Below are 72089 nucleotides of genomic sequence, written 5' to 3'. Positions count from 1 at the left end.
TGGGCAGTTCCTTTTCCAGTGCCCATCCTTCTGGTAGTGGAAACACTTTCCCTTGCCTTTGTCAGCTTTAGTCTTTGTTTTTTGTTTAGCTATCTTCTTGGAAGGACCGGGAATTTGAGGTTTCTTTTTCTTATTGCCCTTCTTCTTGTTGGACTTTCCAGCAGAAGATGTAATCAAAGCTACCTCTTTTCCTTTATTGCCTGGCATATTCTTTTGGGCAATAACCAGCATGTTAAGTAAACCAGCCAAGGTGTATTCCTGCTTAGTCATATAGAAATTTGTTACAAAATTCCCAAATGACTCAGGTAGGGATTGAAGGATCAAATCCGTTTGTAGTTGGAAATCCATGTGAAAGTCAAGATGTTCCAGCTGCTCAATTAGCCAAATCATCTTGTGGACACGATCCCCAACATTCTGTCCCTCAGACATCCTCATGCAGAATAGTTATCTAGATATCTCATACCTAGCATTCCTGCTGTGCTCACCATACAACTCTTGCAGGTGAAGGAGGATCTCACTTGCATATTGCATATTTTCATGTTGCTTCTGTAACTCATTACTCATAGAAGCAAGCATGTAACACTTAGCTCTCATATCATGCTCCTTCCACTTGTCCAAAGTTTCATGTTCCTCTTGAGTGGCCTCTGGAGGTAAGGGACCAGGAACTTTTGAGTCTAGAACATATCCTATATGTTCAAGGTTTAGGACAAGTTTCAAATTTCTTAGCCAATCAGAAAGATTAGGTCCTGTCAACCTATTGTGATCAAGTATGCTCGCAAGGATATTGGATGGTGGTGGTTGTTGTGTGTTCATTATTACAGAAAATAAAATGCAAAAAATAACTAGATTAATTAGTAAATGTATCATGTATTTATCCAAAATCATTACGATCTTTTAATCAAATTGGTCCTCCCACTAACTTAGCGAATCCTACACTTCCAAAGTAGAAAACGAAAATCCTAGTTAGATGGATTTCTAGTGGATGATTGAATTCTTATAGTCTTATTGATCATCCTCAAGCACATCCATTATTGGAATTATAATAAACTATAAGTGAGCAACTCCTTGCCCATCACAACTCATGTGAGCTCCAATCCTTTACCTAGCCCCCAATGCTTAAAATCTCAGGCACATCCATTATTGACTTATCTTGCATTAGTTAAGTTGATCCCATTGAGCCAGTAAACATGCAAATAATTTTAATGTCCTTAGGCACATCCATTATTAGGCACCAAACCATTTACATATTTACAACATCTCATGCTTAACAATTATTCTTAAGAAAATCTCTTAAATTAATTACACCATATGCAAGAATTTAAAATTTCTTAAAATAATTGCCTCAATGGAGGGCCCATGATATAATTACTTTAATTATACCATTTCCAACTTAATCATTTGTTTGGAAGATTTAGTGGTCAGCTTAATTACTATTATGGTCTCACTTTTCACATTATCCAATTAGCATGTATATATCATATACTTGCATACATTCCCATACATCTCATGCATTCATGGATAAATATATAAATATGGTATGATCATGGACTTTCTAAGGGATTCAATTCTGAGCCACCAAGAATTGAATCAGGGCATTCCTAGGTACATTTCATTCATTCATATTACAAGAGTTGCTGAAGGAGTACATAATCAACACTTGATCTTGAATTTCTTTCACTAGTGCCACCAATGCTCTTGACCTCCTTGATCTTCTTGCAATCCATTACATTGTATTCTTTGGTATACCAAGGCAAATTTACAAGAATTAAATAAATGAAATTACAACCCAAAACTATTACAACCTTTATAATACATGCCAATAAAATAAATTAATTAATTTACAACCCAAAGAAATATAAAAGAAATAAATCCAATCACATTGGTCTTTTATTGTCTATGATCATTCATCATGCATATCACTATTTAACAATTAAATAAAACATATATACTAAAATTAAATTGAATATCTCATATTCAACTTAAAAATCTAGATTTGAATCTCATTAAAAAAAATTTAAAAATTCAGATTTGAATCACATTCAAACAAATTTAAAAATTCATATTTGAATCACATTCAAACAAATTTAATTGTGTGATTATAATTCTAACTAAATAATTTAATTAGACATAGACATAATTATGGGCATCAAACATACAATAATTGCACAATTGAAGTCCATACCATGTGCACCATTGAGGTGCTCTTGAATCCGCCACCAATGGTGACTCCACTGTAACGCTCTCACTTTACATAGTCTGTACATTCTGCTACTCTAATGACCTAATGTCTGTCCGGACAAGTCAAGATGTCTGGGACTACACTTCAGTGATACTAAATAGGCATAAAATGATGAAATAAATAAAAAGAAAATACAAGAAAATTAAGGAAAAATAAAAGAGAGAAAATGAAACTAAGTTAAACGAGCCAGCACCGTAGCGATGGGTGACCGCATGGGAAAGTTACGGTGCAGGCAATAGCCGACCCCAGGACTGCGGGGATGTCACATCCTACCCCTCTGTAAGGCATAATATGATCCCGTAGTATACCTAATGAATTACCAACTTCATTTACTGATAACCCATTAAATACACTGCAAGGGATTTTAAAACTTTTCTTACTTCTTTTTATAGTGGTGAGCACTATTGGCAGGTGTTAAAATTTTTTTTTAACTGAAGTGAAACCAAATAACACATTTGAAGTATTAACAATTTCTGTAAAAATTTTGACAGAGTGCCATCTGTATTTTGAATAAAACAGTTCTTCAAAAATTGTAAAAATCACTTCCAATATTTTTCTCAATCCCAAACTCCAATAACAATTCAGCATAATAATTTTCTCAACATTTATCAACTCAGTTCAGCAATCAATTTTCCAGGGTTTCTAAAAACTGAGATAAGATAAATACATCACAATATTTTCACAAGCCAAAATAAGTTATAATTTTAGTTTACAACTGCTCAAGACTAAGTACAATATATAAATACAGTGCACATACATTACAACAAAAACTACACAATATGGTATACTCGATATACCCGACAAAATCTCAAAATGTAGTACAAGCAGCCTACTCTGCTGCTCTGTCCGTCTGTCTACCTGCGACAGCAATGAAAAAGCTATCGCTGAGTAAAATTTACTCAGTGGTGCACAATAACAATTTAAAATGCGGTATGTAAAACTTTTATTGACAATTTACAATCCAAACAATTCACAATTTTTTTTAAAGCTCATATAACACAAATTCGATCAAACAATTGAATAATACAGTTTTGCCAATCAATAACACAATTTAGGTCATGACACAAACTTTTCCGAACATGTTGTGTTGTACACCACGACAAGGCACACTCATCCCAATAATCGAAATCAATGAGGGAGGAAGCTAGCTAGATAATGAGTACTCATCCACACTCACCTCAGACTGACAAGTCAAAGAGGGAGGATATAATCACACTCACCCCATAAATGGAGGAGGAAAATAATCACACTCACCTCATAAATGAAGGAGGAAAATAGTCACACTCACCCCATAAATGGAGGAGGAAAATAGTCACATTATCATGCCAAGTGTGAATCAAAATAATTGCAAATCACAATATTTCATACAAACCACAAATCACATTTTATCTCAAAATTTCCATTTGTAAAGTAGGCAACACAATATTTTCCAAATAATATTCCCAAAGCCAAAACAATTAAAAAATATTCATAACTCATTTCTCCAAATAAATTTTCTAGTAAAAGCAGTGAATATAAAAAGTATTATGCACAGACACAATTTAAAACTATAATGTTCAATTAAATTTTTAATTAGAAAATGAGAAATCAAAATTATTGTGCACAAACCTCTGATATATGCCTCTTGGCCCTGACTCAGTGTTCCTTATGCTTCTCAATATCCTTTTCAACTGAAACACACAATTTAAAGTGTTTCAGTACTCAATGAATTTGTTTCTAACAATAAAATCTAATATTTAAATTTTCTTGGTACTATTCCCTTCAATTCATTTCATTAGTCAACCTATAATGTTGACCCTTGATGCACTCTAAGTGAGTCAATTCTAATGTTATCAAAATGTCACATTTTATAGCCCTTTAGAGTTGGTATATGTTACCAATTTCATTTCCAAGTGTATTGAATTTTATTGCAATTTACTAGATTTCAGTGTACTATTTTGACCTAGCCGGACGACCTAGTTCCCTCAATTTTCGAGCTTCGATCCAAACTACAAACTTGTAGGTCTATGTCTTATTGCACGCGGGGAAAAATTTTAGGTCATTCTGAGTTGTGTAGACCAAGATATGGTCAATTTACCAATGCTGGACAGAATGCACTAAAATGGTAGGCTTAGGTCATTTTTAGGTCACTTTTAGTTCGGCCAGTTTTGGTACCTGAACTTGTGCAAGCAATTTGGCTTGGTTCTGGCCATTTCTGAGCTTTGGTGTCTTCATAATAATTGTAGATCTATGTCTAAACTATTCATGGTAAAAATTTCAAGTCATTTGGACCTGTTTTGAGTAAGTTATGGTCAAAACACTAACTGCTACCCAAATGGTCAATTTTCAAGCTTTCAAGTCACTAATCTGGATTTGGTCATTTTTCAAGTTACTTTCTAGGTAGAATTTTGGTAATCTTCCTCCATGAAAGTTGGCACATTTTGTGCCTAGTTTCACCTCCAATTGGTCTCATACCAATTGCAGTCACACACTTAAGGTTCTAAGTCAAAACACACACTGCCCTACTACACACTTCTCATCACTTACCAATTACAAATTCAACACTTACCAAACTACTTCCTTCATGCCAATTCTGGTTTGTACCTTACCATTAACACATTTAACAACACATTTAGGTCATTTTGGACAGCTTGTAAACATTTTTAATATGCACACTATAACACAGAATTTTTCAAAGTCCATTTACACCATTTAACCACATGAACATACCCCATTTACATACCCAATTCCAAACCATTATACACATATCCATGCTGCCATCAACAACAACATCTTAAACAACCATAAACAAGTAAAAACAAGCTACATATACTGAATTTCCATGGCTACCAAAATGTACATCTCCATTAAAATATCAAACTTCAAAAATTCTTCCATAAATCAACTACCCACAACCTTGGTTACACTTTTAATGAAACAAGAATTGAAAACACTCACTTACCACTCTTAAAGTTCTTCAAAACCTTACCAAAACTTAAATTTCTTGCCCCTAGTATGCTGCCCAAGGTATGGTGGTCAAGTTTAGTGAAGGAACCTAATGGAAAAAGTGGCTAGAACATGGCTTGGAGTGTGGACGCCATGGATGGACCTTGGGAGAAAGGATTCAGCTAGTTCTCTTCCTAAGGTTTAAGATGAGTGCTGCACCTCCCAAGTGTCCCTTTAGGTGTCCAAATGCTGAAGTTAGTGGAGCATTAATGAAGATGATTACTTATTTAATCCAAGTTTTCCAATTTCCCACATTTAACCACTTTTCTTTTACTATTTAGATTAGTACCACCACTTTAATTTTTCATGACATTTACCAAGTGTAATATCATTTATTTTTAATGGACATTTAGGTCAAACGGCAACTTGGGATGTCAATGAAGGAACGGAAGTGTGAAAAACACAAGTTTATACCATTGAATTTAAAATTTTTCACCTAGGGTCACATGCATCATGCAAGATTTATTTTTATCTATTTGATTTCAATGATAAACAACATATTAAAACTCTTTTAATATGTTTTTGGATCTGTATTTGCCATTTAAGATTTTGAAATTAATCAGATTAATTTTAGAACCCTAGATTAAATCAAGAACGATTACACTAACCTCTTGATGTACTGCAGCGTGTCTGCGCCTTTGAGATTCGTCTTCAGGACACCAGATGTTGTCCCTCTAGCTTGTCCACACCAAGAACACCTATGGCAGCCCTTGAACAGCTTCTAAAGCTTTTTCTATTAATTAGAAACTCAAGTTCTGCCTTTTAAGAGATTAGAGATGTAAACAGGACACTAGAAACAATTTCTAGCGTTCTTAATTCAAGAGATTGATGGCTAATCTCTTTGAATTGATGAGAGATGAAGAAGAATAGAGGAAAGGCTACAAAATGGCGTGACAAAGGAGTGTGGCTGCTGGTTGTATTTTATTTTCTCATAACAACACTTAAATAGCTAGGTTAACACATTAAACCCTTGCCACATATCACCCTTTAATTAGCTCTAGGTTTAAGTGACCCAATCACATTGTGCCAAGTGTCAAACCTATATTTAATCTTGATTTTAATAATCTTACATGATTAAAAAACATTTGGCAAGCTTATGTGTTATGCCATGTGTCACCATCTCATGGTGCCACGTGTCACACTGCAAAATGACCAAAATGCCCCTGTGTCTTAATTTTGAGTTCTTAACCCAAAATAATTATTTTCTTCTTCTAATTAATTTATATCAAATATAAATTAATTAATTAATCTCTATTAATTAATTTATCATTAATTAAATTCAAATTTAAACACTTTAAATATAAATTTAACTTATATTATACATCCAATAATCTAGATTTGCTTTCAAGTCATGCTAGGGACTTTGCAATCTAATTGCAAACCAAACCTATTTAATTAATCAATTAAACTCTTTAATTAATTAATTAAATCATATTTAATTAGGTGATAACTTGTGTATGTGTGTGACTTACTGGGCTCATCACTAATTGGCAATGAGACATGATATCAACTCTTAATATCATCAGAACTCTTTCTTACTATAAATGATTTCTCTAAATCATTTTATGAACCTCATAGACCATGGTTAACACCTAGCATAGTATGCCATGGCCACCCAATTAGTAATAAGGTTTACCTTAAATGAACCTATAATCATATGTTACCATGCACTAGAATCTCTCTGTTACAAAATCCCAACTCAAGCTGGAGTCATGGTTTATGTCAAACTCCATTTGCTATGAATATTATGTTCTCTTTTAATTCCAGTTCTTGATTAAAAAGATTTTCTCATCAGAAACTCTTTTCTGAATAAATCTATCTGTCCTGGCCAAGAACTTGAAACATCAAGAACAATTAAATGAACATAGGATTTTATCTCTATTTACTTAGAGGAACAGATTCCATCTTGATCAACACCTACCTCCATATATAACTAGTAGGAGCCAACAGATGCCCATATACCCATACACAGTACAAGTATGAAAGCAGTATCAAACTCAAACTACCTATATATAAGATAACTGTGCTATCTCAGGTCTAAAGATTATATGCACTGATATGATTTATGATAAAACATTGACAAGAGTAAACTCCATGTGCTTGTCATAAGTGTCATTGGTTCGGCCTACTTATCATTTATAAGTGCCTATCATGTTTGTTATATGGCATGAGGCTCACCATTCCATCTTATTTATATATCATATAAATAACTTGGGAACAAACATGAATACAATCTTTCTGGATAAGTCATGTCCTTATTATGAAGTATCCTCGATTGTGAACCTATTTATGATACTTTGTGCTAGAAATATTGTCACTCATATTCTTAACAACTTAAGAATAATATTTCTAACAAAATATCAATGGACCTTTTCTATTATACATAAATATATTATGTAAACAGAAAAGTGGAAATGCCTTTTTATTAATAAAAATATGTACAAGATACATGCTAAATGATATGCTCTAGGGCATACTACTAACAATCTCCCACTAGTACTAGAGCCATTCATTACAATATCTTAGACCTATCTTCTCAAGATGTCGGTCTAACTGAGTTTGTGACATAGGCTTAGTGAATGGATCAGCTGGATTTTCAGCTGATGCTATTTTCTGCATGGCTATATCGCCTTGCCCAACTATATCTCTGATAATGTGGTAGTGCCTTTCTATGTGTTTGGATTTTGGGTGAGACCTTAGTTCCTTAGCTTTGTATGTTGCTCCATTATTGTCACGATTAGTGGGCTGGCGACTCAATGGAAGGAACTACTGTAAGTTCTATCACGAACTTCTTTATCCAAACAACTTCCTTTGCAGCATCTGATGCAATAATATACTCAGCCTCGGTAGTGGAATCTGCAATCGTGCTTTGTTTGGAACTCTTCCAACTGACTGCACCTCCATTACAAATGAACACATATCCAGAGGTAGACTTTCTATCATCGATATCTGATTGGAAATCAGAATTAGTATAACCATCCAATTGCAAGTCTCCACCTCCATAAATCAAGAATAAATCCTTAGTTATTCTCAAGTACTTAAGAATATTCTTGACAGCTATCCAGTGTTCCAAACCTGGATTGGATTGATACCTGCTAGTCAAATTAACAGCATATGCGATATCCGGCCTAGTACACAACATTGCATACATTAAACTTCCAATAGCCGAAGCATATGGAATCCTGGCCATCTTATCTCTTTCTTCAGGTGTCTTTGGAGACATCTCTTTAGAAAGATGGATACCATGTCTCACTGGTAACAATCCTCCCTTGGAATCAAGCATGTTAAACATCTTTACCACCTTTTCCAAGTATAGACTTTGGGATAAACCAATTATTCTTTTCGCTCTATCTCTATAGATGCGAATCCCAAGAATATAGGTTGCCTCCCCTAAGTCTTTCATGGAGAATGTATTTGACAACCATACCTTTATAGTTGTCAACATACCTGTGTCATTACCCATCAACAGTATGTCATCCACATATAAGACAAGGAAAGTGATAGCATTGTCACTAACCTTCTTATATACACATGGCTCATCCTCATTTTTGATAAAACCAAAGGATTTAATGGCTTTATCAAAATGGATGTTCCAACTCCTCGAAGCTTGTTTCAACCCATAAATGGATCGCTTTAGCTTACATACCTTAGAACCATCTTGGGATTCAAATCCCCTAGGTTGTTCCATGAAAATGTTTTCTTCAATGTATCCATTGAGAAAAGCTGTTTTGACATCCATCTGCCAAATCTCATAATCATAGTATGCAGCTATTGCTAATAAAATCCTAATTGATTTAAGCATGGCAACAGGCGAGAAAGTCTCCTCATAGTCGATTCCTTGCCTTTGGCGAAACCCTTTTGTTACTAGCCTTGCCTTATAGGTCTCTACCTTTCCATCAGAACTAATTTTCTTCTTGAAAACCCATTTGTTCCCTATAGGTACAATACCTTCAGGTGGGTCAACAAGATCCCAAACTTGATTCTTATACATGGAATCAATCTCGGATTTCATAGCATCAATCCATTTTGAAGAGTCTATATCTGATATAGCTTCTTCATAAGTAAGTGGATCATCTCCATGATCTACTTCTTCATGAGTAGACAACTCTTGTTCTTCTTCATGAAGAAAACCATATCTCACTGGTGGGTGAGATACCCTAGTTGTTCTACGAGGAACAGCTGTAGATGTTTCATCAACGGGTATAGGTTGACTAGATGGATCTATATCCATCGATGCATTGGTTGGTCAGAATTCTCCAATTCTAACTTTATTTACCTTCCTTTGCCTCCTTCTTGAACAAACTGTTGTTCAAGAAATGTGGCATCTCTACTTATCACAACCTTTTGTGAAGTAGGCAAATACAATAATATCCAAAACTATCTTTTGGATATCCAACAAATCGACCTTTTTCTGATCTAGTTTCCAATTTATCAGTGTTCAATTTTTTGATATAAGCTGGACAACCCCAAATCTTAACATGCTTAAGACTTGGTTTTCTTCCATGCCATATCTCATAAGGTGTGGAAGAAACTGATTTTGATAGAATCCTATTCTGAATATACAAAGCTGATTCTAATGCAAATCCCTAAAAGAAGATTGGCATATCAGTATAGCTCATCATACTATGTACCATATCCAATAGGGTATAATTTCTCCTTTTAGATACACCATTCAGCTGTGGCGTTCCTGGAGGAGTTAGCTGAGAAAGAATGCCATGCTCTCTCAAGTATTCATCAAATTCAGTACTCAAATATTCACCTCCACAATCTGATCGAAGAGCTTTAATACTCTTTCCTGTTTGATTTTCTACTTCAGATTTAAATTCTTTGAACTTTTCAAAGGATTCATGTTTGTATTTCATCAAATACAAATACCCAAACCTTGATTTATCATCAATAAAGGTAATAAAATAATGAAAGCCCCTTCTAGCCATTTCTTTAAATGGACCACATACATCACTATGTATTAGCTCCAAAATATTTTCAGCTCTTAGCCCTTGTTCAACAAAGGGTGATCTAGTCATTTTGCCCTGAAGGCAAGATTCACAAGTTGGAGTAGGCTCAGAGCCCAATGAGGATAGAATCCCCATTTTCTCCAATTTTGTAATCCTATCTTCTGCAAGATGACATAACCTTAAGTGCCAAATATATTTTGAACTTGAGTTGGTTTTCACTATGGCATTGCATTCATTTAGATTGCTACACTCTGGCCAGTGGAAACACTTTCCTACTGGCAATAGAAACACTTTTCTGTTGCCAATGGAAACACTTTCCTGTTAGCAATGGAAACACTTTCCTTTGCCTTTGTCAGCTTTTGTCTTCCTTTTCTGTTTAGCTATTTTCTTAGAAGGACTAGGAATCTGAGGTTTCTTTTTCTTATTGCCCTTCCTCTTGTTGGACTTTCCAGCAGAAGAAGATGCAATCAAAGCAACCTCTTTTCCTTTATTGCCCGGCATATTCTTTTGAGCAATAACCAGCATGTTGAATAAACCAGCTAAGGTGCATTCCTGTTTAGTCATATGGAAATTTATCACAAAATTCCCAAAAAACTCAAGAAGGGAATGAAGGATCAAATCCGTTTGTAGTTGGAAATCGATGTTGAAGTCAAGATGTTCCAACTGCTCAATCAGCCGAATCATCTTGTGGACATGATCCCCAACATTCTGTCCCTTAGACATCCTCACACGGAATAGCTGTCTAGATATCTCATACCTAGCATTCCTGCTATGCTCACCATACAACTCTTGTAGGTGAAGGAGGATCTCACTCGCACTCTGCATGTTCTCATGTTGCTTCTGTAACTCATTACTCATGGAAGTAAGCATGTAACACTTAGCTCTCATATCATGCTCCTTTCACTTGTCCAAAGTTTCATGTTCCTCTTGTGTGGCCTCTGGAGGTAAGGGACCAGGAACATTTGAATCTAGAACATATCCTATATGTTCAAGGTTTAGGACAAGTTTCAAATTTCTTAGCCAATCAGACAGATTAGGTCCTGTCAACCTATTGTGATCAAGTATGCTTGCAAGGATATTGGATGGTGGTGGTTGTTTTGTGCTCATTTTTATCAGAAAATTAACTGCAGAAAATAACCAGATTAATTAGTAAATGTATCATGTAATTAACCAAAATGATTATGGTCTTTTAATCAAATTGGTCCTCCCACTAACTTAGCGAATCCTACACTTCCAAAGTAGAAAACGGAAATCCTAGTTGGATGGATTTCTACTGGGTGATTGAATTCTTATAATTCTATTGATCATCCTCAGGTACATCCATTATTGGAATTACAATAAACTATAAGTGAGCAACTCCTTGCCCATCACATCTCATGTGAGGTTCAATCCTTTACCTAGCCCCTAATGCTCAAAATCTCAGGTACATCCATTATTGACTTATCTTGCATTAGTTAAGTTGATCCCATTGAGCCAGTAATTATGCAAATAATTTTAATGTCCTCAGGTACATCCAATATTGGCCACTAAACCATTTACATATTTACAACATCTCATGCTTAACAATTATTCTTAAGAAAATCTCTTAAATTAATTGCATCTCATGCAACTATTTAAAATTTCTTAAAATAATTGCCCCAATGGAGGGCCTATGTTATAATTACTTTAATTATAGCATTTCCAACTTAATCATTTATTTGGAAGATTTTATAGTCATTCTAATTACTATTAAGGTCTCACTTTGCACATTATCCATTTAGCATGCATATATCATATAATTGCATACATTCCCATACATCTCATGCATTCATGGATAAGCAGTAAATATGGTATGATCATGAACTTTCTAAGGGATTCAATTCTAAGCCACCAGAATTGAATCAGGGCATTCCTAGGTGCATTTCATTCATTCATTCATTTTACAAGAGTTGCTGAAGGAGTACATAATCAACACTTGATCTTGAATTCCTCCCACTAGTCCCACCAATGCTCTTGACCTCCTTAAACTTCTTGCAATCCAATATTACATGGTAATCCTTGGCATACCAAGGCGAATTTACAAGAACTTAAATAAATGAAATTACAACCCAAAAATTATTACAAACTTAATAATACATGCCCAAAATAAATTAAAATAAATTAATTAATTTACAAGCCCAAAGAAACATAAAAGAAACAAATCCAATCACATTGGTCTTTTATAGTCCATGATCATCCATCATGCATATCACTATTTAAAAATTAAATAAAACATACATACTTAAATTAAATTGAATATCTCATATTCAACTTAAAAATCCAGATTTGAATATGATTCAAATAAATTTAAAAATTCAGATTTGAATCTCATTCAAACAAATTTAAAAATTCAGATTTGAATCACATTCAAACAACTTTAAAAATTCAGATTTGAATCACATTCAAACATTTTTTAAAAAATCAGATTTGAATCACATTCAAATATTTTTTAAAAAATCAGATCTGAATTTTATTCAATCAATTTTAAAAAATCATATTTAAATATGATTCAAACAACTTTAAAAATTCAGATTTGAATCACATTCAAACAACTTTTAAAATTCAGATTTGAATCACATTCAAACAATTTTTAAAATTCTGATTTGAATCATAATTTAATTGTGTGATAAAAATTCTAATTAGACATAAAATGGATCTTAAATCATGCAACAATTGCACATTCACCATCCATTTACCTTTGCACACCATTGTGATGCATCAACCATGCGCACCATGGTGTTCATCATTTGTGCCGCCACCTTGACTTTGCAACCAGCAATAAACTTTTGATCTCATGATCAAACACACAATTAAATCATATAAACATAAATCTAAATGGCAAATATAGTGGCTCTGATACCAATTGAAGGAACGGAAGCGTGAAAAACACAAGTTTATACCATTGAATTTAAAAATTTTCACCTAGGGTCACATGCATCATGCAAGATTTATTTTTATCTATTTGATTTCAATGATAAACAACATATTAAAACTCTTTTAATATGTTTTTGGATCTGTATTTGCCATTTAAGATTTTAAAATTAGTCAGATTAATTTTAGAACCCTAGATTAAATCAAGAACGATTACACTAACCTCTTGATGTACTGCAGCGTGTCTGCACCTTTGAGATTCGTCTTCAGGACACCAGATGTTGTCCCTCTAGCTTGTCCACACCAAGAACACCTATGGCAGCCCTTGAACAGCTTCTAAAGCTTTTTCTATTAATTAGAAATTCAAGTTCTACCTTTTAAGAGATTAGAGATGTAAACAGGACACTAGAAACAATTTCTAGCGTTCTTAATTCAAGAGATTGATGGCTAATCTCTTTGAATTGATGAGAGATGAAGAAGAATAGAGGGAGGGCTGCAAAATGGCGTGACAAAGGAGTGTGGCTGCTAGTTGTATTTTATTTTCTCATAACAACACTTAAATAGCTAGGTTAACACATTAAACCCTTGCCACATGTCACCCTTTGATTAGCTCTAGGTTTAAGTGACCCAATCACATTGTGCCAAGTGTCAAACCTATATTTAATCTTGATTTTAATAATCTTACATGATTAAAAAACATTTGGCAAGCTTATGTGTTATGCCATGTGTCACCATCTCATGGTGCCACGTGTCACACTGCAAAATGACCAAAATGCCCCTGTGTCTTAATTTTGAGTTCTTAACCCAAAATAATTATTTTCTTCTTCTAATTAATTTATATCAAATATAAATTAATTAATTAATCTCTATTAATTAATTTATCATTAATTAAATTCAAATTTAAACACTTTAAATATAAATTTAACTTATATTATACATCTAATAATCTAGATTTGCTTTCAAGTCATGCTAGGGACTTTGCAATCTAATTGCAAACCAAACCTATTTAATTAATCAATTAAACTCTTTAATTAATTAATTAAATCATATTTAATTAGGTGATAACTTGTGTATGTGTGTGACTTACTAGGCTCATCACTAATTGGCAATGAGACATGATATCAACTCTTAATATCATCAGAACTCTTTCTTACTATAAATGATTTCTCTAAATCATTTTATGAACCTCATAGACCATGGTTAACACCTAGCATAGCATGTCATGGCCACCCAATTAGTAATAAGGTTTACCTTAAATGAACCTATAATCATATGTTACCATGCACTAGAATCTCTCTGTTACAAAATCCCAACTCTTTGAGTCATGGTTTATGTCAAACTCCAGTGGCTATGAATATTATGTTCTCTTTTAATTCCAGTTCTTGATTAAAAGATTTTCTCATCAGAAACTCTTTTCTGAATAAATCTATCTGTCCTGGCCAAGAACTTGAAACATCAAGAACAATTAAATGAACATAGGATTTTATCTCTATTTACTTAGAGGAACAGATTCCATCTTGATCAACACCTACCTCTATATATAACTAGTAGGAGCCAACAGATGCCCATATACCCATACACAGTACAAGTATGAAAGCAGTATCAAACTCAAACTACCTATATACAAGATAACTGTGCTATCTCAGGTCTAAAGATTATATGCACTAATATGATTTATGACAAAACATTGACAAGAGTAAACTCCATGTGCTTGTCATAAGTATCACTGGTTCGGCCTACTTATCATTTATAAGTGCCTATCATGTTTGTTATATGGCATGAGACTCACCATTCCATCTTATTTATATCTCATATAAATAACTTGGGAACAAACATGAATACAATCTTTCTGGATAAGTCATGTCCTTATTATGAAGTATCCTCGATTGTGAACCTATTTATGATACTTTGTGCTAGAAATATTGTCACTCATATTCTTAACAACTTAAGAATAATATTTCTAACAAAATATCAATGGACCTTTTCTATTATACATAAATATATTATGTAAATGGAAAAGTGGAAATGCCTTTTATTAATAAAAATATGTACAAGATACATGCTAAATGATATGCTCTAGGGCATACTACTAACAGTCAAATGACTACAATGCCCCTATTCGGGTTGCATTCCCGATTTTTCGGTAACACCGAGTTTTGTCGTTTTCTCGATTTCTCGTTTTTCTTTGTACTAATTAATTAATTTTTCTTTGATATTTCTAAGGACATTTATACTTCAATAGATGTTTATTTAAGTCCTAAAAATATTTTTTAGGGTTCCCCGTGGTCCAGGGCTAGTCAACGATCCACGCCGCAACTTCCTGGTGCGGTCACCCATCACTATGGTTCTCGGCTCGTTTAACTTGGTTACATTTCATTGCTATTATTTTTCCTTTGTTTTTCTTGTATTTTCTTTTCTTGTATTTCATTATTTTATGTCTCCTCACTAATATTTAAATGTAGTTCTAGGCATTCTAGCTGTTCGGACAGACACTAGTCACGGGAACAGGAGAACGCACTACCGAACATAGGGGTGTTACAGGAGAACCCTTGGAATTAAGTTTCGAGACATAATTAAAGACTTATTGAAGTATAATTGACATTAGAAATTTCAAAGAAGAATTAATAAATTAGTACAAAGAAAAAAGAAAAATCAAGAAACAAATAAAAATTTGTATTACTGAAAAATCGGGAATACAACCCGAATAGGGGCATTTTGGTCGATTGACACCTAGAGTTGACTTTTGATCTAAATGTCCATGAAAATAAAGTAGTGTTAAAGTTTGGAAATTACATGAAAAATTGAAATTGGAATGAAGTGGGATTAAGGGAAATTATGGGGTGTAAATTACAAATAATGAAACTTAATTATTTAAGTAATATTTAATTGATTAAGTGGAGGTATAAAAGGCCAAGTGGACAGCATATCCCACTAACACACTCATCTTCAACTTCCTCACCTCATAGCAGAATTCCATTTTTCTCAAATTCTTTAAGGTTCCTCCATAGCCGGCCATGAAAGAAGCTTCAATCTACCCATGATCAAGTCACTTTCTCCCTAAGTGTCTTCACTAAATCTTTTCTACACACCATGGGCAACATAAAGACAGTAAAAAGGAGAGGAAATTCCATGGATTTGTGAAGCACAAGTTGAGATAAGTGCCCATTTTCTTCATTTGTTTAAGTAAAGTTTATGTTTAGCTTGAGATGAGTTGATTGGTGATGAAAATTGATGGAATTGTTGAGTTATTAAACTGCCCAATTTTAGGCAGCCATGGGAGCCTATATTACTTGAGTATTCTGCCTAATTTACTTTGCTGGAATTGTGTTGAATAAATATAGAAGTGCCAAGAATGAATATTAAAGTATTGGGAGGAGGAGGATTGCCAAATTGGAAGTGTAAATTCTCTTATGCAGGTTGTGATTGTTGGCAGTGTATAAATTAGGTTATAAGTATAAAGTTGTGACTCCAATTGGTATGAGGCCAATTGGAGGTAAAACTAGACTCAATATAGACCAACTTTCATGTAGAGAGCTTGTCCAAATTCTGCCTAGAAGTGACCTAAAAGAATGACCAAATCCGGAATTGCATGACATGAAAACCCAGAATTTTGACCATATGAACAGTAGTCAGTATTTTGGCCATAACTCACCCAAAATAGGTCCAAATTACCTAAAATTTATACCATGGAAAGCTTAGACATAGAGATACAACTCTTATGAAGACACTAAAGCCCAGAAATGACCAGAACCAAGTCAAAATGCTTGCACAAGTTGGGTTACAAAAACTGGCCGAATTGACTTTGACCTAAAAATGACCTAAACTTTGCAATATAAGTGCAACTTGACCAGCAATAGGAAAATGACCATAACTTGGTCTATATAACTCCAAATGCCCTGAAACCAGTGCCAAATTTTCACTAAGACATAGGCCTACAATAATGATATTTTGACCAAAACCCAGAAACTAGGTCAATTAACTTGATTATATTGGTATACCAAATCTGGAAATGGTTCAAATGACTATTAACTCCAGCAAAGTATTTTAAGTATAACTCCCACTAGAAGTCTTCCAATAAAATGAGCCATACCATTCTAGAAAGCTAAGAAATAGACCTTTAACTTTGTTTTAGATCTCTCCCTCACCTTATGAATGTAAGAAGCTCAAATATTGGGTCAAAGCTACTACCCTAGTTGAACATCTTGTCACTACAAGACCATTGAGTCCAGTCCAATAACTTGACCATAAGTAACTCTACAAGACTTGAAAAATTACAAAAAAAAAAAAATTCTTAGTGACCATAAGACATAGGGTAACATATCCTATGAAGAGTAATAGACCTAAATATGGCAGCAACCTACTCAAATAAAATTGGCAAAGTGTAGTACTAAAACTACCTAGTAAGAGAACCAAAATTCAGAATTGACCTAGTTATGGTCAATTGACCATAACATGAGTTATACAAATCCAAATGACATGATTCGAAAAGAAAATTAAAGAAGACACAATGAGAAACAATTTAATGAAGAGAAATCTGTTAAATTTACACTGTAGTTTGGTCCAATAGACAGTAAACATTGGCCATAAAATCTGAATAATTACAATAAAATGCAATAAGCTTTGAAATGAAATTGGCAACAAATGTCAACATGTGAGGAATGTAAAATAGAACATATTAGTGACATTAAAACTAATTCACGTAGTATGCATTAAAGGTCAATATTATAGGTTAACTAATAAAAGGAATAGTATCAATAAAATTTAATTATTGAACCTTATTACTAGAAACAATTTAAATGAGTACTGAAACACTTTAAATTGTATATTTCAATTAGAAGAGACACTGGGAAGGGAAAAGACCCACTGAGTCAAGGCCAAGAGGTGACTCATCAGAGGTTTGTGCACAAGTAGTTTTTAATTGATTTTGTTCTGAATATTTCATATGATTAAATGAAGTTATTTTCCTTACATATTATGTTTATCAAGTATTGGATTTAATTCAATGATTATTGAAATTATTAAAGTATGTATGAATTTAGCTTTGTAAAATGGTATTTTAACAAGTATTAAGCATTGTTGTGGATTGAATAAATTATGTTTTGAAAAATTGTAATAGAATATGTTTTGAATTGTGATGGGCAATTTGCATGGAAAAATGCAAACTTATGTTTTGAATTGTGATGAGCATAAAAATTATTGGATATTGAAATTGACTTTGAATCAAATTGTGTTGTGATTTATGCTCACAAAAAGGACAAAGAGATTCATGATATTGTTTTATATCTCACTATAAATGCTTGACTAGGTTATTACCCGTCTCTCTCATTTGTTGAGGAGACAATGGAGTTAGCTTTGTTTTGATTACCATGGTACGTGCACAGGCTTAGATTCTCCTCTTATTAGAGGTTAGATCTAAGTTTTTATTTGTTATGGCCCTTTCGGAAGTTTCATTATTGTGATGTGTACTGTGCACGATGATTCGACTTCCCTGACCATAGGGAGTTAGAATCCGATTCGACCTACCTGACCATAGAGAGTTAGAATCACCCCGAAGATGGCCCTTTCGGATTAGTCTTGCATAGTTAGTGAGATAAAGAATAGTTTTTGAATAGTAAATAATTTTAATTTCAAATGGGATTTTTGCATAATTGATTTTGTTGGAATTAATCTTTATTTCCATGATTGCTGGAATTACTTTAAATGTCCAGTTGTGATTTGATAAATTGAATTTCTTGCTCAAGGTCATTTTAACTAATGATTTATATTATTGGCAATGAATATTTTGACTTTTGGAATTTTGTTGAATTTCGAGACTTTCAAATTAATTGTTATAATTTTGTCAATGTATATTGTACTATATTTTAAATTATAGTTGTGCACCACTGAGTTCACCACTCAGCGATAGCTTTGCATGCTGTTGCAGGTGAAAAGAGCATAGAGTAGTTGAGTAAGCTTCTTTGAAGACACATTCATATCAGCTCCAGGTATATCATAGGTATACCCATGTACATAGGTTTTGATGTATGCATGTAATAATATGTATGTAAATTATTTGAGCAGTTGTATAAAAACTCTTGTAAAATATTTTGGTATGTAATTAAGTAATGTAAATTTGAGATTTTATTTACCTGAATAGTTTTGTAATATTAATTTTTGAGTCTTGTAATCAATGAAATGTTTCTTTTATGATGAGATTGGTTTGAAAATGAAATGATTTGATTATTGAGATTGAATTGTGAGATGAAATGAAATTTATTGGAGTTGTATTTGAGAAAACATATTGGGAGTGTTTTCTTTTTTAGGTTTAAAAATCTATTTTCTCAAAATACAGCCGGCACTCTGCCGAAATTTTGAAAATTTTTTATAACACTAGATTTTAATCAATGATTTAAATTTCATGAAAATTGATTTAAAATCGCTTGTAGTATATTTAATAGGTTACTGGTAGGCGAAGTACGGTAATTCATTAAGTGTACTACGGGATCATGTTACATCTTACGGAGGAGTAGGGTGTGACATCCATCATGTGTGCCGCCACACATGGACATCCAACCAGCAATGAAACAATCATTTTATGATCAAATCACACAATTAAATCATATATTAAACAATCTAAATGGCAAATATAGTGGCTCTAATACCAATTGAAGGAGCGAAAACATGAAAATTATTAGATTAGAACATTGAATTCAAAAATTTTTCTTCTAGGGTCTCATGCATCATGCAAAATTCATTATTTACCTATTGATTTCAATGTTCAATAGCATATTAAAACACTTTTAATATGTATTTGGATCTATATTTGCCATTTAAGATTTTAGAATTAACAAATTAATTTATTAGAATCCTAGATTAATTCAAGAACATGTGCACTAACCTTTTGATGCACTGTAGATGTTTTTGGTACCTTTGGGAAGCACCTAAGACCCCAAATATTGTCCCTCTAGATTATCCACACTAAGATCACCAATGGCAGCTCCTTGAACAGCTTCTAAAGCCTTGCCAACCAATTAAAAAATAGGGATTTGCCTTTAGAGAGGTTGGAGATGTGTACAGGACACTAGAAATGATTTCTAGCAATTTTAATTCAAGATAATATGGACAATTCTCTTTGAATTGATGAGAGATGAAGAAGAAGAGAGGAAAAAGCCTTCAAGGGTGGCGGCACACAATGAGCAAAATTAGAATGTTATGTTATTCTTTCATAATATTACATTATATAATTAGGTCATCACTTAAAACCCTTGCCACATGTCATCTTCTGATTGGCTCAGAATTTTAATTGACCTAATCACATTAAGCCAAGTGTCAAAGCTAGATTTAATCTTGACTTTGATCATCTTACATGATTGGAAGACAAATGGCAAGCTAATATGGTGCCACGTGTCACCATCTCATAGTGCCACATGTCACCCTGTGAAATGATCAAATTACCCTTGTGTTGTAATTTTGAGTTCTCAACCCAAAATAATTATTTCTCCTCTTCTAATCAATTTATATCAAATATAAATTAATTAATTAATCTCTATTAATTAATTTCTCATAATTAATTCATTTTTAAACACTTTAAATATAATTTTAACTTATACTATACATCCAATAACCTAGATTTGGTTTCAAGCCATGCTAGGGACTTTGCAATCTGATTGCAAACCAAACCTATTTAATTAATCAATTAAACTCTTTAACTAATTAATTAAATCACATTTAACTTGGTGATTACTTGTGTATGTGTGTGAGTTACTAGGCTCATCACTAATTGGCAATGAGATATGATATTAACTCTTAATATCATGAGAACTCTTTCTTACCATAAATAATTTCTCTAAATCATATTATGCGCCTCATAGATCCTGGTTAACACCTAGCATAGCATGCCATGGCCACCCAATTAGTAATAAGGAATACCTTAAATGAACCTTTTATTATATGTTACCATGTACTAGAATCTCTCTGTTACAAAATCCCAATTCGAGCTGGAGTCATGGTTTATGTCAAACTCCATTTGCTATGAATATTATGTTCTCTTTTAATTCCAATTCTTGATTAAAAATATTTTTCTCATCAAAAACTCTTTTCTAATTAAATCTATCTGTCCTGGCCATGAGCTTGAAACATCAAGAACAATTAAATGAACATAGGATTTTATCCCTATTTACTTAGGGTAATAGATTCCATCTTGATCAACACCTACCTCCATATAAAACTATTAGGAGCCAACACATGTCCATATACCCATACACAGTATAAGTATGAAAGTAGTATCAAACTCAAACCACTTATATACAAGATAACTGTGCTGTCTCAGGTCTAAAGATTATATGCACTGATATGATTTATGACAATGCATTGACAAGAGTAAACTCCATGTGTTTGTCATATATATCACTGGTTCGGCCTACTTATCATGCATAAGTGCCTATCATGTTTGTTATATGGTATGAGACTCACTATTCCATCTTATTTACATCTCATATAAATAACTTGGGAACAAACATGATTACAATATTTCTAGATAAGTCATGTTCTTATTGTGAAGTATCCTCGATTGTGAACTAATTTATGATACTTTGTGCTAAAAATACTGTCACTCATATTCTTAACAACTTAGGAATAGATTTCTAACAAAATATCAATGGACCTTTTCTATTACACATAAATATATTATGTAAATAGAAAAGAGAAAATGCCTTTTATTAATAAAACTTATAAAAGATACATACTAAATGATATGCTCTAGGGTATACTACTAACATCTAATTCCTCTGGAGTGGCCCTCAGAGGTAAGGGACCAGGAATTTTTGAGCCTAGAACATATCCTATACGTTCTAGGTTCAGGACAAGCTTCAGATTTTTGAGCCAATCAGAAAGATTATGTCCTATCAACCTATTATGATCAAGTATGTTCGTAAGGATATTGGATGGTGGTGGTTATTATTGTGTGCTCATTATTATCAGAATATAAACTGCAGAAAATAACAAGATTAATTAATAAATGTATCAAATAATTAATCAAAATGATTGTGGTTTTTTAATCAAATTGGTCCTCCCAATAACTTGGCGAATCCTACACTTCCAAAGTAGGAAACGGAAATCCTAGTTGGATGGATTTCTAGTGGGTGATTGAATTCTTATAGTCTTGTTGATCAACCTCAAGCAAATCCATTATTGAAATCACAAAAAAATATAACTGAGGAACTCCTTTCTCACCACATCTTATGTGAGGCTCAATCATTTATTTGGCCCCTAATGCTCAAAACCTCAGGCACATCCATTATTGGTTTATCTTGCATTAGTTAAGTTGATCCCATTGAGCCAGCAAGCATGCAAATTAACTCTAATGACCTCAGGCACATCCATTATTGGCCATTAAGCATTCACATACTTATAACATCTTATGCTTTACAATTACTCTTAAGAAAATCTCTTAAGACAAATGCATTATTCCCATGTTTCCATAGCCAATAATACAATTGATTAAAATTCCTTAAAGTAATTGCCTCAATGGAGGGCCATGATATAATTACCATAATTATACTATTACCAATTTAATCATTTAAGTGGAAGATTTTGTGGTCAGCTTAATTACTATTATGGTCTCACTTTGCACATTATCCAATTTGGCATGCATATATCACATATTTGCATTAAACCATACACATCTCATGCATACATGGATAATCATATAAAATGGTATGATCATGGACTTTCTAAGGGATTCAATTCTAAGCCACCAAGAATTAAATTAGGGCATTCCTAGGTATATTTCATTTATTCATTTTACAAGAGTTGCTGAAAGAGTACATAATCAACATCTTGACCTTGATCTCCTCCCACTAGTCCCACTAATGCTTTTGACCTCCTTGCTCTTCTTGCAATCTAATTACATTGTAACCCTTGGCATAATAACGTGAATTTACAAGAATTTGGACTTTAAAGTCCTTGAATAAATGAAAATACATCCTAAAATAATATAATATTTATGATACATGCCACTAAAATAAAATTAATTATTATTACATCCCAAAGAAAAATAGAAGAATTAAATCCAATTACATTGGTCTTTTATTGTCCATGATCATCCATCATGCATATTGAAATTTAACAATTAAATATAAATATACATGTAAAATTAAATTGAATATCATATACTCAATTAGGGCTAAATTTGAATCTTATTCAAATTAATTTTTAAAATTAGGAACTTTTCCCAAATTAATTTTATGAAAACTAATTTCAAAAATTATTTGTATGATTGGAAATCCTAATTAAACTATTTAATTAGGTCTAGGCTTAATTTTGGGTCTCAAATTATACAACAATTACATAAAAGGCCCAAAAATAGCCAAAACATGCCTCTGTTAAGGAAAACACGCTCGAATACGTAAAACACGGCCTGAAGCACCGATCACACAGCCTGAGGGACGAAATAACACGGGCCATGTCATGTGACACGCCCCTGGGCGCGCATTTTACACGGGCTGTATTTCGTGTCGCTGTTGGGCAGAGAGAAACACAGGCAGAGGTGCGAGAAAGCATGGGCCATGTACCGTTACACGCCCAGGCTGTGATCACTGACTTCCAAAACACGGCCCATGGCCTAGGACACGCCCATGCCGTGTTCTTTTCGAAAACTAGGTTTTTCTTGGGTTTTATCCATCCGAATCTCATTCAAATGCACCTGAACCTCATCCAATCACACAATTAAGCCCCAAAATCAATCCTAATGGCAAATATAGTGGCTTTGATACCAATTGAAGGTATTGTGGAAGCGTGTTTAGGGCCATTAGAAGTTGAAATTCAAAATTTCAACTAGGATTTCATGCAATGTACCAAATGAATTATGCACCTAGCCAACTTGTAATGTCCATGGGCATGCCAATACATACTTTTAGCATGCATTAGAGGTTCATTCGCCATTAAAGATTGAGGTTTAGTATTTAATCACATTAAATCCTAATGAAAAGAGGGATTGAAGTTCTCTAGCCTCTAAGGTGCAGAATCAACCCTTCTTATTCCCTTTGGTAGTTTCCAAGAGCTCTAAATGTGGCTCCTCTAGCTTGTCTACCACAAGCACCACCAAGACTGTCACACCTTACTCCTCTGTAAGGCATAACATTATCCTGTAGAATACCTAATGAATTATCGAACTTCATCTACCGATAACTCATTAAGTACTCTACAAGGGATTTTAAAATAATTTTTTTACTTTTATAAGTGGTGAGCATTTTCTAATAGGTATTAAAACATTTAATTAGATTTTGTAAACTAGTTAAAATTTGTCCCATTTTATTTTTTCACAAATTTTATAAAAATTTCGGCAGAGTGTCGTCCGTATTTTGAGAAAATAGTTCTTCAAATACCTGTAAAAAGCACTTCCAAAGATTTATCTTAACAACTTCATCATTTCAACATCCACCCTAACCAATTTCAACCTCATTTCTCAATTTCCAAAATTCATCATCATCAAAATACTATAATTCAATTTCATTCAAATTAAAACAAAATATTTCCATTAATATTTCAATAAAGATAAAACAATTTAGATACATCATTCTAAAAATTTACATTAGGAAAAATTCAAACTAAAATTTATTACAAGTTTTATACAACTTTATACAACAGCTCATAACTAATTTTACATGTCCATAAAGTTACATACATTTACATACATCAAAATAATTTTTACAATCAGGGTATAAAATATACCCGATAGACTTCAGAGTAGGTAGCTCCTCAATCCTCAGCAGCTCACTCTGCTGCTCCTCTAGTCTCAATATCTGCGACAGCAATAACAGCCATCGCTGAGTACTTGGACTCAGTGGTACACAACATACTAAAATAATCTTTTTGCGGAATTTAAATCATATTTATTCAAAAATTAAACTGAACATGCAATATAAATTCAAAACATGATTTATAAGATTTTAATCCAAACAATTTCATTTCAAAAGTCGCAAAATAAATTTCATAAAAACACACAGTTATATCATGCCATTCAAAAAAAATATCATCTCAATAGCCAGAGGCTAAGGAGAAGTCACATCACAAGGCTAGCTAGCTCAAATATATGGGAACCCATTCTTTTTCTTCTTCTACTGGCACACACCTCAACACTTCAGCCAGAGAAGGAATCAAAATTCGAAACTGATTTCCCCCACTAGTCATGCTAGTGAGGTATTCAAATATATGGTCATGACATTGTGGTTTCAAAACTATCTTAACAATTTATCAAACATTTATTGCCAAATCAAACACATACAATTAAACTTTACAATAGTTTAGGTCAATACAATTTGTTCATTTTAATCACAAAGTTGTAATCAAAATAAATCACAGTTCATTTTATACAATTGCAAAAGAAATTTAAAGACAAATTTTATGTTGTGGACAAACCTTATACGAGTCGCCTCTTAGCCTTGACTAGATCCCTCGAGTTCTTTTCCAGTATTCTTTTCTACTGAAACACATAATTTCACAGTGTTTCAGTATTATAACTTATTATAAATCCAAAAATAATTTCAAATTTACTTTTACCTAGCTTTAATACGCTAAACTTTGCGTTCTTTAAAATTTGTGTTTCGGGGTTACTATTCACTATACTATTCAAGTCAATTTATTGACTTTCTAAGGCTTAATAGGTATGGGAATTCTAATTTCACCCACATACCACATTTTAGTTACTAAATTTGTTGGTTTTGGTTGTTTACTCAAATTTTAAGTCTTTTAGGCAAATTTGTAAATTTTCAGTTTTGGTGTCTTATGTTGCACTGTTCCATTGGTCATTTTACTGTTAGAATTTGATAAAATTTTCTTCATAGAAATTATTCTTTATTGTCTTAAATTTATTCTCCTTTTCAAATCACTCCAATTGGAGTTTTGTAGCTCAAGTTATAGCTATTTGAATCATGGCTGCCAGATTGGACTTACCCAGATTTCTGGGCAAATTTCTGGGTTCTAGCAGTTTTAGGTCACCAACTTTAGGTGGCTAAATGACTTTGTTAAGGGCATAATTTGGATTTGTGTTCTTCATAAAAGTTTTAGGTCTATATCTCAACTTTCCACTGGTAAAATTTCAGGTCATTTAGACCTGCCTAGCCCAAGTTATGGCCAAATGAACAAATACTATTCATTTAATCATTTTTTTACAGGTCAAATTGCCTAATCCGGATTTGGTTAATTTGTTCACTAGGTTTTAGTCACTTTTTGGGCATGATTACTAAATGAAAAATGTGTCATTTTATGTCTAGTTTCATTTCCAATTGGCCTCACACCAATTAGGCTTGTAAATTTTCAGTTTTGGTCCCTGAAAGGACCTTGGTCATGCTGTCTGTAGCATGTCCCTAATCAATCCGAATTTGAGCCTAATTCTAATACTTCCAACATACCTCAATTGATCACAAATGACCATTTTTCATCTCCAATAAGGTCAAATACCTCATTTAACAAATTCTCACATTTTTCCTCCCAAAACCCTAGGTGCCAATCCCTAATTTTCATACACTTCAAATCTAATACTTTCCAATCACCATTCCATAGCTTACATACATCATTTAACTTAGACAAACCTTCAAATACATCAAATTTACTCATTTTAAACCTTAACTTACTGCTGGCTGAATTTATATTTAGTCCTCCAATAATTATTTTTGTTTCATTTTAAGCATATTCCTAAGTTCATTCAACTATAATCACCATTAATTCAACTAGAAAATTAAGTTTAGTTTACTAACCTTAGTGCAGAAAATTTTTCATCTTCAAACCTCTTCTTTTCTTCTTTCTTTCTTCTTGGACCTTGTTTTCTAGTTGCCTAAACAAACTTTAAACATGGCAAGATAATTTTCTATGGTGGGATTTTGAAATTCGCAAGCTCAAAAATGAGCTTCAATGGTGGTTTTTGGTGAGGAAGGGAGGAGAGAAGTGAGAGACGGCAAGTTAGGGAAGATGGACTTTTTTTTGTTTTTTTTTTTTCTTTCTTTTATGTATTTTAACTCTTATAAAAGACCAATAATTATCCAAAAATTAAATGTTTAATTATAATATTTATTGCATCATGCATGATGTCATACATGATGTCATCACTTTTCACTTTTCCTTTTTCTTTTTTTTTTCTATTTATTTTTCTATTAGTTCTTTAATTTAATTCTCGACTCTGAAATTTTCTTTTCTTCGATTTTATTTGACAGTTAGGTCAGGAGTCAGCTCCAGAGGTCAATTGACCAAATTGCCCCTCGCAGGTTCGATCCGATTTGCAAATAATTTAATATTTCTTTTGGATCTCTGACCTAATTATTTGACCGGCTTAACATTTCTTTTTTGTGAGTTTCTCTTTTCCACTGTGTTCGCAATAGTCCTAAGGACCGCAGCATCACATTGTACGGTTCGAAATTTGAGTTTAAATCGACGTTGCAGTCCTTCCCGAGAAGGTTACCCATCACTATGACTCTCGGCTTGTTTAACTTCTTGTGTTATGTTTTTCTTATTTATACTTAACTGATTAACAATTACTAATTATTTGTGTTCAGGGCTTATCTAGTTGTCTTAAGTGTGATTCTAATCCCCTTAATTGTCTGAACCGACACCGATCACCGGAATAGTGAAATATACCAGGCTATGCAAATAGAGGTGTTACAATTTTGCCCCCCTTAAAATAAATTTCGTCTCAAAATTTTACCTGGCATCAATCTCTGAACAGTTGTGGGTGCTATCTCCTCATGTCCTCCATTCCCAAGTATCTTCTTGGCCCGAATGATGGTTCCACAGCACTTTCACTAATGGTATTTGCTTGTTCCGTAGCTACTTCACCTCATAAGTCAGAATCTCTATGGGTTCTTCGTCATATGTGAGGTCTGGATTCACCTCAATCTCTTCTACTGGTAGTACATGAGATGGGTCTGATCAATACCTCCTCAACATAGACACATGGAAGACATTATGTATCTTCTCTAACTCTGGAGGTAGTGCCAAACGATATGCCAAAGGACCCACTCTTTCCAGAACCTCATATGGCCTAATGAAACGAGGACTCGGTTTTCCCTTTCTGCTGAATCTCATAATTCTCTTCGAAGGGGAAACCTTGAGGAATACTTTTTTACCCATTGTATACTCAATATCTCTTCTCTTCAGATCAATATAGGACTTTTGACAGTCTGATGTAGTCTTAAGTCGATCTCTGATCAACCTGATCTTCTCTTCAGTTTGCTGAACAATTTCGGGCCCAATCATCTTCCTTTCACCTACTTCATCCCAACACAAGGGAGTTCTACATTTTCTGCCATATAAAGCTTCATATGGAGGCATCCTAATGCTTGATTGGTAGCTGTTGTTGTAAGCAAACTCAATCAAAGGCAAGTGTGTGTCCCAACTCCCTTCAAACTCAATCACACAAGCCCATAGCAAGTCCTCCAAGATCTATATTACCCTCTCAGACTGGCCATCAGTCTGTGGGTGGAATGTCGTACTGAAGTTTAATCTAGTTCCTAAGGCTCTCTGAAGACTACTCCAGAATCTAGAAGTGAACCTAGGATCTCTGTCAGATACGATAGATACTAGCACTTCATGCAGTCTTATTATCTCATTAATATACAACTTGGCCAATCTTTCTAAACTGTAGTCCATCTGAACTGGCAGAAAATGAGCAGACTTGGTTAGTCTATCAACAATGACCCAAATAGCATCATGACTCTTCTGTGTCCTCGGAAGTCCCATCACAAAATCCATCATTATTCTCTCCCATTTCCATTCTGGTACTGGTAGTGGATGTAATAAACCAACTGGTACTTGATGCTCTGCCTTCACTTGCTGACAAGTTAGGCATTTGAAAACAAACTCTGCCACATCGCTTTTCATACCCATCCACCAGTAATGCTCCTTTAGCCCTCTATACATTTTTGTGCCACCAGGGTGCATGGCAAAAGGAGACTCATGTGCTTCCTTCAAAATGATCTGCCTCAAATCAATATCATTAGGAACACATATTCTGCCTTGGTGAAGTAGTAGGCCATCATCTCTTATTGAGAATTCTAGCTTCTTGCCCTCCTGGACTTTTTCCAACAACTTCTAATACTTCTGATCATTCTGAGCGGCCATTCTTATCTGATCAATCAACACTGGCTGTACATGCTATGCAACTGCTGTCTGTCCCTCATCATCAATCTCTAAGCTGGCATATAATGATCTCCACTCATGTACCATAGACAAAGGAGTAACCTGTAGACTTGCCATAGTCTTGCGACTTAAGGCGTCAGCCACTACATTAGCTTTCCCTGGCTGATAGTCTATCAAACAATCATAGTCTTTTATCAACTCTAGTCATCTCCTCTGTCTCAAATTCAACTCCTTCTGAGTGCCTAAATACTTCAAACTCTTATGATCTGTGTAGATGTAGCATTTCTCCTCATACAAATAGTGTCTCCAGATCTTAAGAGCAAACACTATAGCTGCAAGCTCCAAGTCATATGTCGGATAATTCCTCTCATGCGGTTTCAGCTGGCATGATGCATAGGCAATGATATTTCGATCTTGCATCAATACACAACCTAACCCATTGTGAGAAGCATCACTGTAAACTGTGTATTCTTTACCTGGAGTAGGTAAAGTCAGGACTAGAGCTTCAGTCAAACACCTCTTTAATTCATCAAAACTCTGCTGACATTTGTCCGTCCACTAAAATTTCACATCTTTTCGAAGTAGCTTGGTCAATGGAGATGCCAACATGGAGAATCCCTTCACAAATCAACGGTAGTATCCAGCTAAACCCAGAAAACTGCGAATCTCCGTAATATTTTTGGGTGGCCTCCAATTAAGACAGCTTTTATCTTACTTGGATCTACCTTGATGCCCTATACCGTTACTACATGCCCCAAGAAAGATATTTCTTTCAGCCGAAATTCACATTTCGACAATTTGGCATATAGCTGTTTCTCCCTCAAAGTCTGCAGTACAATTCGCAGATGTCTATCATGCTCTTCTGCACTCCTCGAATAGACCAATATATCATCTATGAATACCACAACAAACAGGTCGAGGTATGGTCTGAAGATAGTGTTCATCAGATCCATAAAAGCAGCCGGAGCGTTAGTTAACCCGAATGGCATGACCAAGAACTCATAATGGCCATAGTGGGTTCTGAAGGCAGTTTTAGGAATAATCTGCTCTTGTACTTTCAGCTGATAATAACCTGATCTCAGGTCAATTTTGGAGAACACAGTTGCACCCCTCAACTGATCAAACAAGTCATCAATGCGGGGCAATGGATATCTATTCTTTATTGTCACCTTATTCAACTACCAATAGTCAATACATAAGCGGAGAGTGCCATCTTTCTTCTTAACAAACAACACTGGCGCTCCCTAAGGTGACACACTAGGGCTGATAAAGCCCTTGTCAAGCAGCTATTGCAAATGCACTTTCAACTCTTTCAATTCTGCTAGTGTCATTCTATATGGTATTATAGAGATTGGATCCACACGAGGCATAATATCAATCTCAAACTGCACCTCTCTTTCTGAAGGTATTCCTGGCAATTCATTAGGAAACACATCCGGAAAGTCACATACTGTAGGAATGTCCCTTAGTGTCGGACTCCCTACTTGGGTGTCTATCACATGTGCCAAGTATGCATCACACCCCTTTCTGATCATTCTTCTGACTAGTGCAGTTGAAATCATGTTTGATGGTAGTAACTGCCTCTCCCCATGTATTACCACATCACCGTACAGAGGGAGACCAAAAGTGATTGTCTTCAGTCTACAGTCATAATCTCTGGCGTCTTCATGGCGTCAGTCTTCATGGCATGATGCCTGGCTAAACAATCCATGCCCAAGATAATATCATAATCTCTGAAGGGCATTTCAATCAAATCTGACAGAAAAACATGTCCTTGGATCACCAAAGGACAGTCTCTATAGATTTTGTTGACCCGAACCTCTTGTCCTAATGGACTAGTTACTAGCACTTCAAAACCCATTTTGACACACGGAACAGCAAGTGAACTGACTATGCTAGCACTAACATATGAGTGGGTTGAACCCGGATCAAACAACACAAATACTTCTTGATCAGAGATAGAGAATGTACTGGCTACCACATCGGAAGTCTCAGCCTCTTCTCGCTGTCTCATCGTATAAACTCTGGCTGAAGCACTTCCTTGTGCTGACTGACTAATAGTACCCTGACTGCCAGAAGCAGTGCCTCTACCTCTGCCTCTGCCTCTTCCTCTGCCAACTGGTTATGAACCCCTGGGAGCAGGACTCTGAATAGATCCTTTTGCAGTCGTAGGAGCTGGACCAAATCTAGGAGCACTAGTGCAGTCTTTTGCAATATGACCCTTGCCTTCACAGTTAAAACAGGCTCATGTTGCTCAATAGCATTCTCCCCCATGAATCTTGCCACAAGTCTCACAGGAGTAGGGAGGTTGTGAACCCCTGCTCGACTGCTGACCAGACCTAGGGGGTCTCTGTCCAGAGAATCTGCCCCTTCCAAACCTTCCACCTCGACCTCTGCTAGGTCCACCAAATTTCTTCCTCTTTCCAAAGGTACCACTAGGACTTGGCTCTACTGACTTTTTCCCCTTGTCTTTCTCTGATTTTTCAGCTTTTTTTTATTTTTCTTTTACTGGGGTCGCTTCTGATTCAATTCTTTCCAACTCAAGTGCTTGAGAAATGAGCTCTGAGAAATTACTGTGTCTGAATCCCACTACTTGCATCCGTAGGTTGGGCTTCAAACTCGTCTCAAATCTCTTGCACCTTTCCTTGCTGGTAGAAAGGAGACTCCAAGCATAGTGGCTTAAGCAGGAGAACTCCCTCTCATATTCTGCCACTATTCTGTTACCTTGCTTCAAACTCAGAAATTCTTATAGTTTCTGATCCACATATGCATCTGGGACATATTTATGTCTGAATTCTCTGATGAAGTCATCTCAGGTCAGTACTGGTGGTTCTGCCAAGCTGTGGGAGATAGTCTTCCACCAATCATATGCATCCCCTTGCAGGAGTGACACGGAGTATTCAAATTTTAGCTTATCAGGGTAGTGCAGCTTCTTGAACACTCTGTCCATTCTTTCTAGCCACTGCTCTGCCTCTAAAGGGTCTACTATACCCTTGAATTTCGTAGCCCCATACTTCAATAGCTTGTCATACTGTCTAACTGGAGCTTGAGGTTGCACCATAGCAGTCTAGGGTAGAACTTGAGCAGGCATACCCCCAGCCATTTGTTGGAACATCGCAGCCATCTGCTGTGTGAATCAGGCAGAAATCGCGGCATTTGCGGTGGTGCCATCGACCCACCGACATTCTCAGAGTGGGGCTTCCCCTTATGCCTCAGCTTCAACAAAATGCTCAACTGAGCGATCCCCTTCTTCCATTTCAATCTGAAGTAGGATATCTCCTGAACAAATAACACAAGGAGATTTCCCTCCGTTAGTTCATATTTATGATGTAATGCACTGTATGTAACAAATAAGGACATTGAGCAGTTGTACTTAGCAAAGAAAATCTCTATTTGATTATTTGCCAACCACTTGAATGATAGACTTTTGCACTTGGTGAGGTTATATGGATGTAAGACACTAGAAAATCTTTCTAGTATTCTTGATTCAAGAAGAATCAAGGTTTCTCTCACTTGTCAATGGAAGAAACTTGGAAGAAGAGAGAGAGAGGGAGAGTTGCCGTCCAACAAGAAAAAGGAAGAAGATTGAATATTCTTCTTCTTTCTTCATTTATATACATAAGATAAAATGCTTAAATGCAATTTCACTTGTTTAGCTCCTATTTAATCTTGCTTTACATTTGTTTTAATCTCATTAAGACAAGTATCAACCTATGATTAAATCTTCAATAATTCATCTTTCATGATTGAAAGAAAAGTGGCATAGTTCCATGAGTACCATGTGTCACCATCTCATGGTGCCACGTGTCATCTTATGCAATTACCATTTTGCCCTTGTTTACAATTTTGAGTTCTCAATCCAAAATTATAATTTCTCCCTCAAATTAATTTATATCACATATAAATTAATTAATTAATTAATTAATCACTATTAATTAATTTCACCATTTAATTTATATTATACATCTAACAACCAAGATTTGGTTTCAAGCCATGCTAGGGACTTTGCAATCTTATTGCAAACCAAACCTATTTAATTAATTAATTAAACTTTTTAATTAATCAATTAAATCATAACTTACTTGGTGATTAACTTGTGTAGGTGTGTGACTTACTAGGCTCATTATTAATTGGCAATGAGAAATGATATTAACTCTTAATATCATTGGAACTCTTCTTTACTGCAAATGATTTCCCTAAATCATTTCAGGCATCTCATAGACCATGGTTGACACCTAGCATAGTATGCCATGGCCACCCAATTAGTAATAAGAAATACCTTAAACATAAACCTTTTATCATACATTAACATGTTCTAAAATCTCTCCATTGTAAAATTCAAATTCTAGCTGGAGTCATGGTTAATGTCAAACTCCATTTACTATGAATCTTATGTTTTCTTTTAATTCTAGTTCTTGATTAATCAAACTTTCTTATCAGAAACTCCTTTCTGGCTAAGTCTATCTGTCCTGGCCAGGAACTTGAATCATCAAGAACAATTAAAAAAACATAGGATTTCATCCTTATTTACTTAGTGTAACAGATCCCATCTTGACTAACACCTATCTCCATATATAACTAGTAGGAGCCAACACATGCTTGTATATCCATACATAGTATGAATATGAAAGCAGTATCAAACTCAAACCACCTATATACAAGATAACTGTGTTATTTCTAGTCAAGAGAATATATGCACCGATATGATTTTTATGACAACGCATTGACAAGAGTAAACTCCATGTGCTTGTCATAAGCGTCACTAGTTCGGCCTACTTATCAAATAAGTGCCTATCATGTTTGTTATGTGGCATGAGACTCACCACTCCAACTTATTAGCATCTCATACTAATACTTTGGGAACTAACATGAATAACAATCTTTCTGGATAAGTCATGTCCTTAATGAAGTATCCTTGTAATACTCTTCACCCGTTTACAGTGTAGCCGAGCAAGGCATGCTACATTCAGTGCCAGAGTACCCTATCCTATCTTGTCATGTATAATATTAATTTAATGTCTATTTAATTATATTATCTTACGTGTAGAAATTTTTTTTTTATCACATTTCGTTCTTATGAAGACTCAGACACAATCTGCTCTTATTTTATTTAGTGCATGGCGGGTTCCATTATTACCTGTTAAAAACATTTTATATCTAAGTTCAATCTATATTAATTTACGTCTTGTCATATACATCTCATTAGTTTCCATGTATCACATCATATCATCAATTCATATCATATGTCATATAATCAATTCATGTAAAACACATTTACTTTTATTAATAGAATTCATATACAATAATTTACAAGTTATATTACAGTCTTAAAATGAATTACATCTTTGACTTATGCACAGAAATCAAAAATACAAAATCTGAATACACATGAGCCCTACTAAAATAGACTGTTGAGGTGACAATCTACACTATAGCAAATCTGATCAAAGTCCTATCTAAGCAATGTTGCAGCTGCTGGTGGTCTCCTGTACCTACGTGATAGAAAAAATTAACGTGCTAAGCATAACACTTAGTAGTGCATAAAATAAGAGGAAAATAACTAAACAATTAAAATAGTTATTCTATGTGTAATTTCATAAACATCTAAGTCATTTACATATTTTATAAAATTTTGAGAGCAAATAAATTATTAGGATCTTCTTTATTCATTTATGTCATTTTTAATCTTATTGTTCATATCTGTAATCTCTTCTTATAATTATTTAAATTTAAGACTTATTACTCATATCTATGCTCAAGTAACCTATAACAAACTATAAAGATTTGATACACGGGAGTATACTAGTTAACATCCATATGTCTTACACATTTACATCTGTCATGTCAGGCATAAGGCCAGCGGGTAGGTATAAAGTCAGAAATAAAATCAGCCACAATAGCCAACGTGTTAGTAGTATGCCCTAGTGCATATCATTTAGTATGTATCTTGTACATCTTTTAATAATAAAAGGCATTTTCACTTTTCCGTTTACATAATATATTTATGTGTAATAGAAAAGGTCCATTGATATTTTGTTAGAAATATTATTCTTAAGTTGTTAAGAATATGAGTGACAATATTTCTAGCACAAAGTATCATAAATAGGTTCACAATCGAGGATACTTCATAATAAGGACATGACTTATCCAGAAAGATTGTATTCATGTTTGTTCCCAAGTTATTTATATGAGATATAAATAAGATGGAATGGTGAGTCTCATGCCATATAACAAACATGATAGGCACTTATAAATGATAAGTAGGCCGAACCAGTGACACTTATGACAAGCACATGGAGTTTACTCTTGTCAATGTTTTGTCATAAATCATATCAGTGCATATAATCTTTAGACCTGAGATAGCACAGTTATCTTGTATATAGGTAGTTTGAGTTTGATACTGCTTTCATACTTGTACTATGTATGGGTATATGGGCATGTGTTGGCTCCTACTAGTTATATATGGAGGTAGGTGTTGATCAAGATGGAATCTGTTCCTCTAAGTAAATAGAGTTAAAATCCTATGTTCATTTAATTGTTCTTGATGTTTCAAGTTCTGGCCAGACAGATAGATTTATTCGTAAAAGAGTTTCGATGAGAAAATCTTTTAATCAAGAACTGGAATTAAAAGAGAACATAATATTCATAGCAAATGGAGTTTGACATAAACCATGACTCGGCTTGAGTTGGGATTTTGTAACAGAGAGATTCTAGTGCATGGTAACATATGATTATAGGTTCATTTAAGGTAAACCTTATTACTAATTGGGTGGCCATGGCATGCTATGCTAGGTGTTAACCATGGTCTATGAGGTTCATAAAATGATTTAGAGAAATCATTTATGGTAAGAAAGAGTTCGATGATATTAAGAGTTGATATCATGTCTCATTGCCAATTAGTGATGAGCCTAGTAAGTCACACACATACACAAGTTATCACCTATTTAAATATGATTTAATTAATTAATTAAAGAGTTTAATTGATTAATTAAATAGATTTGGTTTGCAATTAAATTGCAAAGTCCCTAGCATGACTTGAAACCAAATCTAGATTATTGGATGTGTAGTATAAATTAAATTTATATTTAAAGTGTTTAAATATGAATTTAATTGATGAGAAATTAATTAATAGAGATTAATTAATTAATTTATATTTGATATAAATTAATTAGAAGAAGAAAATAATTATTTTGGGTTAAGAACTCAAAATTAAGACACAGGGGCATTTTGGTCATTTTGCAGTGTGACACGTGGCACCATGAGATGGTGACACATGGCATAACACATAAGCTTGCCAAATGTTTTTTAATCATGTAAGATGATTAAAATCAAGATTAAATATAGGTTTGACACTTGGCACAATGTGATTGGGTCACTTAAACCTAGAGCTAATCAAAAGGTGACATGTGGCTAGGGTTTAATGTGTTAACCTAGCTATTTAAGTGTGGTTATGAAAAGAAAACATAACTAGCAGCCTCTCCTCTCATTTGTCACGCCACTTTGAGCCTCTCCAGCTATTTCTCTTCATCTCTCATCAATTCAAAGAGATTAGCCATCAATCTCTTGAATTAAGAACACTAGAAATTGTTTCTAGTGTCCTGTTTACATCTCTAATCTCTTAAAAGGCAGAACTTGAATTTCTAATTAATAGAAAAGGCTTTAGAAGCTGTTCAAGGGCTGCCATAGGTGTTCTTGGTGTGGACAAGCTAGAGGGACAACATCCGTGTCCTCAAGACGAATCTCAAAGGCACACATCAAGAGGTTAGTGTAATTGTTCTTGATTTAATCTAGGGTTCTAAAATTAATCTGATTAATTTTAAAATCTTAAATGGCAAATACAGATCCAAAAATATATTAAAAGAGTTTTAATATGTTGTTTATCATTGAAATCAAATAGATAAAAATAAATCTTGCATGGTGCTTGTGACCCTAGGTGAAAATTTTTGAATTCAATGGTATAATCTTGTGTTTTTCGCGCTTCCGTTCCTTCAATTGGTATCAGAGCCACTATATTTGCCATTTAGATTGTTGATTATATAATTTAATTGTGTGTTTGATCATGAGATCAAGAGATTCATTGCTGGTTGGATCATGAGGTGTGGCGGCACACATGGTGAAGCCACCATTGGTGGCGGCAACAATGGTTCCATGGGTGGTTCAAGGTTTGGGTTTTAATTCTGCAATTGTTGTATGATCTAAGGCCTATTCTTTGACTAATTAAAGAGTTTAATTAGTTGTTTTAATCACACAATTAAATTATGATTCAAATCAGAATTTTTAAAATTGTTTGAATGTGATTCAAATCTGAATTTTAAAAGTTGTTTGAATGTGATTCAAATCTGAATTTTTAAAGTTGTTTGAATCATATTTAAATCTGATTTTTTAAAATTGATTCAATAAAATTCAGATCTGATTTTTTAAAAAATATTTGAATGTGATTCAAATATGATTTTTTAAAAAATATTTGAATGTGATTCAAATCTGAATTTTTGAAGTTGTTTGAATGTGATTCAAATCTGAATTTTTAAATTTGTTTGAATGAGATTCAAATCTGAATTTTTAAATTTATTTGAATCATATTCAAATCTGGATTTTTAAGTTGAATATGAGATATTCAATTTAATTTAAGTATGTATGTTTTATTTAATTGTTAAATAGTGATATGCATGATGGATGATCATGGACTATAAAAGACCAATGTGATTGGATTTATTTCTTTTATGTTTCTTTGGGATTGTAAATTAATTAATTTATTTTAATTTATTTTGGGCATGTATTATTAAGTTTGTAATAATATTTTGGGTTTTAATTTCATTTATTTAAGTTCTTGTAAATTCCCCTTGGTATGCCAAGGATTACTATGTAATATTGGATTGCAAGAAGTTCAAGGAGGTCAAGAGCATTGGTGAGACCAGTGGGAGGAATTCAATATCAAGTGTTGATTATGTACTCCTTCAGCAACTCTTGTAAAATGAATGAATGAAATGCACCTAGGAATGCCCTGATTCAATTCTTGGTGGCTCAGAATTGAATCCCTTAGAAAGTCCATGATCATACCATATTTACTGCTTATCCATGAATGCATGAGATGTATGGGAATGTATGCAATTATATGATATATGCATGCTAAATGGATAATGTGCAAAGTGAGACCTTAATAGTAATTAGGATGGCTATAAAATCTTCCAAACAAATGATTAAGTTGGAAATGCTATAATTAAAGTAATTATAACATAAGCCCTCCATTGGGGCAATTATTTTAAGAAATTTTAAATAGTTGCATGAGATGCAATTAATTTAAGAGATCTTCTTAAGAATAATTGTTAAGCATGAGATGTTGTAAATATGTAAATGGTTTGGTGGCCAATATTGGATGTACCTGAGGACATTAAAATTATTTGCATAATTACTGGCTCAATGGGATCAACTTAACTAATGCAAGATAAGTCAATATTGGATGTACCTGAGATTTTGAGCATTAGGGGCTAGCAAAAGGATTGAACCTCACATGAGATGTGATGGGCAAGGAGTTGCTCACTTATAGTTTATTGTAATTCCAATAATGGATGTACCTGAGGATGATCAATAGAATTATAAGAATTCAATCACCCACTAGAAATCCATCCAACTAGGATTTCCGTTTTCTACTTTGGAGGTGTAGGATTCGCAAAGTTAGTGGGAGGACCAATTTGATTAAAAGACCATAATCATATTTGGTTAATTACATGATACATTTACTAATTAATCTGGTTATTTCTGCAATTAATTTTCTGATAATAATGAGCACAGAACAACCACCACCATCCAATATCCTTGCAAGCATACTTGATCGCAATAGGTTGACAGGACCTAATATGCGATTGGCTAAGAAATTTGAAACTTGTCCTGAACCTTGAACATATAGGATATGTTCTAGATTCAAATGTTCCTGGTCCCTTACCTCCAGAGGCCACACAAGAGGAACATGAAACTTTGGACAAGTGGAAGGAGCATGATATGAGAGCTAAGTGTTACATGCTTGCTTCCATGAGTAATGAGTTACAGAAGCAACATGAGAACATGAAGAGTGCGAGTGAGATCCTCCTTCACCTACAAGAGTTATATGGTGAGCACAGCAGGAATGCTAGGTATGAGATATCTAAACAGTTATTCCGTATGAGGATGTCTGAAGGACAGAATGTTGGGGATCATGTCCACAAGATGATTCGGCTGATTGAGCAGTTGGAACATCTTGACTTCAACATGGATTTCCAACTGCAAACGGATTTGATCCTTCAGTCCCTTCCTGAGTCTTTTGGGAATTTTGTGACAAATTTCCATTTGACTAAACAGGAATGCACCTTAGCTGAATTACTCAGCATGCTGGTTATTGCCCAAAAGAATATGCCGGGCAATAAAGGAAAAGAGGTAGCTTTGATTGCATCTTCTTCTACTGGAAAGTCCAACAAGAAGAAGCGCAATAAGAAAAAGAAATCTCAGATTCCTGGTCCTTCCAAGAAAATAGCTAAACAAAAAAGGAAGATTAAAGCTGATAAAGGCAAAGGAAAGTGTCTCCACTACCAACAGGAAAGTGTTTCCATTGCCAACAGGAAAGTGTTTCCATTGTCGAAGAAAGTGTTTCCAGTATAGTAATCTAAATGAATGCAATGCCATGGTGAAAACCAACTCAAGTTCAAAATATATTTGGCACTTAAGGTTATGTCATGTTGCAGAAGATAGGATTGCAAAATTGGAGAAAATGGGGATTCTATCCTCATTGGGCTCTGAGCCTACTCCAACTTGTGAATCTTGCCTTCAAGGCAAAATGACTAGATCACCCTTTGTTGGACAAGGGCTAAGAGGTGAAAATATTTTGGAACTAATACATAGTGATGTATGTGGTCCGTTTAAAGAAATGGTTAGAGGGGGCTTTTATTATTTTATTACCTTTACTGATGATAAATCAAGGTTTGGGTATTTGTATTTGATGAAATACAAACATGAATCCTTTGAAAAGTTTAAGGAATTTAAATCAAGTAGTAAATCAAACAGAAAAAATATTAAAGCTCTTCGATCGATCGTGGAGGTGAATATTTGAGTCTTGAATTTGATGAATACTTGAGAGAGCATGGCATTGTTTCTCGGTGACTCCTCCAGAACGCCATACAACCGAATGGTGTATCTGAAGGAGAAATCGTACCCTATTGGATATGGTACGTAGTATGATGAGCTATCTTGATATGCCAATCTCCTTTGGGGATTTGCATTAGAATCGACTTTGTATATTCGAATAGGATTCCATCAAAATCAGTTTCTTCCACACCTTATGAGATATGGCATGGAAGAAAACCAAGTCTTAAGCATGTTAAGATTTGGGGTTGTCTTATATCAAAAGTGAACAACGATAAATTGGAGACCAGATCGTAAAAGGTCGATTTGTTGGATATCCAAAGATAGTTTTGGATATTATTTTTATTTGCCTACTTCACAAAAGGTTGTGATAAGTAGAGATGCCACATTCTTGAACAACGTTTGTTCAAGAAGGAGGCAAAGGAAGGCAAATAGAGTTAGAATTGGAGAATTCGACCAACCAGCATCGATGGATATAGATCCATCTAGTCAACCTATACCCATTGATGAAACATCTATATGTTCCTCGTAGAACAACCAGGTATCTCACCCACCGGTGAGATATGGTTTTCTTCATGAAGAAGAACAATAGTTGTCTACTCATGAAGAAGTAGATCATTGAGATGATCCACTTACCTATGAAGAAGCTATATCAGATATAGACTCTTCAAAATGGATTGATGCTATGAAATCCGAGATTGATTCCATGTATAAGAATCAAGTTTGGGATCTTGTTGACCCACCTAAAGGTATTGTACCTATAGGGAACAAATGGGTTTTCAAGAATAAAATTGGTTCTGATGGAAAGGTAGAGACCTATAAGGCAAGGCTAGTAGCGAAAGGGTTTCGCCAAAGGCAAGGAATAGACTATGAGGAGATTTTCTCGCCTGTTGCCATGCTTAAATCAATTAGGATTTTATTAGCAATAGCTGCGTACTATGATTATGAGATTTGGCAGATGGATGTCAAAACAGCTTTTCTCAATGGATACATTGAAGAAAACATTTTCATGGAACAACCTAGGGGATTTGAATCCCAAGATGGTTCCAAGGTATGCAAGCTAAAGCGATCCATTTATGGGTTGAAACAAGCTTCGAGGAGTTGGAACATCCGTTTTGATGAAGCCATTAAATCCTTTAGTTTTATCAAAAATGAGGATGAGCCATGTGTATATAAGAAGGTTAGTGACAGTGCTATCATTTTCCTTGCCTTATATGTGGATGACATACTGTTGATGGGTAATGATATAGGTATGTTGACGACTATAAAGGTATGGTTGTCAAATACATTCTCCATGAAAGACTTAGGGGAGGCAACCTATATTCTTGGGATTCGCATCTATAGAGATAGAGCGAAAAGGATAATTGGTTTATCACAAAGTCTATACTTGGAAAAGGTGTTAAAGAGGTTTAACATGCTTGATTCCAAGAGAGGATTGTTACCAGTGAGACATGGTATCCATCTTTCTAAAGAGATGTCTCCAAAGACATCGAAGAAAGAGATAAGATGGCAGGATTCCATATGCTTGGCTATTGGAAGTTTAATGTATGCAATGTTGTGTACTAGGCGGATATCGCATATCTCGTTAGTTTGACTAGCGGTATCAATCCAATCCAGCTTTGGAACACTGGATAGCTGTCAAGAATATTCTTAAGTACTTAAGAAGAACTAAGGATTTATTCTTGATTTATGGAGGTGGAGACTTGCAATTGGATGGTTATACTGATTCTGATTTCTAATCAGATATCGATGATAGAAAGTCTACCTCTGGATATGTGTTCATTTGTAATGGAGATGCAGTCAGTTGGAAGAGTTCCAAATAGAGCACGACTGCAGATTCCACTCCGAGGTCGAGTATATTCTCGCATCGATCTCGCAAAGGAAGTTGTTGGATAAAGAAGTTCGTGAACTTACAGTAGTTCCTTCCATTGAGTCAGCGGTTCCACTACTTTGTGACAATAATGGAGCGATCATCTGAGCTAAGGAACTAAGGTCTCACCCAAAATCCAAACACATAGAAAGGCACTACCACATTATCAGAGATATAGTTGGGCAAGGCGATATAGCCATGCAGAAAAATAACATCAGCTAAAAAAATTCAGCTGATCCATTCACTAAGCCTTTGTCATAAGCTCAGTTAGACTGACATCTTGAGAAGATAGGTCTAAGGTATTGTAATGAATGGCTCTAGTGCTAGTGGGAGATTGTTAGTAGTATGCCCTAGTGCATATCATTTAGTATGTATCTTGTACATCTTTTAATAATAAAAGGCATTTTCACTTTTCCGTTTACATAATATATTTATGTGTAATAGAAAAGGTCCATTGATATTTTGTTAGAAATATTATTCTTAAGTTGTTAAGAATATGAGTGACAATATTTCTAGCACAAAGTATCATAAATAGGTTCACAATCGAGGATACTTCATAATAAGGACATGACTTATCCAGAAAGATTGTATTCATGTTTGTTCCCAAGTTATTTATATGAGATATAAATAAGATGGAATGGTGAGTCTCATGCCATATAACAAACATGATAGGCACTTATAAATGATAAGTAGGCCGAACCAGTGACACTTATGACAAGCACATGGAGTTTACTCTTGTCAATGTTTTGTCATAAATCATATCGATGCATATAATCTTTAGACACGAGATAGCACAGTTATCTTGTATATAGGTAGTTTGAGTTTGATACTGCTTTCATACTTGTACTATGTATGGGTATATGGGCATGTGTTGGCTCATACTAGTTATATATGGAGGTAGGTGTTGATCAAGATGGAATCTGTTCCTCTAAGTAAATAGAGATAAAATCCTATGTTCATTTAATTGTTCTTGATGTTTTAAGTTCTGGCCAGACAGATAGATTTATTGAAAAGAGTTTCGATGAGAAAAATCTTTTAATCAAGAACTGGAATTAAAAGAGAACATAATATTCATAGCAAATGGAGTTTGACATAAACCATGACTCGGCTTGAGTTGGGATTTTAGAGATTCTAGTGCATGGTAACATATGATTATAGGTTCATTTAAGGTAAACCTTATTACTAATTGGGTGGCCATGGCATGCTATGCTAGGTGTTAACCATGGTCTATGAGGTTCATAAAATGATTTAGAGAAATCATTTATGGTAAGAAAGAGTTCTGATGATATTAAGAGTTGATATCATGTCTCATTGCCAATTAGTGATGAGCCTAGTAAGTCACACACATACACAAGTTATCACCTATTTAAATATGATTTAATTAATTAATTAAAGAGTTTAATTGATTAATTAAATAGATTTGGTTTGCAATTAAATTGCAAAGTCCCTAGCATGACTTGAAACCAAATCTAGATTATTGGATGTGTAGTATAAATTAAATTTATATTTAAAGTGTTTAAATATGAATTTAATTGATGAGAAATTAATTAATAGAGATTAATTAATTAATTTATATTTGATATAAATTAATTAGAAGAAGAAAATAATTATTTTGGGTTAAGAACTCTAAATTAAGACAGGGGCATTTTTGGTCATTTTGCAGTGTGACACGTGGCACCATGAGATGGTGACACATGGCATAACACATAAGCTTGCCAAATGTTTTTTAATCATGTAAGATGATTAAAATCAAGATTAAATATAGGTTTGACACTTGGCACAATGTGATTGGGTCACTTAAACCTAGAGCTAATCAAAAGGTGACATGTGGCTAGGGTTTAATGTGTTAACCTAGCTATTTAAGTGTGGTTATGAAAAGAAAACATAACTAGCAGCCTCTCCTCTCATTTGTCACGCCACTTTGAGCCTCTCCAGCTATTTCTCTTCATCTCTCATCAATTCAAAGAGATTAGCCATCAATCTCTTGAATTAAGAACACTAGAAATTGTTTCTAGTGTCCTGTTTACATCTCTAATCTCTTAAAAGGCAGAACTTGAATTTCTAATTAATAGAAAAGGCTTTAGAAGCTGTTCAAGGGCTGCCATAGGTGTTCTTGGTGTGGACAAGCTAGAGGGACAACATCCGTGTCCTCAAGACGAATCTCAAAGGCACGCAAAGACATCAAGAGGTTAGTGTAATTGTTCTTGATTTAATCTAGGGTTCTAAAATTAATCTGATTAATTTTAAAATCTTAAATGGCAAATACAGATCCAAAAATATATTAAAAGAGTTTTAATATGTTGTTTATCATTGAAATCAAATAGATAAAAATAAATCTTGCATGGTGCTTGTGACCCTAGGTGAAAATTTTTGAATTCAATGGTATAATCTTGTGTTTTTCGCGCTTCCGTTCCTTCACAACGGGCAGGCATAAAGCCAGTAGAACAACCATCTTAGACATATATTATCTATCAATGATTATTCCTGCAGGCGATACTGCAATCTGTAGTCCCTAATTGGTATACCAATCAATCCATGCTATATAAATAAGTCTAGGTATACTTTGGGCAATTTAATGTTATTAAGTATTTATAGTTTCATATTATATACTAGTTGTATTTAATAACATTTCATGTTACTTATAATGGGAACATAAGTCCCACATGCATATTCATATCACTTTTATATTTAACAATTTATTTTGATTCACTTCATATCATATAACAAGTCATTTTATGAACCTTTCTCAATGTCCAGATTTGATGTCTTAAGTTTACCTAACAAATTGGTTAAGGTGTGGCCACTTTTTGGCCACACTTCCTTCATAGAAGTTATTTCTCTATGTCTTGTCTTTGTTTTTCTTTTTGATTCATGTCATTTGAAGTTTTAGAACTCAAGTTATGGTCAAATAACCACAACTGGTTCATAGTCTCATTCTGGGTCTAGATTCAAGCAGATTCTAGAGTAAATTTTTGTCTAATTAATTGGACATGTTATAGCCACTTTTAAGCCTAATGTTCTTCATAGAAGTTGTTACCCTATGTCTTATGATTACTCAAAATTTTGAATTACAATTTTTCAGGTCTTGTAGAATTAATTATAGCAAATTAACTAGCCTAGACTCAGGTACCCTGTGTTTACAGGATTCCAAGTTCAGGTCAGTGGCTTTGACTCCCATTTTAGGGTTCTTACACTCTTAATCTGAGGAAAGTTTCTAAATCAATGTTTAAGCCCTATCTCTTAGGTTTCCAGAACAGTTTGGCTCATCCCATTTGGGATTTCCTAGTGGGAGAAATTCTATAAACACTATTCTGGGGTCAAGTGGTAGTTTAGTGAAATTTCAGGTTTTGATGTGCTGATTTGTTCTAGCAATTTGGCCTAGTTCCCTTGGGTTATGGGTTTTGGTCAAAACACCAATGTTGTAGATCTATGTCTTATAAAAATTTTAGCATTGGGTTCATTGCATTTGCAATTTTTTGGACCAAGTTATGGCATTTTTACCAAAACTGGTCGGGTAGGCCTATGTCCAATAATTTCTGGACAATATGGTTCTGGATAGTTTTTGTGTCCCAATTTGGGCCAGTAATTTGGTTTGGTTAGAGGCATTTCTGAGCTCTGTGTTCTTCATGAAAGTTGTAGTCCTATGTCTAAGCTTTCCAATGGTATAAAAGTCAGGTCATTTGGACCTGTATAGAGGGAGTTATGGCTAAATGAACATGTACTGTTCATATGGTCATTTTTCTGAGTTTAGGGTATGGTCAGCCGGATTAGAACAGTAATTTGGTCAAGGTTTGGACAAAATTTGGGCATGGTCTCTTCATGAAAAATGGGGCATTTTGACCCTAATTTCATCTTCAATTGGCCTCATACCAATTGGAGCAACACAATTCAAGTTATAGCAGTTCAAAGATGCTGGACCCATAGGTCTAGAATTCCTACATGAAAAATTAACACTCCCAATTCAATTTCTCCCAACTCCCAAACTTCAATTGACATCCATAGCACTTCTAATAGTCAACAATTCATCTCAACATCATCAATTTCAAGCCATACACAAAATTCCCAAATTGAGATCAAAACCCTAACTTCCATGTTCATTTTTCATTCAACTCATACCAAACTCATACTAGATTAACATATCTATCATATATGTGTTAGTAGTATGCCCTAGAGCATATCATTTAGTACGTATCTTGTATATATTTTATTAATAAAAGGCAATTTCACTTTTTCGTTTACATAATATATTTATGTGTAATAGAAAAGGTCCATTGATATTTTGTTAGAAATTCTATTCTTAAGTTGTTAAGAATATGAGTGACAGTATTTCTAGCACAAAGTATCATAAATTAGTTCACAATCGAGGATACTTCACAATAAGGACATAACTTATCAAGAAAGATTATAATCATATTTGTTCCCAAGGTATTTATATGAGATATAAATAAGATGGAATGGTGAGTCTCATGCCATATAACAAACATGATAGGCACTTATACATGATAAGTAGGTCGAACCAGTGATGCATATGATAAGCACGTAGAGTTTACTCTTATCAATGTATTGTCATATGTCATATTAGTGCATATAATCTTTAAACCTGAGATAACACAGTTATCTTGTATATAGGTGGTTTGAGTTTGATACTGCTTTCATACTTGTACTGTGTATGGGTATATGGGCATGTGTTGGCTCCTATTAGTTATATATGGAGGTAGGTGTTGAACAAAATGGAATCTGTTACCCTAAGTAAATAGGGATAAAATTCTATGTTTATTTAATTGTTCTTGATGTTTCAAGTTCCTAGCCAGGACAGACAGATTTAGTCAGAAAAGAGTTTCTGATAAGAAAATCTAATTAATCAAGAACTGGAATTAAAAAAGAACATAATATTCATAATAAATGAGGTTTAACATAAACCACGAGTCCAGCTCGAATTGAGATTTTGTAACAAAGAGATTCTAGTGCATAGTAACATATGATTATAGGTTCATTTAAAGGTATTCCTTGTTACTGATTGGGTAGCCATGGCATGCTATGCTAGGTGTCAACTATGGTCTATGAGATGTCTAAAATGATTTAAAGAAATCATTTATGATAAGAAAGAGTTTTGATGATATTAAGAGTTAATATCATATCTCATTGCCAATTAGTGATGAGCCTAGTAAGTCACACACATACACAAGTTAATCACCAAGTTAAATGTGATTTAATTAATTAATTAAAGAGCTTAATTGATTAATTAAATAGGTTTGGTTTGCAATAAGATTGCAAAGTCCCTAGCATGGCTTAAACCAAATTTAGGTTATTGGATGTATAGTACAAGTTAAATTTGTATTTAAAGTGTTTAAATATGAATTTAATTACGAGAAATTAATTAATGGAGATTAATTAATTAATTTATATTTGATATAAATTAATTAGAAGATGAGAAATAATGATTTTGGGTTGAGAACTCAAAATTATAATATAAGGATAATTTGGTCATTTCATAAGGTGACATGTGGCACTATGAGATGGTGACACATGGCATCATAGTTTGTCATATTTGTTTTCCTATCATGCAGGATGTTCAAGGTCAAGATTAAGTCTAGCTTTGACACTTGGCTTAATGTGATTAAGTCAATTAAAATTTAGATGCAATGTGATAATGACATGTGGTAAGGGTTTTAAGTGGTGACCTAATTATAAAAGGGAAAAGAAAGAAAAAAAAAATTTAGCCACTCTTCTTTTCTTCAAGTGTGCCGCCACATATAGCTCTCTCTCCTCTTTTCATCTTCTCTCATCAATTCAAAGAGAATTGCCCAAACTCCTTTGAATTAAAATTGCTAGAAATTGTTTCTAGTGTCCTATACACATCTATAACCTCTCTAAAGGCAAATCCCTAATTTATAATTGGTTGGTAATGCTTGAGAAGCTGGTTTAGGGGCTGCCCATTGGTGATCTTGGTGTGGACAAGCTAGAGAGACAACTCTTGGGGTCCTAGGTGCTTCCCAAAGGTACCAATCAAATCTACAGTGCATCAAAAAGGTTAGTGCACATATTCTTCTTTCAAACTAGGGTTCAATTGAATTAATTTATTAATTCAAAAATCTTAAATGGTAAACATAGATCCTAATACATATTAAAAGTGTTTTAATATGCAATTGAGCATTGAAATTAATTAGGCACATAATGGATGTGGCATGATGCAGGAAACCCTAGAAGAAATTTTTTGAAATTCAATGCTTTAATCTAACAAATTATATGCTTCCGCTCCTTCAATATGGTTATCAACAACACCCATAGACAATTTAATTCAATCAAAATTCATCAAATCCTAAATTCCCTCATAACTGCCGAAGATTAGGGTTTCAAATTCCTTATTTTTTTTCTTTCAATTTCATGCAATACCAACTCCTTTCCACATGCTTACAATGAGTAGAGAAGAAGGTAAGGAAATTCTTGCACTAACCTTATGTTGACCAATTTCTTAACTTTTAAATCTTCAATTTCTTCTACTTTCTTGGTAGCCACTAGCTTTCTCAAAATGCAAGATCAATTTTTTGTGAAGTGGTCTAAGGGTTTTATGGTGGAATGGCATGGAAATTCAAGCTTAGAAGCTTGAAGAAACATGGAAGAAGGCTTCCATGGAGGTTCAACCAAGGCTCCCAAAATGAAGAAGATGAAGACCAAATGAGATAAGATGAATATAAATAAAATTGTCTTATATGTATACATGTTTTAGTTTAATTGGGCTTAAATTTTAATTATGTCATTCCTAGGTCATGCTTGCCTCATAATTCAATTTAATTTTTATTTCTTTATTTTCCTTTTCTATTCCCTTTTTTCCATTACATAAATTCATGTTTTAAATTCATTTTATGTATTTTAATCTTTCTCATTTTATTTGACATTTAGGTCAAAATTCAACTCTGGGGTTGAAATGACCAAAATGCCCTTTACTAGGCTCATCGGGTTATTTTTGGTATGTACTGATTAACTAATTTTCTTGAATTCTCTTTAACATTTTTAATGTCATTTAATCTTCATAAATCCTCTAATTTAGTCCCAAAAATTATTTCCTAGGGTTCCTCGCAGGTCTGGGGTTAGCAACTGTCTTCACAGTCGCTTCCCAGTACGGTCACCCATTATGACCCCTGGCTTGTTTAACTCAGTTGCATTTTATTTCTTTTTTTTTTTCTTTTTTTTTTTGGTCTTTATTCAATCAATTTATGGCTCTTCACTCTAGTTTGAGTGTAGTTCCAGACACCCTAGCTGTCTGAACAGACATTGGTCGTCGGAACAGTAGAATGTACGGACTACCTAAAGTGAGGGCGTTACAATCCTCGATTGTAAACCAATTTATGATACTTTGTGCTAGAAAAACTGTCACTCATATTCTTAATAACTTAATAATAGAATTTCTAACAAAATACCAATGGACCCTTTTCATTACACATAAATAGATTATGTAAATAGAAAAGAATAATTACCTTTTATCAATAAAATATGTACAAGATACATACAAAATGATATACTCTAGGACATACTACTAACATATGCTGGCTCAAGTTCTAGTACCAGTCTGGCACATAGGGTTGATTTGTGACAATAATTTTCTTTATTGTCGAGATTATGAGATAGGTTTTGTGTTTTATTTTTTTTGTTATTATTCATCTTAATTATTTTTATATTTTTAAATTAAATCAGGTTAAATTTTTATCCTATTTCCCTCTCTACTATAAAATGTGATTATGATTAGTGATTGGTTGAAATTGGGAAAAAGTAAGGTTAATTTTCTACTCTATTTGTGTGTGGGAGAGCTTCTTTATAGAAGTTCTCTTCTATCTCCAATTTTCTAACCATTATTTACCTACATTCACACATTAATCACTTAGTTTAGTTAGTTTAATTAATAAATTCACCCAAAATTGTTTTATTTTATTTGTTTCGACTCATTCCTAAGCTCTCTAAGGTGCTAAAGGAGTCTCGTAATTCCATGGAAATCATTCAAAGAAAGGTATATTTCTAATTGGACACCCACAACTCAAATATTGTTATTATCATTTTTTTTTTTTCAGTTTTGTTGTATTTTCATTATGTTCTTATTTGATTTATATAACTTTTTAGTGTTCCATTGGATTCAATGAGTTATTTTCATATAGAATAGCCTTTTGAATTATGTAAAAAGAAATTTTCTTTTATTTTTAATAATTTTTTTTTAAATCTTTTGTGCTTAGCTGAATATAATGATATATAATTTGTTAATTTTATTTATAGGTCTTAGAAAATTTATTTTAAGCTGCAAATTTTTCATGTGATATTTTAAGATATCTAGTTTGTTATTATATTTTTTCTTTATTTCGTTTAATTTTGTGTAGGTTAATTACAATAATTATTATTGAACCATTGACCAGATTTGTCCATTTTTATTGTAGCAGTAGGAAGTTTTAATATTCTGTATTAATTGGTGCAAGAAATTAGGTGCTCTTTTTTCCTATATTTTAGTTTAGTGTCTTAGTTATTTTGTGATAAAGTTTGATAATTTTTTGTTATTTTGTGATAAAGTTTGATAATTTTTTGAGTAGGTTTGGTATTTTTAATGTATTTTAACATTTTAGCCATTTTTTCTTACTAGTTTGCATTGTAGCTGAGTTAATGAATTTCGTATGCTTTTTAGGTTGCTAATTTTAATGTTTTATTTTTTTTTTTCTATGTTAAAATTTGATATGTTCAAGGTTTTTTTCTGGATTTTTTAATTAAGTTTTATATTTTTTATAAAATTTTTAAAATTTTTGGACAGTTCTAAAATTTTATAGAAATTAGACTAGATTAGGTAAAAATAGGACTCCATTGTATTTTTAAATTAAAACCCACCTTTTTATTTATTAGGACTTTTTCATGAATGGTAGACCTATTGGAATTAAGGTTAATTGATTTGATTCGATTTTGATATTTAATTAATTAAAATTAATTTTTATTTTTAATTTTGACTTGTTTTAGTTAAATAGTTGATTTTTTTTAATTTTATATTATTATTTATTTATTTTTTATTTTATATTATTTTATTTAAATATATTTTTTGCCATTTTTATGAGTATTTTTTTTATGCAAATTAATTAAATGCGCCCGAAGCTCGTAAAAAGAACCCATATTGAAATTACAAAGCAAAGGGAGTAAAAGTGGATTTTTTTCATTGGTGGACCAAAGAGAAATTTGAACTTCAAGACTCCTGGCATACAATGTAATGGCCTAGAATATATACATTTATTTATTGTAAAGAGTCTATTTTAATTAATTTTTTTCTTTGGAGTTCAATTCTTTTCTCCTCTTTCCCTTGTTTTAGTTAGATTTTATTTCACGGAAAAAAAAAAGTTAGATTTTATTTCAATTTTTATATTTTTAATTATATTTTTATTTCAATTTTTATATTTTTAATTACAGTTATTCTCAAATTTTGACCTAGTTAATTAATTTTGAAATTAAGATTAACTTAGTAATATTAAAATTAACTTAAGCATGATAGAAACCTTAGGTTATACGAACTTAAAGATTATGCATGTTTAGGACCATTCTTTTCTTTGTTATGTACTTTAAATTAAAATGTTTAGGACTCTTTTTCTATAAGATATGTAAAATGACTTGGCATATAACTAAGATAATTAACTATACATGTAGGGTAAAATAGTAAAAAATATAATTCTTTTAACTTAGAAACATCACATTACAAGATCTTCTACGCGCATATACTTATTTGTTATTTTGAATGTTTTGATTTAAATGTATATGTAACTTTTGTTTGCATAAATATATAATTAGGAAATTTAATAAAAGAGACAATAAGATAAACCGACTAACACTTGTTTTTAAGATAAGTCCAATAAGAAAGTGTTTAATACCTTTTCTCCTTTTCTCTCGTATCCACTATACCCTAACCTAAGTCCTCCCCTTACTATCCCCCAACCTAGGTCATTGAGTGGTAAAAGGTCTCTCTCGTATCTACTATCCCTCAACCTTACTAACCCCAACCTAAGTCATTGAGTGGTAAAAGGTCTCTCTTGTATTCCCTATCCCTCAACCTAGGTCCCTGTCTTATTGTACCCCAACCTAAGTCATTGAGTAATAAAAGAAGGGTAGCGAACCTTAATACTGGTAAAATGTCACACAAGTCCTGTAATTTTATCGTGGTTAGGCGGCTAAATGCTTTTGATTTATGTTAATGTAATCAAGATTGAAATTATTTGATACAAGGTGATTTTATGAGTTTATATGCAATAAACTATTTTAACAAAGCATGTTTAATTCTCCTACAATCTATTTAACAAAAGTAACAGTTATCCAAACGGCCATAATCATACGATCTTTCAATCAAATCATTTTTCATTATCATATAAAAACAGGGAAACATTAGCAAAAGCGGCAATTAAATCAGGATAAGAGAAACCATAGTTTTGAAGAGCCTCTCAGGACGGCTAAACCTGGTAAATTTTCTAAAAGGATATACATTGTCTTTCCTTCCAAAATTCTACATACACTTCACAATTCATTTCGAAAGAAGTGAAATTAATTACCTCAAACAACCATTTCAGCTTCTCTAACACTGGAGGGGATTCCAATATCCAACCTCATGGTTGATTTGTATTCCTCTGGCACATTTGCACCAGCCTGAATGCAAATTTCCACAATGGCAGGAGCTTGTCCATAAAAATTCCTAAGCTCCCTTTGCAATGGTGACCCATTTACATCGGGAACATGCCACACGTATCTTGGTGTTATCAAGTCGTCAAGCACTGCAGCCTGCCAACCATGTTGTCCGTTTCTTTGTTGGTGCTTGTGGGCTCCACAGTTCTGTGCTTTGTGTCCACTGGGTCCTACATGCACCTCTGGGCAATATCCACATACTCTCACCGGGTACATCTTCATTAGCCTCTTGGCTCCTTTCCTCATCTTCTCCCATGCTCGTACTGTTTCCTCAGCAAGAAATTTGATTTCTTCTCCATTAGATGGGGCTTTAATTTCTGAGTTGGGTATTTCAGTTAATAGTGGCTTTCCAGGAACTTCTGGGACAGGGTCTGGTAGGTCACTTTCATCTGCATCAACAAATTCACTTTTACTGATCCGAATGATTGGTTTTCTTCTCCTTTTTGTGGGATATTCAGAAATATTCACGCCTGCTTGGATGCAGAGCTCAACTACAGCAGGAATTCGGGGGATTGAAAATCTCTCCTCGTGAGGAATACGCTTTCCAAGGCGGTCAAAAAGGTGGTAGGCTTCTATAGGAACAAATACATCTTCAATAGTTGCATTTGTCCACTCATGAAGGCCCTTCCGAAGCGTAGCGTATTTACCTTTACATGACTTGAATGGATGTCCTACAGGTCCCACATGGATTTCATTACACCACCTGCAAATGATAGACTAACCAATATAACATATTTCATCGAGGAGGTTAAAGTCTGACAAGCAACAATTCTTTGTACCCAACTAATAATGCATGCATGTATTTTTTATGTGATAAGAGCCATCGTTACCACTTATCAACAAATCATATGCAAACAAGAAACAAATAATTCAAAATTACTGACGGTCAACCTGCCAATTTTAAGATTCTTAATGCCTCATACCCATACTGCAACACTATATATTCAGTTTATTAAGAGTACTGACATTTATTTATAAACTTTTCCTTTACGGTAGAATACAGTGAACTGTGATCAGATAGCATACAGCCATCTCTAGAAAGCAAAAAATGATAAGCTAATTACATGTGATGCATGTATTCCTCTATGATGGAAGAGCCAGAATTTTAATGGAAACAAAATAGGTAACCAGAAATTTTGAAGCCAAGCATGACATTGGACCATATGGCTATGATAGTTTATGGGAAAGCAAGAGAGGATCTGCTAAACCCATTTTTATGCAATTAATAATTGATTTAGCAGGAAACTGTAAACCTGAGCTGTTATTACCCATAATCGATGAAGATGGAGTGGAGGAAGCAGATGATAATTACCCACAAGCATGCACAGGCACCACTTTCAACAATTTCTTGAGATTGTTAATCATGATAATCCTCGCATTAAACACATCATAAGCAAGTGGTATGAGGCTCTTAACAACAACGCCGTTCTTTGGAGGAGGAGCTTGTCCTTTAGGCCGGCCTTTCCTGTTCTTGAGCCTCTCCCTTGCAGCTCGTCTCAATTCAACAATGGGTACTGGAAAGGGCTTTTTCTCCTTTCTCGAATAATTTCGAGGAAAATCAGCATTTTGTGGATACTCATTTGCGATGACCAAGGCATGTGGTTGCTGCAACATTCTTGATGTAATGACAGAGTTCAGTTCAAGCCTAAGTTTACTACCTCTATGCTGCAAGGGGAATAATGAGAAAAAAGAGTTGAAATGATCAGCCTGCATACTTGACACAATTAAGTACTCTCAAATGTTCTCAAGAAACATGGAAAGGTCAAACTTCATGTTAAAATGACCTTCAAGTGTGAATAGTGGTGGTCAGTGTCTTAGCCTTAACAGTGCCTACCAAGAAGCAAAGGCATGATGGAATTAGTCAATCAGCAGTAACTTGCATTAGAAAAAAAAGTGGCTCGCTTCAAGTTGATCAAGCTATTTTTCCTGTGTGTTGATAACAAAATCAACTTTGATGGCTTTGTTCCTTCCTAATTTATTTGAGAAACAATATGTCAATTTATGATCCACCACAACATTAATAAATAAAGAGAGTTTAATATTCAAGCTGCTGATGGCCATACAAATGTGTACTATTCTTCATTGATCAATTAGTCACACTTAGATACAGCTGTCAAGTGCAAAGCATTGGTCTTACAACTGCCACAAAAACAATGCAAGCCATTTTTACATCTCTGCAACATTATAATTATAGCTGGACCAGTTTCAAAAATAAGTCATCCTTGAAGACCTTAAATTCAATGAAAATGGTAAATGGCTTTACTTAACAATTTCCTCCTACATCTCTCTCTTTCTCTCTCTCTCTCTCTCTCTAGCTCCCCCCCCCCCCCCCCCAACAAAAAAATATATATATATAATAAAAAAAAAAAACCATTGATGGGGGTGGATTGTTGAATATTGAGTAAGAAAATTAATGCATGGGTATGGAGCACAAGTAAATCCTGCCACTGGATGCTCCAGAGGGAAGGTTATCTATCCATGTTCATTTGGTGGTTGTTGAGGAGGAGAAGATTGGGTGAGCAAGCAACCACAGGTATGTAATATGGAGCACAATCAATTCCTGTCCCTGGATGCTCTACAAAGGAGGAAGGTTGAATGTATTTTCTATAAGGCTCTTTCTATGCGCTCCTTCCCTAACTAAGAGCTAAGCTCTTACTACATCTCTCAGCTTATGGAGCAGCAATCCAGCATTAATGCCAGAGCAAAAGTCTATGCTTGAAATTGCATTTTTCAGCAAAACTAAAGAAGAAAATATTTGGTTGGGTGTCAGTGCCAATTCTCTCCACTGCATTTCTGTTCACATTCTATAAATAATATACATTGAAGAAACAAATGTTTTGGTAGATTATAGCACTCAAAAGAAATAGACATCAGATGTGCAATTAGAGAATACATCCACTGAAATCCAATGAGATCAGGAATTTTTTAAAGAGAAGTCAAGTTATAGAACTAATGACAAGAGGATCTAGAAAACTAAGTTTATCTGAATATATTCAGATCATTATAAATTGACTGCAAACTAGCAAATGATATTATCTTAGGCTCCATTTACAGAGATGTGCATTTGAAATGATTGAAGATTTGAAATTGCGTTTCAAATGAAGTATCAAATTTAAATACCTCATCATTTGAAATTCACACATATCAAAATGGAGCTCTAAATTATTCTCCATGACTATATTCTACACAGGTTTGTGAAAATACATTTTCTGTCTGCTGCATAAGGAATTGAAAAGCACTCATCTCAACATGTAACGTATGATCTGTAAGATCTGTCGAACATTCCAACACTAATACTCCAAGAATGAAAGTGAACGACTGTGACCACAATGTGAAGGAAGTCCTAATTGCTCTTTGCATTATCAAACTCCAATTGACATGATGATTCTGATTCTCAGCATAAATAATTAAAAAAAAAAAAAAAAGAAACAACGCCACATAAAACAGCGTCAATGATAATTCCAAAAGCATATACCAACACAATTCCAGCCCCCATCCCAAAACACATGCACACACACACAATCAAAAATATCGTTGTTAGTGATCGGTGAGCAATGTGTCATTGTCAATGAGCTAAACCAAGAACATACATATACAACAGCTCAATAATACTGAAAAGTATCAAATGCATATGACTAAAGACACCAAATGAACTGTAATTCAAAAAGTAAAATTCACCCACCATGTGGTTTTCTTTTTATGCCACTTACACACCTTTAATAGAACGCTAAGAACCCAATGCAATAAACAATGATAATTCATCACGATTTAAAAAGAAAAAATACCGAGATTAACAAATCATCACTCAATAATTTCAGGTTGCCTAATATTCAAATTCTAATAGATAAAAAAACAACTAATTTTTGAACTAAAACATGCAATACCTGAAAAGAATCAAGCCAACTGAGACGTGGGTAGAGGTTAAATTCAAGAAATTGTGATCTGGGGCAATAAGAAACCATGAAGGCCTCCACTCTGGGATGGAATACTGTCATTCTACCATGACACAAATCCATGGTACAAATCGGGAATTACGGAAACCACAAGCTGTCCCTGCAACCATAACAGCAAGCATAGAAATTATGAAAATTTTAGGTTCTGTAACTCCAGAGAGGAGGAGAAGAAGGAGAAGAGAGTACCTAGACCAAGCAATTGTGGAGGAAATTACGAAGATTATTGAGGGCTTCCAGCCATTGAAGGCAGGAGAGATGAGGGGATGGGAAACAGAGATTTTAGCGACGCTACACTGCAGGCTATTGGGTTAGACCTTTTTAAGGACTTCATCTTAGTTATGAGGCCCAAATGTGTGGATTTAACTGAATTATGCCGGGCAATTTATTACACTGATTAATTTGTCGAACCAGTAATAATCCTGTTTAAAAAAAATAAAATAAAAAAAAATAATCCGTTTAATTAAATTGATTAATATATTGTCCACCGAAAAAAAATTGATTAATAGATTATATATACATAATCTATTTCTATCTATACTATTATATAGCTTTACCAAAAATGTCCTCTATTTTTTAAATTAATTATAATTATATTTTTATTATTTAAATTATTTTTAATGTTTATATTAATTTAAATTTCTTAATTTTATAATTTATATAAATTTAAAATTTTTAGTTCCACTTATATTTAATTTTAATTAAATATAAAATTTTATATGAAATACTCAACTAAGCCTTTATCCCAAAAATATGGGGTCGGCTAAAAATAATTAATAAAAATAAAAATTAATAACTAAAAAATAAAAAAATATAATTAATCTATAATCTATATTTATCTATAGTCTATATTTATATATATTATAGTATATTATATTATATTATCTATAATATATAATCCCAGAGGTATGCAGTTTCAGTTCAGTTTTGGGTCTGCTTAGGAGCCAGAATTGCACTAAATTTGGTGTGGTTCTGATTTGGCTCTTTATTATTTCAGTTTCAGTTCAGTACGATTCTTGATTCTTCAATTGATTTTGGTTCAGTTCTCGATTCTTAAAAAAAATTTATGTAATTATTTCTTTAAAAAATCATAATTAAATTAGCATTTAAATTTTAACTTAGGTTATTAATACATAATAAATCATATAATATATCTTTTAGCCATTTCTAAATTATATAATCTTTAACTATAAGATGTATATATATTTTAGAATTAAATATATTTTATGATATAATAGTATAAGTATATCATATAATATACAACTCAACTCAACTCAGCTAAACCTTTATCCCAAAAATTTGGGGTTGGCTATATGGATTCACTTTCTCCACTCTAAACGATTTTGGGTTAAATCCTCAGAAATGTATAATACTTTTAGGTCATGTTGTACTACTCTCTTCCAAGTCAATTTAGGTCTACCCCTTTTTTTCTTTCTATCCTCTAACCTAATGTGCTCTATTTGTCTAATTGGAGCCTCCGTATGTCTACGCTTCATATGACCAAACCACCTCAATCTCCCTTCTCTCAACTTATCCTCGATTGGCCCAATTTTTACATTTTCTCTAATACTCTCATCACGGACTTTATCTAGTCTAATATGGCCACTCATCCACCTTAACATTCTCATCTCTGCAACTCTAATATTAGACGCATACGACTCCTTCAGTGCCCAACACTCACTATCATATAACATAACGGGTCGTATGACTATACGGTAAAATTGTCCTTTCAACTTATTGGGAATCTTGCGATCACATTAAACTCTCGTGGCACGTCTCTACTTCAACCATCCGGCTTTAATCCTATGACTAACATCCTTCTCACATCCCCCATCTACTTGAAGAACTGAGCCAAGATATTTAAGTGATTACTTTGAGACAGTACCACTTTATCCAAACTAACTCCTTCCCTATCACCAGTTTGGCCTTCACTGAACTTGCAATCCATGTATTCTGTCTTCATTCTACTTAACTTAAAGCCCTTTGACTCTAGAGTACTTCTCAAAAGTTCTAGCTTTCTATTAAGTCCTTCTCACGTCTCATCTATCAGAACAATATCATTAGCAAATATCATGCACCAAGGAATACTCTCTTGTATATGTTTTGTCAATTCATCTAAAACTAATGTAAAAAGGTAAGGGCTTATAGCTGATCCTTGGTGTGATCTAATTGAGATCGAAAAATCTCTTGTCTCCCCTCTCACTGTGCGCACAATAGTAGTTGTTTCTTCATACATATATTTCAATACTTGTATGTACCTAATAGATACCCTCTTTTGTTCTAACACATTCCATAAGACATCTCTTGGAACACTATCATAAGCCTTATCCAAATCAATAAAAACCATGTGTAGATCTTTCTTCACATTACTATATTTCTCCATCAAGCTTCTAATGAGAAAGATCGCTTCTATAGTTGAACGACCGGGCATGAATCCAAATTGATTGACAGAGATAAAAGTATCATGACGTAGTCGATGCTCCACAACTCTCTCCCACAACTTCATAGTATGGCTCATGAGTTTAATTCCCCTATAGTTTGAGCAACTTTGTATGTCTCCCTTATTTTTAAAAATAGGTACTAAAATACTCCTCCTCCATTCATCAGGCATTTTCTTTGAGTTTAGAATCTTATTAAATAATTTAGTTAATCATGCCACTCCCATATCTCCCAAACACTTCTACACTTCAATTGGTATTTTATCGGGTTCACAGGCTTTACCCACTTTCATTCTCTTAAGTGCTTCTTTTACTTCTAAAGATCTAATCCTTCTAGTATAATTCACATTCTTTTCTATTGTTCTATAGTCTATATTCACGCTATTACAATTTTGACTATTATTAAAGAAATTATTAAAATAATTTCTCCATCTTTCTTTAATGTCCTCATCTTTCACCAACACTTTTTCTTCTTTATCCTTAATGCATCTAACTTGATTGAGATCTTGACATTTCCTTTCTCTTCTCCTTGCTAATCTATAAATATCTTTCTCCCCTTCTTTAGTTATAAGTTTCTCATATAACTTTTTAAAGGCCTGTGCTCTTGCTTGACTAACTGCCTTTTTTGCCTCTTTCTTTGCTATCTTGTGTCATTCATATGCTTCATTATTATCACATTTAGGTAATTTCTTATACAATTCCCTTTTTCTCTTCACTGCCTTTTATACTTCCTCATTCCACCACCATCTCTCTTTTGAGGGTGGTCCATGTCCTTTAGACTCTCCAAGTACTTTTCTAGCTACTTCTCTGTTCTTTGATGCCATTTATATCCACATATCATTGGCTTCCATATCCAGCTTCCATGCTTCAGACTCAAGAAGCTCATTTTTGAACTTCACTTGCTTTACTCCTTTGAACTCCCACCACTTTGTTCGAGCTACACTATTTCTTCTGACTTTACTTGAATTGTTCCTAAACTTGACATCCAAGACTACTAACCGATGTTGACTTATTAAAGCCTCTCCTGGAATGACCTTGCAATCCTTGCATAGAGCTCTATTTGTCTTCCTGGTTAAGAGGAAGTCGATTTGGCTTCTATGTTTCCCACTTTTGAAAGTCACTAAATGTGACTCTCTTTTTATAAAGTAGGTGTTTGCTAATATTAGGTCGTATGCCATAGTAAAATCCAGGATGCTTTTTCCCTCCTCATTTAGACTGCCAAAACCAAAAGCTCCATGAACATTCTCATAACCTTGCCTATCACTTCCTACATGTCCATTCAAATCTCCACCAATAAAAACATTCTCTTCATTCGGTATACTTTGCATTAAATCATCCATATCTTCCCAAAACCTTTATTTACTCTCACTATCTAATCTTATTTGTGGGACATAAGCACTAACTATATTTATTGTTTCTCCTTCTAGTACTAACTTTACTAGTATAATTCTATCTCTTACTCTTTTCACAGCTATTACAGTGTCTTTCAATGTCCTGTCTATGATTATGCCCACTCCGTTCTTGTTTCTCTCCTTTCCGGTAAACCATAGTTTGTATTCTGAATTACCCACTTCCTTGCTTTTCTCTCCTACCCATTTAGTCTCCTGAATGAAAGCAATATTCACCCTTCTCCTTTCCAAGGTATCCACAAGCTCCATTAATTTTCCTGTAAGTGATCCAACATTCCAAGTACCAACCCTGATCCTCCTCCTATTTTGTTCCTTCCTAATTGGTCTCCTTCTATGATATCTTCTATTGTTTTCTATGTCTATCTTGTGTTCTATTCCACTATTTGTTCTACTATCTGTCATATGGACTAACTTCTTTACCCACACCCATCCATGATGTGGGAACTCTTGCTCACTTAACACCACACCCAGGTGTCGGCATGGCCCGTCACTTTCGGTGAATGCCCTATACCCTTGCATATTTCTCACTACACTCGGGCTCCGATGTAGTGCATCGTAAGTAAGGACGCCCCAACGTTTATATCATTTGAATCCATATCATAAGGTGTGACGAAATTTTTACGCTGGTTGTCACCTACCTCAACCCTCCTTCTTTATCCGGGCTTGGGACCGGCTAAGCGCAAACTACTTAGGCAGAGTTATATCATATAATATACATTTTCATTATTTATTAATTATGTAATATTTAACTATAAGATATAAATATAATTAAGATTAACATATATATAATATAATAGCACACTTATAATTAAGAATTATAAAATGATTTAATATATTTATAACTAAAATTATTAAGAAAATATAGAGAAATAAAATATAATATTAGGTTGTATTTAGTTCATAATTATATATACATATATAAATATATATAATTATATTCAAAATATATAATAATCTAAAAAAATAGAAAAATATATACATAACTTTGATTCTCGATTCAATTTCGGTTCGATTTTGATACGGTTCTGATTCGGTTCTCAATAAAGGACTAGAACCAAACCAGAGTATAAAAAAAATTTCGATTTGATAAGATTCTTATTGGTTCATTACGATTTTTCAATTCTGTTTGGTTCCCCAAGAACAGTACACAACCTCTATATTATATATAAATGTTTAAAAGAGGAGGGAACATTTATTTTGCCCAAATTACCCTTCATTCTTAAAATTAATTATAATTATATTTTTATTATTTAAATTAATTTTAAAATTTATATAAATTTAAAATTTTTAATTTTAAAATTAATATAAATTTAAAATTATTAGTCCTATTTATATTGAATTTCAATTAAATATTGTTGTCCCTTGTAGCAACCCAAGAGGGGGAGTGAATTGGGTTTTAATTGCAAAATTAAAGACTAAAAGAAATTTAGACACAAAGAAGAGTAGAGGAAGAATGATGACACAAGAAATTTATAGAGATTTGGCTATCCCAAGCCTACGTTCTTTCCTCAAAGCCATCCTTGAGAGTTAACTCTAAAATTTTTCTTTGGGTGAAGAATAAACCCCTTACAATCACCACAAGAGCAAACCCTTGCTTTTTTGCAAATCCCTTTACACTCAAAAGCTATTTAAAGCTCTATCACACTTAAATTACAATAAGTGCTCACAACAACCTTGAATGAACTCTCAGAACAAAGAATTTACAACTCAAATATCAAGTTCTCAACATTAACTATGGTAGCTCAAGTTCTAGAGAGAAAGAATGAAGAAAATCTTTAGAACACAATAAATTTCCAAAAAGATTATTGTTGTAAAACTTATTTCCAGTCATAAATGGTGCCTATTTATAGTTTTTGCAAGAAAATAATCATTGGGGGGGCATTAAATGCTAAACTAGCCGTTCAACCACCTAAAGCTCTGTTTTATCGAGTTGCAGAAACCCAGGTTCGGCTACCGAAGTTATTTACTTCGGCTGCAAGAGTGCTCTTTGGATAAAATGGCTTTTAACACTCAAAAACCATGATTTAAAGAATGAACTTCGACAGTCGAACTTCTCACTTTCGGCTATCGAAGTGCTCTCTGGACAGAAAGTGTCAAAAGGGCACTTAGACTTCGAAAATGCATAACTTTTTTATCGGAACTCAGATTTTCGATCCGTTTGAACCGTTGGAAAGCTAATTTGATAAACTTTTCAATGAAAACACTTTCAAAAACAAATTTACATTTCTCAAATGTGAAAATTTCATTTTACTCCCCCTTAGTAAAGGAAAAGTTATAAGTAAAGAAACTAAAAAAGTAAGAGTTTAAAAAACTCATAACTTTTTAATCCGAACTCGGATTTTTGATCCGTTTGAACTATTGGAAAGATAATTCAATGTATTTTGCAACTAAAATACTTTTCAAAATTAATTTTGCATTTTTGAAAAGTTTATTCAATTTTTCCTTGATAAAGAATTAGGTGAAAACTAAGTTGAATAAGATATTCTTAGTACTACCTAGACTTGAGCCAACATAATTAATTAAATGAGATTTACAAGATATTAAATAAATAAAAGTTACATTGTAGGGTCCCATAAATGTTTGCTTCCTTATCTTGCTCTTCCTTAACCTTGATTTGAAGTAATTTGCCAATTTTGAATTTAGGGTCTACAAACTCAACACAAACACTTCCAAATTATATTAGTAGCACACTAATTATATATTATCATCAAAACAAGGGTTAAGACACCTAGGTCCAACAATCTCCCCCTTTTTAATGATGATAAACAATTAGTGGATGAGGAAAATTAAGTATAAGTGAAGTGTGTATTTTTCAGAAATTCTCCCCCTTAATGTATTCCCCCTTTCAAAAACAGTTTGTGCCTTAATAAATAGAATTTGGAGAGCACATAAGAGAGGCTTTGACTCAATGAATGCAATGCTATTAGTCCTAGGTGAATGATGATGCAAAGTTATTTTTATATAAAAAATAATTCAGAATATGTATTAAAGGATTACCAGGAAGCATCACCTAAGTATACCCAACACATGTATTCCACTAAATCATCAATTATATATCATGTTTAAAGCCTAAAATTTGGAACTATTCATCCACTAGCTATATATCTCCCCCTTTTAGCATTATCAAAATACACTCTAGAAAGAAAGACATACAAAAATTATGGCATCATTCAAAGGCATAGCACTATGCCAAAAGATATAGAACATATGGAAATATATAAAAATTATAAGAACACTTCATATAATTGCAAACTTACAAGGTGCAATTCTAAGACAAGGCATAGCTTATTGGATTTGAATCCTAACATGAATACAAGTGTATTGTTTAAACACTCAAACCACATATCTAGTGTGTGATAAATCTAGAGGTAGCATAAATAGCTATTTTCAAGAATAGCCTACAAAGAGCTAAGAAGACTTCAATACAAATTCACTAATTTTATTTGCATAGGACTTGTAAAACCATCAAGGAGTCTATTCAAAGAAACAATAGAATTTTGGCAAATAACCTTCATATAACAATCAAGGAGAATAATCTAAATTAATGAGGAATGGTATTGTGATCATATGGCAGCCAAAAATAGGAAACCAATATTTTGTTCATGTGAACAGTAATGTGAACAGTAATGTGAATAGTAAATCACAATCTCAAGTATCAAGGTTGTCAAGCATGCCTAATTCTCTCTTAATGAAATTAAACCTATCTTCACACAAAGGTTTTGTAAAGATATCAGCTAATTGGTGATGTGTATCAACAAACTCAAGAACAATATCACTGTTCAATACATGATCACGTATAACATGATGTTAATGTCTATATGCTTGGTTCTAGAATGTTGTATGGGGTTCTTAGTCAAATTGATTGCACTTGTGTTATCACATTTAATAGGAATGTGACCAAGAGATACTTTGAAGTCTCTCAATTATTGCTTGATCCAAAGTATTTGGCTACAACAAAGACCTGCAGCCACATATTCGGCTTCGACCATGGAAAGTGTAACCAAGTTTTGTTTCTTGCTATCCCAAGAAACTAAAGATTGTCCTAGGAGTTGAAAAGTACCTGAGGTACTCTTCCTATCAAGGATTCTTCTAGCAAAGTCAGTATCCGAGTAGGAACATAAACCAAAGGATGCATTTCTAGGATACCATAGACTTAAACACAATGTACCATTCAAATATTTGAGAATACATTTAACAGCATGCAAATGAGACTCTTTAGGATATGATTGAAAATGTGCACATAAACATATGGAAAACATAATGTCCAATCTACTAGCTGTGAGATATAAGAGATTACCAATCATACCTCTATAGAGCTTTTTATCAACTGGTTTTCCTTTTTCATCCTTGTCAAGTTTGGTGTTTGTGCTCATTGGAGTTCTACTTGGCTTGCTATTCTGCATTCCAAACCTCTTGATCAATTCTTTGATGTACTTGGCTTGGTTAATGAAGATGCCATCCTTAGCTTGCTTGATTTGAAGCCCAAGGAAGAACTTGAGTTCTCCCATAATGCTCATCTCAAACTCACTCTTCATGGTATTAGCAAACTCTTCACACAAACACTCATTAGTAGCACCAAATATAATATCATCAACATATATTTGTATAATAAGGATGTCATTTACATGATTTTTAACAAAAAGAGTTATATCAACTTTTTCTTTTGAAAAACCATTTTGTAAAAGAAAGTTACTAAGCCTTCCATACCAAGCTCTAGGAGCTTGTTTCAAACCATACAAGGCTTTAGTCAATTTAAAAACATGGTTTGGAAACTCATGATTTTCAAAACCAGGAGGTTGCTCAACATATACCTCCTCATCAATAAAACCATTTAGAAAAGCACTTTTAACATCCATTTGGAAAAACTTAAAATTCATATATGATGAATATGCAAGTAAGATTCTAATGGCTTCTAATCTAGCTATGGGGGCAAAGGTTTCATCATAGTCAATGCCCTCCTCTTGGTTATAGCCTTTGGCTACTAACCTAGTTTTATTCCTAGTTATGTTTCCTTCCTTATCTAATTTGTTTCTAAACACCCATTTGGTGCCTATGGATGGATGGTCCTTTGGCCTAGGAACTAAGGTCCAAACCTTATTCCTTTCAAACTGATTGAGCACCTTTTGCATTGCAAGTACCCAACTCTCATCATTAATGGCCTCATCTATGCTCCTAGGTTCTATTTAAGAAATGAATGCAAGGTTATTACATATATTTCTAAGAGAGGATCTAGTTGTTACCCCTTTTGATGTATCACCAATGATTAGGTCTTTAGGATGATCCTTCTTGAATGTCCAATTTTTGGGTAGATCTTATTGAACTTCTTGATATGGAACTGGTTGACCTTGTTGCTCTTGAAGCTGAACTTGATCAACTCCCAAGTCCTTCAAGGGATCTTCCATGTGTTGATCTTGAATTCCACTAGATTGAGGATCTTTAAGAGTCAACTCATTAAGATTACTTACAACATCATCATCACAACAAATATCCTTTCTAGGACCAAAGGGGTTAGTTTCATCAAATACAACATGCATTGACTCCTCAACAACTAAGGTTCTCTTATTAAAGACTATATATGCTTTACTAGATGTAGAGTACCCCAAGAAGATACCTTCATCAGTTTTGGAGCTAAATTTATCTAAATTATCATTGGTATTCAAAATGAAGCATTTACAACCAAAAACTCTAAAATAACCTATTTTAGGTTTTTTGCCATTCCATAGCTCATAAGGGGTTTTCTTTAAAATAGGTCTAATCAAAACTCTATTTGAAACATAACAAACCATATTAATGGCTTTTGCCCAAAAATAAGTAGGCAAATTATATTCATTTAACATAGTCCTCTCCATGTCTAAAAGAGTTCTATTTTTTCTTTCAACAACACCATTTTGTTGGGGAGTCTTAGGAAAAGAAAAATTATGAGTGATCCCTAGTGAGTTACAAAACTTATCAAATTTCTCATTTTCAAATTCTTTACCATGATCACTCCTAATAGAAGAGATTTGAAAACCCTTTTCATTTTGAACCCTTTTTGAAAATCTCTCAAAAATATCAAAACATTCATCCTTATGAGCAAGGAATGTAACCTAAGTATACCTAGAGTAGTCATCAACAATCACTAAGGCATAATATGCACCACCTAAGCTAGCTACTCTAGTAGGACCAAACAAATCCATATGTAACAATTAAAGGGGTCTAGAAGTAGATACCTTATGAATAGATTTAAAAGGGCTCTTAACTTGCTTACCCATTTGGCATGCATTACACACATTATCCTTTTGAAACTTGATCTTTGGCAGCCCATCAACTAGCTCATCTTTGTTCAAGTTTGTAAGAAAGTCCATGCTAGCATGTGCAAGCCTTCTATGCCAAGTCCAAGAGTCATCACTAATAGAAACTGTTACAACTTATCCCTGGTAAGGCATGACATGTTCCCGTAGCATACCTAATGAATTACCGAACTCCACCTACCAATAACCCATTAGTTATGTTACAAAGGATTTTAAAACAAATCATAGCTTTTTATCTTATCAATTCTTTTACGAAAAACTGCATGAGAATAGTTAAAATTCCATGTAAACATTCATTGGAAATAATGATAAACTAAATATTGCAAAAGTTACATTTTCATAAGTCTCAAAATAAAATACAAATAGTTACAAACTCAAAATACTTTAGTAATGCAGTACTTTTTAATACAAACTGCTCAATGTCCGTACATCTATACATATAGGTATAGAATACATCCAAAGGAATCATAAGGGTATACCTAACGTAAATACCCACAATCAATACCAAAATACTGCTTCCAAGTCTCTCACTCGGTAGCCTTCTCCTTTCCCTTACCTGCGATAGCATAAAGAAGCTATCGCTGAGTATATCACTCAGTGGTGCACAACTAATAACTTTAAAACTTAAGGTAAAACACAATTTGTCAAAGCATAATAAATCACATTTTTCTTAAGTATGAAAACTTCATAATAATTCTAAGTCCATAAGAGCCATTTATTGGAATAACATTTCAAAAGAGAAATCACACTTCATAAATCACAATTCACAAAGCATTAGTGTTGCCAACATCAACACACAGTTCAGGCCATGACACAAAATTTCATGATCAGTGTCGTGTTGTACACCACGACAAAGCAATCTCAACCTCACTAATCGTTATTAATGAGGGAAGGGCTAGCTAGCTAATGAGTACTCATGTAGTCTTACCCCACTAACCGTTATTAATGGGAGACATAATCAATATCAATTATAAACCCCAAGTAGCCGTTACTACTGGGGAGTTCCAAAAGGGACTGTCATGCTAACTATGGTTTCAAAACAGTTCCCAAAAATTTTTCACTCAACAATCACGTTTATAAACCAATAAACACATTTAAATTCATCATAATATCCATATAAAGGTGGCAACACCCAAATTTCTCAAATGTAAGAGAAAAACCATATTTTAGTCAAAGTAAACTTGCTCAAAGCAAACTCATTCAAATAAACACATTCCAAACAATTTACAAATTTAAAAACGAAGAAAAGGTTAGTTGTGCACAAACCTTCAATGCTTTCCTTTCTCTTTACTCTCTATTCCTTGTCCGTCCTAACCTCTTTCTCTACTGAAAGTACACAAATAGAATGTCTCAATACACATCTCAATTGCTGCCAAGAACTCATTACATGAATGTCTAAGGCATCCCAAATTAGCTTTGCAAATTTTAGAGAGTTTTGGTTTTGGACAACTTAGTGCCCCAATCTTTAAACCCAATTTTTACCTAGTTTCGATCATAATTTGATGAGGTGTTCTTCATGAAAATTGTTCATCTAGGTCTTGACTTTATTTTCCTTTTTGAATTTCCTAATTCGGAGTTGTGTAGCTCAAGTTATGACCAAAACACGGTTACTATTTACGTTACTATTCATCCTATAGATTCAGTTCTGGCAGATTTATCGATCCAATTTCGTTCAGTAATTTGATCAAGTTAAGTCCATAATTTGGTCTAATATTCTTCATACAAAATGTTCTACTATGTCTTAGATTTCCATCGGTTCAAGAATCGCTTAAATTGGAGCTTTCTAGAGAGAGTTATGGCCATGCAAAGTTAGTATTCATTTGGTAAATCTGCAGATTTCTAGATTTCTATAGATTCGGTGATTCAATTTTACTTAGCAGTTTGATTGGGTTAAGTCCATAATTTGGCCTCAAGTTCTTCACATGAAATGTTCTACTATGTCTTAGGTTTCCATCGGTTTAAGAATCGCCTAAATCGGAGTTTTCTAGAGAGAGTTATGGCCATGCAAAGTTTACTATTTATATGGTCAAATTCTGCTGGTTCCAGAATTTTGTCTCTAAGTTCAAGGCTCATTTTGAATAGCTTAAGTTCATTTTCGGGGCAGGGTATCTTCACAAAAATTCTAACCCTATGTCTTAAGTTTTGTTTCCAATTGGTTTTACACCAACTGGAGTTGTGTAGCTTAAGTTATGGGCTTCCAAACACACTGAATTCAGTATGCAAAATTTTACCCTAAGTTCAATTTTTGATTTCTTCAATTACTTCCATTAACCAACCTCAATCCACATTTAATTCACCCAAAATGACAATAATTTAGCATTGACACATCAATGGCACTTCCTAGCACAAACCCCACAATTTTCAAACACCAAAGTTTGCAATTTTCCCTAATCCTATCATTTCATTATTTTCATTCATCAACCCAATGTCAATTCAAACTAAATAAACCTCAAATGATCATAATTTAATACTACACACACCAATTTCACTCTCTAGCACCAAAACCCAATTTCCCCATGAACGCTAATCTTCCATAATTCAATTTATGCAATCCCATGAAATCTTACTACTCCCAATCATGCATACTACTTCAATTTAACTTAGATTTATCATCAATTTAACTAAAATACATAAAAACTCTAATTTTCCCTAAGTTGGCCAAAACCCTAGTTTAGATTTCCATACATGTTTCTTTCAATTTCTCATGTTATTTCATCACAACCAAACTTGATTTAAAGCAAACTTGGTAAATTAAGCATGAAAGAGAGAGCTTACCTCACTTAATGATTTTTCCCACTTCCAATCTCTTCCAAATCTTGTTCCTCTTCTAATCTCTTGTTTCCCCTTGCTTTTAATCTGTAAATCAAAGATTAATTTGATATTCTCTACCAATTAGATGGAAAACCCATGGAGGAAAAGCAAGGAATTGAGTTTTGAGAATGGGTGTCAATGGAGAAAGAAGGAAGAAGAAGAAAGAAAGAAAGAGAGAAGGAGAGAGAGTGGGTGGTAACTAAATGGGAAAGAAAGGGAAGAAATGGCTTTTTAATTTGTCTTATCTTTTATATATATTTACTCCCAAAATTAGTTTATTTCAATTAAAAATTTTAATTGTGTCAAAAATGTCATAAAACTTACAATTTTATTTCCTTTCTTTTCTTTTTATATTTACACTAAATTTTCCTCAATATTTCTTCATAATTCAATAATTTATTTTTATTTAATTAAATTGAACTTTTGGTCAAAAAAATCAACTCTTAAAGTGAATTGACCAAAATGCCCCTTATCGGGTTATAATCCCTCTTTTACAATATACATAGTGAATCCTTATATTTTTGGGTCACTTGAATTTTTATTGTGTCTATCTCAATTAATTTTTTATTTATTTTTGATCCTCAAGGTGTCTTTGAATAGTAATAGTCACGGACCAAAAATGGTACTATTCATAACTCGGAGGTTCGAGGTGTTACAATTCTCCCCTCCTTAAAAATAAATTTCATCCTTGAAATTTACCTAGTCTTAGTCTCTGAATAGCTATGGGTGCTGTCTCCTCATGTCCTCCTCATGCTCCCATGCAGCCTCCTGGCTTGAATGATGGTTCCACAGCACTTTCACTAGAGGTATTTGCTTGTTCCTCAGCTGCTTCACCTCATGTGCCAAGATCTTTATGGGCTCTTCATCATATGTCAGGTCTGGATTCACCTCAATTTCCTCTACTGGAAAAATGTGAGAGGGGTCTGATCTGTACCTCAACATGGAGACATGGAAGACGTTGTGAATCTTTTCCAACTCTGGAGATCCCCTCCTTAAAAATAAATTTCTTCCTCAAAATTTACCTAGTCTCAGTCTCTGAATAGCTGTGGGTGCTGTCTCCTCATGCCCTCTTCACGCTTCCATATAGCCTCCTAGCCTGAATGATGTTTCCACAACACTTTCACTAGAGGTATTTGCTTGTTCCTCAGCTGCTTCACCTCATGTGCCAAGATCTTTATGGGCTCTTCATCATATGTCAGGTCTGGATTCACCTCAATCTTCTCTACTGGCAAAATGTGAGAGGGGTCTGATCTGTACCTCCTCAACATGGAGACATGGAAGACATTGTAAATCTTTTCCAACTCCAGAGGCAATGCAAGTCTATATGCCAATGGACCCACTCTTTCCAGAACCTCATACGGCCCAATGAAGCAAGGACTTAGTTTCCCCTTTCTACCAAACCTCATGATCCTCTTCCATGGGGAAACTTTCAAGAACACCTTGTCACCCACACTGTACCAAATATCTCTTCTCTTTAGGTCAATGTAGGACTTCTGTCTATCCGTTGCAACTTTGATCTGTCTCTAATGAGCTTAACCTTTTCTTGCCTCTGCTACACTAATTCTGGGCCAATCAACTTCCTCTCGCCCACTTCATCCAAACACAAGGGAGTTCTACACTTTCTGCCATAAAGTGCTTCATATGGAGGCATCCCGATGCTTGACTGATAACTGTTATTGTAGGCAAATTCAATTAAAGGCAAGTGTGTGTCCCAACTCCCTTCAAACTCAATCACACAGGCCCGAAGCATATCCTCCAAGATCTTAATGATCCTTTCAGATTGGCCGTCTGTCTGTGGATGGAATGCTGTACTAAAGTTCAATCTAGTTCCTAGGGCTTTTTGGAGACTACCCCAGAATTTAGAAGTGAACCTTGGGTCTCTATCCGACACAATAGACACTGGCACTCCATGTAACCTCACCACATAATCAATGTATAGTTTGGCCAATCTTTCCAGGCTATAATCCGTCCTCACTGGCAAAAAGTGTGCAGACTTGGTCAATCTATCAACAATAACCCAAACTGCATCATGATTCTTTTGTGTACGTTGAAGTCCTGTCACGAAATCCATAGTGATTCTTTCCCATTTCCACTCTGGAATTGGCAATGGCTATAGCAACCCTGCAGGCACTTGGTGTTCTGCCTTTACTTGCTGACAAGTTAGGCATTTGGCAACATTTTCTGTAATGTCTTTCTTCATTCCTCTCCACCAATAGTGCTCTTTCACACTTCTGTACATTTTGGTTCCATCAGGGTGCATTGCAAACGGTGAATCATGTGCTTCCTTTAAAATGGTCTGCCTCAGTTCAACATTCTCTGGAATGCACATTCTGCCCTTATATAACAACAAGCCC

General features: G+C 33.8%; 1 protein-coding gene across 2 annotated transcripts; it reads right to left on the bottom strand.

Annotated features, from left to right (window-relative positions):
• Positions 1-52498: 52498 nt before the first annotated feature.
• LOC110670732 (APO protein 2, chloroplastic) lies at positions 52499-57133 on the bottom strand. 2 transcript variants are annotated; one of them, XM_021832890.2, is made up of 4 exons: positions 56977-57133; positions 56722-56890; positions 54150-54502; positions 52499-53540 (listed from the first exon to the last, which is right to left on the bottom strand). In XM_021832890.2, the coding sequence occupies exons 2-4, from the start codon at positions 56851-56853 to the stop codon at positions 52709-52711; spliced, it is 1317 nt and encodes a 438-aa protein (XP_021688582.1). In that variant the 5' UTR covers positions 56854-56890; positions 56977-57133; the 3' UTR covers positions 52499-52708. The 2 variants fall into 2 exon arrangements, with proteins under 2 accessions (XP_021688582.1, XP_021688583.1); XM_021832891.2 differs by lacking the exon at positions 56977-57133 and adding an exon at positions 54622-54667 and having other exon boundaries at positions 56722-56858.
• Between the last annotated feature and the right edge of the window lie 14956 nt (positions 57134-72089).

The sequence above is a fragment of the Hevea brasiliensis genome, chromosome 18 (genome assembly GCF_030052815.1).
Source record: "Hevea brasiliensis isolate MT/VB/25A 57/8 chromosome 18, ASM3005281v1, whole genome shotgun sequence".
Lineage (NCBI taxonomy): Eukaryota > Viridiplantae > Streptophyta > Magnoliopsida > Malpighiales > Euphorbiaceae > Hevea > Hevea brasiliensis.
Note: the sequence above shows the minus strand (reverse complement) of the source record. Positions and strands in the feature narration are given on the sequence as shown.

Bases quoted from the DNA above. Each gene is read 5' to 3' on its own strand.
- LOC110670732 (XM_021832890.2), bottom strand. From the start codon at position 56,853: ATGGATTTGTGTCATGGTAGAATGACAGTATTCCATCCCAGAGTGGAG. The intron at 54,503-56,721 runs GTATTGCATGTT...TTCCCCTTGCAG, and splicing joins GTTGGCTTGATTCTTTTCAG to CATAGAGGTAGTAAACTTAG. The intron at 53,541-54,149 runs GTAATTATCATC...TATCATTTGCAG, and splicing joins GTGCCTGTGCATGCTTGTGG to GTGGTGTAATGAAATCCATG.